The 69881-nt window shown below is 45.3% G+C and overlaps 9 protein-coding genes across 9 annotated transcripts; 7 read left to right on the plus strand and 2 right to left on the minus strand.

Annotated features, from left to right (window-relative positions):
- The first annotated feature begins 8375 nt into the window (after positions 1-8375).
- Positions 8376-19745, plus strand: LOC128400642 (zinc-binding protein A33-like). Its single transcript, XM_053362984.1, has 6 exons — positions 8376-8925; positions 10925-11020; positions 11955-12191; positions 15262-15284; positions 15768-15892; positions 18699-19745. Exons 1-6 carry the CDS (start codon positions 8452-8454, stop codon positions 19247-19249), a joined length of 1506 nt encoding a protein of 501 aa, XP_053218959.1. The 5' UTR covers positions 8376-8451; the 3' UTR covers positions 19250-19745.
- A 3120-nt stretch (positions 19746-22865) lies between these two features.
- Positions 22866-24055, plus strand: LOC128400271 (olfactory receptor 10AG1-like). The gene has a single exon (XM_053362429.1). The coding sequence runs from the start codon at positions 23108-23110 to the stop codon at positions 24053-24055; it is 948 nt and encodes a 315-aa protein (XP_053218404.1). The 5' UTR covers positions 22866-23107.
- Positions 24056-32123: 8068 nt separating this feature from the next.
- Positions 32124-33305, plus strand: LOC128398906 (olfactory receptor 5V1-like). The gene is made up of 2 exons (XM_053360171.1): positions 32124-32153; positions 32337-33305. The coding sequence occupies exons 1-2, from the start codon at positions 32124-32126 to the stop codon at positions 33303-33305; spliced, it is 999 nt and encodes a 332-aa protein (XP_053216146.1).
- Positions 33306-35886: 2581 nt separating this feature from the next.
- On the plus strand, positions 35887-37416 carry LOC128398907 (olfactory receptor 5V1-like). The gene is made up of 2 exons (XM_053360172.1): positions 35887-35919; positions 36448-37416. The coding sequence occupies exons 1-2, from the start codon at positions 35887-35889 to the stop codon at positions 37414-37416; spliced, it is 1002 nt and encodes a 333-aa protein (XP_053216147.1).
- A 3549-nt stretch (positions 37417-40965) lies between these two features.
- Positions 40966-43158, plus strand: LOC128398908 (olfactory receptor 5V1-like). The gene is made up of 2 exons (XM_053360173.1): positions 40966-40983; positions 42208-43158. The coding sequence occupies exons 1-2, from the start codon at positions 40966-40968 to the stop codon at positions 43156-43158; spliced, it is 969 nt and encodes a 322-aa protein (XP_053216148.1).
- A 5617-nt stretch (positions 43159-48775) lies between these two features.
- Positions 48776-49702, plus strand: LOC128399527 (olfactory receptor 5V1-like). The gene has a single exon (XM_053361084.1). It carries the CDS (start codon positions 48776-48778, stop codon positions 49700-49702), a length of 927 nt encoding a protein of 308 aa, XP_053217059.1.
- A 3914-nt stretch (positions 49703-53616) lies between these two features.
- On the plus strand, positions 53617-54543 carry LOC128399526 (olfactory receptor 5V1-like). The gene has a single exon (XM_053361083.1). The coding sequence runs from the start codon at positions 53617-53619 to the stop codon at positions 54541-54543; it is 927 nt and encodes a 308-aa protein (XP_053217058.1).
- A 4948-nt stretch (positions 54544-59491) lies between these two features.
- On the minus strand, positions 59492-60451 carry LOC128398909 (olfactory receptor 11A1). The gene has a single exon (XM_053360175.1). It carries the CDS (start codon positions 60449-60451, stop codon positions 59492-59494), a length of 960 nt encoding a protein of 319 aa, XP_053216150.1.
- Positions 60452-66194: 5743 nt separating this feature from the next.
- LOC128398910 (olfactory receptor 10A4-like) lies at positions 66195-67133 on the minus strand. Its single transcript, XM_053360176.1, has one exon. It carries the CDS (start codon positions 67131-67133, stop codon positions 66195-66197), a length of 939 nt encoding a protein of 312 aa, XP_053216151.1.
- Between the last annotated feature and the right edge of the window lie 2748 nt (positions 67134-69881).

Below are 69881 nucleotides of genomic sequence, written 5' to 3' on the forward strand. Positions count from 1 at the left end.
TTTCAACACGCCTGTCTAGATGAGAATTCCACATTTGGGGTGCCGGTGGCAGAGATCTCTCTTCTGCCCCCCACCCAATGGAACCGTGAACATTGCATAGCAAAGGTGACCTTCCCTCTTGGTTCATTGTGGCCCACTAGGAAAACTCTGCAGCCCAGGACTGCATTGGAACATTAAACTGGGGCCTTGTTTACTTGAACTGAGATTATTTTGGGTTCAGCTATTCCTGCGGCATCAAGAGAAACCAATGATGTCCTTTCTCTCTCTCTCTCTCTCTCTCTCTCTCTCTCTCTCTCTTTCTTTCTTTCTTTCTTTCTTTCTTTCTTTCCTTCTCCCTCTGTCAAGGGTAACCTCGCCCCCAGTTGCATTTTCCTACGAAGGGGTGAAGGTTGGGATTTTGGCCAGATCGCAGGGTTGATTTTCGGATACTTTCTGTGCTTGGTTAGCTGGGTGGAGATAGAAAACGCACCTCTGAAGATTCAGAGGTCAGAGTTGAAATGGATTCTTGTGTGTGTCTGTTGTGTGTACATTGTCTTTAGTCCGAGTCTTGAGTGCTGCTGGCTGTGTGTGGTGGATTTTCTCCAAAGCGATGGTGCCATCTCGTGATGATTTTTGTCATTAAACTTTCTATTAAAATTGTGATTTATAAAAAGCCGGAGTGGTGCAGTGTTTGTATTGTGTCTTTCCTTGTTTCCTGTAGGATTACTAGCATGTAAAAAGGGCCCTGTTGGATGAGGCCAGTGGCCGATCTCGTTCAGCTTCCTTGAATCGTAGAATTGCAAGGGACCCTGAGGAGCATCTAGTCCAACCCCCTGCAATATGCAGCTGCCCCATGCGGGGATCAAACCTGCAACCTTGTCATTATCGGCACCATGCTCTAAGTCCAGGCATGTCCAAAGTCTGTTTCAGAGGCGTAATCCTGAGTGGCACTGACTGGCAGCTCCAGGATTTCAGCCGGGATCCTCTCCCAGTGTCATCGCAGTCAGCAAGTGAGGAAATCAGGCATGTCCAAAGTCCATTTCGGGGGCCTAATCCTGCCTGAAGCCTGCCGGTCGGTTTAATCTGGCCCCTGTGGCAGTTTATTTCCTGGGGTAAAATCCTAAAAAAGCCTCAACAACTCCAACCCTAAAAAAGGTCAACAACTTCAATCCTAAAAGAAGGTTAACAACTTTGGTTGGATACAAATCAATATGGCTAAAACACCCACCCACTCCACTCACACACACATGAAAACAAAGATCACCACAGTCAATCACAAACAAACAACCACACCCTAGGCCAATCTCTCTCACAACCAAAGGAACACAAGTGAATAGCACAGAACCTGCATAAGCGACGCTGACACAAAACCCCACATTAAGTAAAATAGAAACATCGCCACCTGACCCCCCCATCTCCCCCCTTTCCCCCTTCTTCCTAATGTCTCAACAAATGAAACTGATCTGTAAAAAAATGTGACTTGGAGAAAAAAGAGAGAGAGAGAGACATTGCACATACTTTTGTAAACTAAGAAAATCTTTAATAAATATACATTTAAAAAAACCAACAACTTTGGTTGCCCCCCCATGGCCCTTCACTTCATCAAGTCTGGCCCTCTTTGAAAAAAGTTTGGACACCATAACCAATGGAGCTATCCATCTGATGCCTGTTCTCACAGGGCCCAGCCAGATGTTTGTGGGAAGCCCCAAAACAGGACCCGAGCACAACACCAGCTCTCCCCAGTTCTGATTCCCAGCAACTGGTTTTCAGAGGCATCCTGCTCCCCATGTGGGCTTGCATGCTTTGCACCATAGTTCCTCCTGTTGCCTAAGCTGAGCATTTAGGCTTGTATTCAATGCAGCTCTATGTAAGCATCCCATCTACCCAAGGATTCCTGCTTGCACAATTTTTCTGTACCCAGATCTGCTCTGGTTTTTTTTTAAAGAAATCCCAATGCTACATTTAGGGGATTTGCGAGGGAAGGGAGTGGTGGAAAAATCCTATTATAGAATTCTAGAGCTGGAAGGGGGACCCAAAGGCTCATCTCATCCACAAGCAGAAATCCATGCACTGACTAAATGCTTTCTTGGCTCCTTAGTAAACATTCCCAGTCAAGCCCAGGGATGGGGAAGCTGTGACCTTCCAGCTGTTACTGGACTCCAGCTCCCATGAGCCTCAGCCAACATAGCCTGTGATCAGGAATGATGGGAATTGTAGTCCATCAGTATCTGGAGGGCCACAAACCCTCCCCCCTACTCTGTTCTAGCCTATAGTCTCTGTGACTGGCCAAGACAACATGGCTATTGAAGTCTTCCCTGGTGCTCCTTTTACAGGTATGGACTGCCTTCAGCCTGGCATGGCAATGATCGACCTATATTTTGATTCAGACGCCAGCACTGGCTGTGGTTGGTTACTGCAGGGTAGGAGCCTAGCAACAGGGGAGGATCAAAACAGTTCACATCAATCTACCAGCTGCGTAGATTATAGGTGGGTGGAAATTTTTGCATATCAGCTGGGAGATGCCTCACCAGCCCAGGTGGAGTTGGTAAAAATCTCACCTGAGCTCAGTGAGGCCTAAATGGGACAGCTGCTGTTTTACTGAAACTGGAGACCTGTGTGGACAAGCCCCTTTGGGAGGGATGCATATGGCGGAAATGGTGCAAAGTTTATAGGCCTGAAGTCAGACTTTTAAAATGTTCCTATTCTGCAAACGGGGATGACGAAAGCGGAGAGCGGCTGGCAGCTTATGCCAGGTCTTCTCACCTGAGCACCATTGGGATTGACATCTTTAAACTCTTGTGCTGCTCCCCCCCAATACAGCAAAATTCTGCCTTCTCAGAAACATGGGCATAAGCCCTCAGTTGTGCAGCCCTAAATGCCAAAAAGATCGCAAGTGAAAATGGCATGTTTGAAATGCAATCGGATTCTGAAATGGGAGTCCTGAAATATCTTAAAAGACTGGTCCCTTCCTTACAGACCCTCCCAGGTGTTAAGATCATCAGAGAGGTGAGAATGGACCAGGAGAGGGCATTTTCAGTGGAATTCCTTCCCCACAAAGGTGTATCTGGCTTTCCCCCTACACATCTTTTGGCCAGTGCTGAAGAGGCATCTCTTTGGCATCTGAGATGTGTGTTTTCAAGAGCCACCCAATTCCTGTGACGGCAATCTGTTTCAGCTGTGCTTAGTTTTTAATTCCAAATTGTAACCTGCTGTGGCACTTTCTGGTGAAGGCTAGTTAATAAATGCGATGACAATACTTTGATTAACATGGCAGGAAATGGAGCTAGGAAGCCTTCGGTTAACGTCTTGCCAAATTCCGAGGAATCCATCAGTTTGGATTCACGTTCAAACGCAGTGTGCCAGGAGGCAGGGTAGAAATAAAGATAAAACAGGCAGGAAAAACCTGCTTTGTCTTGTGTGTGGCTCATCTTAACACGCCAGCAATATGCTGCTTGTACGAGTGCTCATTCCATCTCAGGTGCTGTGAAAAGGAGCTAATTCTTCACAGCGGAAAGAGATCTGGGGTGTGGAAGACAAGAAGCAGAGGAACCTGAGCTGTAAACCTGTTCTTCCCAAATATAAAGCAAAAACAGCTTTGGTTCAGGACGTTGTTTTTGAGGCGCAGGATTTTTCTCCATGCCACCACCCTTTTGGCTCTGATACTTGGTTTATTGACCACCTTCAAGTCTTGGTCCTTCCTTGAAACACATCTAGTCTGTTGTGGGGCACTGCCGCTTTGATGCTCTGCAGTCGGGGCCGGCCCTAACATTAGGCAGAGAGACGGCGGCTGCCTCAGGTGGCAGATATTGAGGGGTAGAGACTGGACATAGCTCAAGATGAGCCCCACATGGCTTGCCCTCAGTGGAGGCTGGTCCTTGAGGGTATATGAGGCACTGCCCCCCCCCAACTCAACTGGGAGGAGTGCGGGGAGAAAAATGGTTGGCTCCGCCTCTCATTGGCTCTGGCTACACCTACAGTTGGCGTCCCTGCATTCCACCCTACCAGCCCCGATGGGCACCAGCCATCGCTGTGGGCACTCTCACCTTTTCTTGAGAAGCAAATGGGGGGAAATGTACTGGGATTTATTTTGGGGGGGGCGGGGCGGAAAGGAACAATGATAAGTCCATGTTCTTAGTAGCATAATGTTACTTCATGTGATTTATTTCGCCAGGACTTTTTTATTACTCTAACGATGCGGGAAAATATATTTATTTGCAATAATGAGAACCAGATTACTTGGTTCTGCCAGAACCCCTGTAAAAATTATAGTTAACATTCATGACCCAGCCATCGACAGAGATTTAATCCTTTGCTGGTATTTTGGGTCTTGCCTTCCTGTTCCCACCCGGCTTTTGCTGTCCAGATCCTTTCAAGAGAAACTAGTGGGTTCATCCGAAAAGCAATATGAAGTCTCCACCCCACAAGGGGACTTCCTGCTGTTTTTGTTTGTTTGTTGCTGACTTGTTGTGTCCCAGTGAGGCACGATGTTTCAGTCCAGCCACATGCAGAGGTCATTTCAGTATCCTGGAACCGCAGAACTGTAGAGTTGGAAGGGACCCTGAGGAATACAGGAATCTCAACAGGTGTTCAAAAACCTCCAAGGAAGGAACATCCACCACCTCTCATAGGAGTCTGTTCCACCGTCAAACAGCTCTTACCGTCAGAAAGTTCTTCCTGATGTTTATTCGGTGTGGTGTAGTGGTTAAGAGCGGTAGACTCATAATCTGGTGAACCGGGTTCGCTTCCCCGCTCCTCCACATGCAGCTGCTGGGTGACCTTGGGCTAGTCACACTTCTCTGAAGTCTCTCAGCCCCGCTCACCTCACAGAGTGTTTGTTGTGGGGGAGGAAGGGAAAGGAGAATGTTAGCCGCTTTGAGACTCCTTAGGGTAGTGATAAAGTGGGATATCAAATCCAAACTCTTCTTCTTTTTGGAACTTGAAGCCATTGGTTCGAGTCCTAGCCTGCAGAGCAGGAGAAAACAAGTTCTTGAGATATTTGAAGATGGCTATCGTATCGCCTCTCAACTCTCCTTTCCCCCCAGGCTAAACAGACCCAGCTCCCTCAACCGTTCCTCATACTAAGGCTAGGCTTCCAGACCCTTGATCATCTTGGTCGCCCTCCTCTGCACACGTTCCACCTTGTCCATATGAGTGGGTTGATTTGTCCTTCAAGGGCTCCACCTTGCAGACAATAATGTTATGTTTTTCCAAGGAGCACTTGAACAGTTACCCAACTGCAGTCTGGGGAGTGCCATAGATTGCACAACTGAAGTGAGGAATATGGGGCAGGAGGTGGTGAAGTGGAGTCATTTGGCGACTCTTCCATCAGCTGTAACACACTGGACTTCTCTTTCTGCTGTCCTGGGTCATGGGGGGAGAGAATGGGTCTGAGTCAGCAACGCACAGAGATAGAGAGTCCTTTGCTCCACTTCCTGTGGGGCTGAATGACTAATGTTTGTGTTTAGATGAATGGAACCTTTCAAAATCTGTAATGCCAGAGAGGATTAGCAATATACTCTCAGCCATAAAAGAGATGTGAAGCGTGCGGCATTCATAACCAAGTCCTCCCACTCTGGGGTGAGGCACGATGAGTCATTTGAAAATTTAAAGCCAGAGTATCTTTTTTTTCTTGGCCTGAATTAGGGTGACACCATTATCTCCACTGCTCTGTTCTTCCCAGATAATAAAAAAAACAATGGTTTGGGTTTTTTTTAACACTAATTCTGGATCTCTAGGGTATGGGGAGCATATAGCTAAACATTCAGTCAGGCCTAGAATTGCTGCAAAGTTGGTATCTAAAACACTAGCATTCCAGACTTCAATCTCAGAGACTCCAAAGATGACCATACTTTGTCCCGAAACTTCTCTGACAAAGAGCTTGAACAAAAAGGAATGTTGTTCAAATATGCTTTTATTCCCCCTCCAAATAATTTTTATTGGCTTTAATGTAAATACAAGAACAACATATAACCACAGTAACTTGTCCATTAAGTTTAATATGCAGTAGACAAGCAAGGTTTTTATTTATGCATTATAAAAGCATCTTCTGTCTCATTTATAAAGGAAACGAATGGATGCCAAGTCTTGCCAAAAGGGTCTATTCTTGAAGTGCCTTTAAATTACCCTTCTGTGGCGAATAAGGCATCCCGATAGAGCCATATTCCAAATATTATTTACCCAGATTTCAATGGGGATTTCTATAGGTTGTTTTTTTAATAAAAAAAGTATTTATACTTTTCAAGTTTATACATTTCACTAATTTTATACACTTCATTAATTTTACAATCATTTTGACATTTAAAAACTTGACTTCCTTCCCCTCTTTCTGTGGTTCCTTGAATTTATTTTTAATATATTCTGCATATCCAAATTAACCTATTTTGCTCATTTATTCATTTTCTTTAAATATATACTCTCATAAAACTGCAGGTTGTTTCCAGTATTGGGCAGCAGATAATAATAAAAATACTAAATCTCTGCATTTAAGGTTTATGAAAAGGGGATCTCACTGCATACAAATTCAAGTTGGGAAATTTACTTAGTACGTTATAAAGGGAGTGCGCATCACCCCTGACCACTGGTCCTGCTAGCTAGGGATGATGGGAGTTTGTAGTCCCAAAACACCTGGAGACCCAACCTGCCCTGGTGCTAGTGGGACAGGCTGAGCACCTTTCTGTTTTTCTCCAACCCACCAGACCCCCTATTTCTTTCCCCACTGTCCCTTCTTCCTCATATGACTTTGCCTCTTTCCAGATGATGATGGTGATGGTGATAATAATAATAATAATAATAATAATAATAATAATAATAATATACTTTATTATTTATACCCCACCCACTCTTGGAGGCTCCCAACAGAATAAAACATCAAACATCAAAAACTTCCCAATACAGAAGAATGAGGAAATCCCAACGAAAGAACAATGGCAAGAAAAATTGATGAGCTATGCAGAGTTGGCTAAATTGACATACAAACTGCGGGATAAGGACAACTGTGACTTTAAGGAAGAATGGGAACTTTTTACAAATTATTTAAAGAGACAACAAAATGAATTGGACTCCTTGGCAGGTTTTGAATAAACATACACAAATTGATTGGTTGAGAACATGATAGCTAGATAAGGCAAGGATAAGTATAATTTTATAACATGCAGAGAATAATATGTGGAGAAAAATCACAGAGGAGAGCTGAGGGAAGTCCCTGGTTGGGGGGGGGGGAGGGAGGGATGGAAAGGGGAAAAATAATGTATGTGATTATATGGTTTGTTATGTTGAAATTGCTTAATAAAAATATTTTTTTTAAAAAAAACAAACTTCCCAGTACAGGGCTTCCTTCAGATGTCTTCTAAAAGTCAGTTAGTTGTTTATTTCCTTGACATCTGATGGGAGGGCATTCCACAGGGAGGGCGCCACTACCAAAAAGGCCCTCTGCCTGGTTCCCTGTAGCTTCACTTCTCGCAGGGAGGGAACCACCAGAAGGCCCTCGGGACTGGACCTCAGTGTGTGGGCAGAGTGATGGGGGTGGAGATGCTCCTTCAGGTATACAGAGAACCAAAAGCAGCATGTTCACTGCCCTGCTCTCAGAGGTTACCAACAAGATTGAGGTTGTTCAACAAGACAGCTCAGTTGATAGAGCATGAGACTCTTAATCTTAGGTCATGGGTTCGAGTCCCACGCTGCGCAAAAAGATTCTGGCATTACAGTGGGTTGAACTAGATGACCCTTGTGGTCCCTTCCAGCTCTACAGTTCAATGATTCTAGTCTCCTCTCTCAGGACTTCCGGAGGCTTTCTCTCTCACCTGGAACCGGTTCGATGCCCTCCAGCCTCCAGATGTTTCCTGGGGCGGGGCGGGCGGGGCACCCCTCGCCTGGCGCGGCTGTGATGCATCTGGATGTTGGCACCGAAGGGGCGGGCGCAAGGAAGGAGTGGCGGGGCGGCTCCTTGACCCAAAGGAGAGTGATTTTAAAGACGGGGGTCGAAGAAACGGCAGAGGCGGCAAATCAGGACGTCGGACGGAGTGGGAGACCTTTAAACCGTTTTAAGAATCGTCCAGAAATCTGTACGGATTCTCGTACCGTCTGTGAAAGAGAGAGGCGAGAGTAGACGACGGGGTGGAAGCGAGGAGGATCAGCGGAAATCCGACGAAGGAACCGAGGGGAACAGAAAAAAGACGGGAGATACAGAGAGTGAGAGTGAGAGAGAGAAGGAAAGAAGAAAGGAAGGAAGGAAGGAAGGAAGGAAGTAGAGAAAGGTAATTTCTAGCCTTTTTTTTTTTAAAAGAATAACAGTGCTGCGCATACAGTAAAGAGCAAATAGATAAAAAGGGGAGAATTGAAAAATAGAAAAGTCAGAAGAGGAGGAGGAAAGAAAATAGAAGAAAAGTAGAAGAAAATAACTTTAAAACAGGAAAGGAAGGAGAGAGAAAGATAAATACATTTTCCAGGGCTGTGTAGGAAAGGCCTGAGATCCCCATGGCGGCCCCGACGGGAGTGGAGCACTTTGCCGAGGACCTGATCTGCTCCATCTGCCTGGAGCTCTTCCGGGACCCCGTGATGCTGGAATGCGGGCACAACTATTGCCAGCCTTGCATCGCCCGCTACTGGGCAGAGGTGCCCGGCGGAGGCGGCGGAGGCGGCAGCAGCAGCAGCAGCAGCAGCAGCGACGGGGAGGACGCGCCTCTGCCCACGTGCCCGGAGTGCCGCCGGGAGATCCCGGGGGGGAAATTCACGGCCAACCGCGTCCTGGGCCAGCTGGCGCGGAAGACCCTGGAGACTCTGTCCGCCCGGGCGAGCGACGAAGACGCCGAGCCCGACGGGCCGCTGGACGACGAAGTGCAGGGAGAGCTCCTCTTCTGCGCCGACGACGGCTGCCTAGTGAGGGCGCTGCAGCCTGATCACTGGGGGCACCAGTGCATCCCTTTGGACGGGGCTGTGGAGCGCTACAAGGTCGGTAGGCGGCGCTCAAGCATCCTATAGTGCTAGATCGTAGAATCCTAGAGTTGGGTTCCAGGGGTCATCTAGTCCAACCCCCTGAAATGCAGGAATCTCAGATAAAGCATGCAGGGTGGATCAGACTTCCCTCCAGCTGCCTTTGAATACTCAAATGTGGAAGAACTGTGGACTGGGTTCAGTTACTGAGCCTGAAAACAACCCCCTAGCTTCCAAACCCCCAGCCCAGGCTTTTATTAAACTGTGAGTCTTTGGGAGATCTTGAGGTTTAAAGGGGGGGAAATGGGCTAGATCTGGCACTCCTCTGCTTTTAGGCAATGATGCCTGTTACTTAACTGGCTTCCAAAAAATGGCAAGACAGCAGGGCTGAACTGGGTGGCTGTGGTGCTTCTGTTTATTCCACTGAGCGGGACCTTGGATTTATGCCCCAAACTTCTACCCTGTTGCACAACCGCCTGTTGTTGCTGGCTGCAGTAGCCCGTTGCGCCACTAGGGGGTGCCATGCCACTTCGCTACTTGCACTGCGTAGGACCGTCCAGTTTTCAGCTTCAGTCAATGCAACCAGAATTCTGCTTTGCCGGACGTTATAGCTTAATTTTTGCAGCTCAGCAAATTTGTATACCACCCTTCGTCTGTAGAGCTCAGAGTGGTACTCAACATAGATAGGAAAGAGCTGGCCTTTGGGTCTCTGAATATTAGCTTAATATGTGTGGGGAGTTTAAAGAAAGAAGAATAAGCTTCACGAAGCTTTTAAGCAATGAGTTCCTTACCTTTTGGTCTGATGTGTTGCAATCTCCATGGGGCTGTTCCACATGATTAATCTGAATGTGCAATTTATTCTATGATACCTATGATACCTGTGGGTCTCAGAGTGGAAGAATGGCTCACACATCACCTGACCATTACTCATTTTTGAGAAAAAAAGGATGCCTGTTACTTGAGCCTTGAGCTCAGTTTCGCAACTCTAGGCAACCAGTCTTTCCTAGATGTGATTCAGAGTTGCACATGATCATTTCAAGCTGCGTTAGCTGTATGTTTCCAAACATCTTCCCTAGCTGCGATGCCCTAGAGTCGGCTGCAATTCACCCAGTGGATCCCTTTAGTTTCAGGTCTGCAGGGCCTCTCAGGTACCTTGCCACTCTTTGGACTGCTTCCCTGACTTTCTTGGTTGGTGAGATGGTTTGCATTAACTCTGAGCCCTGGCACCTCTGGAGTGTGCATTGCCTTCTTGCTCAAGCTGTTGCAAGCGTCGATCACTTGTAGAGCCATGAAAATCAGGCGAGACTTCGCTATGTGCTGGGCAGTTGTAACTCAGGGTGATGGCTTCGTTAAACACACAGTTTAATAAATACACACTGCTAATCCAGGCTTCACTCAAAAAATGGCAGCGTCTGGTGAAAAGGAACATGCCAAATTTGGAAAGGGATGTGGGAAAAGAAAGGATTGCAGGCAATTTATTTTGAAGAGGGTGTCGTTCATGTTGCTGGAACCACTTCTAATTTAGTGTTGCCGTACGTCCGGAATCTCCCGGACAAAGACTTCATAAGCAGCATCTGGGTGGAAATCGCTGAATTGTCTGGGAAAATCAGGACGTATGGCAGCCCATGTCGGCAGTGTAGATTTTGGCGAATTGCATTAAAATTAAAGCTCAAAACATTGGCCAAAAACAAAACAAACAAACAAAACCTCTTTCACTTTTTGAAATATTGTCAGGTAGAAAGTCATGTTCCATTAATAACAAACTGGGTGTGTTTCTTTGAGAGGCGGAGCCCAGCATAAAGTTTATGTCTCCTCTAATGGCTGGTAAAGTGGGCTAATGTTGCTTTTTGGTTTTCCAGAAACTTCCCCCCAATTCCAAGCAAGCAAAAAATAAAACAAAACCCCCTAACCAGGCTATTGATCGCTGTGGCTAGTGGCAACCCTACATGAGCAGCAGTTGCCAATGTATTCTGATTGCCCTTTTGTGTTCATTCTTGCCATGTCTGTTTCCATGCAGGAGGTCCTAACAGCTGCTCAGGCGGTGCTGGAATCCAGAGCCCAGGCGGCGAAATCGCTGCAAGAGCAGAGTGCCCAGAAATTTCCAGAAATCTCTGTGAGTCCAAGCCTCTTTGATGCTTTCACCCTTGTTTCATGGAGCCAAGCTGCATGTTACTTTCAGCACACATGCTTTTGCTTTTTAATGTGCATTTAATGCTTGGTTTGAAGTGTAAGAAAACAGCAGAATCTATTCAGAAACATGTCTGAGAGGATGACATTAGATAAGACAGAACCTTAAAGCGCAATCGCATGTAATTTGGGTTCTAAACATTGACGGAGCATCTCCATCCCCATCATTCAGTCCAGACACTGAGGTCCAGCTCCGTGGGCCTTCTGGCAGTTCCCTCACTGCGAGAAGTGAGGTTACAGGGAACCAGGCAGAGGGCCTTCTCGGTAGTGGCGCCTACCCTGTGGAACCCTTCAGATGTCAAGGAAATAAACAACTATCTGACTTTTAGAAGACACCTGAAGGCAGCCCTGTTTAGGGAAGTTTTTAATGACTGATGTTTTATTGTGTTTTTGAAATTGTGTTGGGAGCCGCCCAGAGTGGCTGGGGAAACTCAGCCAGATGAGTGGGGTATAATAATAATAATAATAATAATAATAATAATAATAATAATAATTTATTATTTATTATTTATACCCCACCCATCTGGCTGAGTTTCCCCAGCCACTCTGGGTGGCTCCCAACCAAATATTAAAAACACAATACAGCATTAAACATTAAAAACTTCCCTAAACAGGGAATATTTATTATTAAACAGGGAATTATTATTATTATTAAAAATGCATGTAATGTTGCTGCTACTTCTAAATGAAGGAAAAAACAGCCTTGTGCATCCCAGTTCAGTCTGGTAGGGTAACACTTGGCCGCTGGCTTCCTCCCACAAACAGTCCCTTTTCTCTATGCACACTGGGGCTGCCAGATCAGAGCTGGTGTCCATCGCTCACACATCCTCCTTTCCTCACCATTGCTGTTCCTTCTCAAGGCCCAGCGCCTCCGCCTGGAGCAGCACCTCTCGGCCCAGTTCGCCGAGCTCCACCAGTGGCTCCAGGAGAAGGAGGCAGCGATGAGGAGGGAGATCCGGCGCGAGGAAGAGCTCCTCCTCAGCGAGCTGGAAAGGAACCAGCGCAACGGGCAGGAGCAAGTCCGCGCGGCTGAGGAACAAGCGGCCAAGATCCAGGCACGGCTGGAGGGGCAGCTGGACCCCGAAGCCTTCCTGAAGGTCAGTGCCTCTCTGAACAAATCTGTGGGGAGGGCATCATTTCTGGATTGCAGTCAGGTATGGTCTCCTAGAAGGGATGCAGGTGGCGCTGTGGGTTAAACCACAGAGCCTAGGACTCGCCGATCAGAAGGTCGGCGGTTCGAATCCCCGTGATGGGGTGAGCTCCTGTTGCTCAGTCCCTGCTCCTGCCAACCTAGCAGTTCAAAAGCACGTCAAAGTGCAAGTATGTAAATAGGTACCACTCCGGCGGGAAGGTCAACGGCGTTTCCATGCGCTGCTCTGGTTTGCCAGAAGCGGCTTAGTCATGATGGCCACATGACCCGGAAGCTGTACGCCGGCTCCCTCGGCCAATAAAGCGGGATGAGCGCCGCAACCCCAGAGTCGGCCACGACTGGACCTAAGGGTCAGGGGTCCCTTTACCTTTTTATGGTCTCCCAGAGGTACTCGAGATCCTGCACAAATCATGTAAACGAAATATGCTTGTGTCTCTTTGCTTATTATGATCGAGCAGAAGGTATGACAAATCTGTACCTGTGTAGAAAGGGGATGTAGGGGGACTGCCACCTGCAAAGGACGCGGATTAAGAGGTGGAAAGTGGAGCCAATGAAATCTGCACATCAGGTGTGCCTAGTTCCACCCAGCATTGTGGGTGCCTGGCACGTGTGTGTGATGTCACACGCGTGCGTGATGTCATATGTTGGTGCCGAAGCAGAAGGGCCTGATGGAGCCCCCTGTCATAGCGGAAGGGCCCGACTGAGTGCCCCGCCACAGCACCTTCTCAGTAGTGGCACCCGCCCTGTGGAACGCCCTCCCATCAGATGTCAAGGGATTAAACAACTACCGTATTTTTCGCCCTATAGGATGCACTTTTCCCTATCCAAAAATGAAGGGGAAATGTGTGTGAGTCCTATGGGGCGAATGCAGGCTTTCGCTGAAGCCTGGAGAGCGAGAGGGGTCGGTGTCCCCGGACCTGATCTGAAGGCGGGTGGCGGGGAGAAGAGCGCTTCTGCCCGCTGCCTGCCCCGCAAGCTCCGGGGACAGCTGGGAGGCGCAGCGCATCTTCCCGCTGTCTCCGGACCTGATCTGAAGGCGGGCGGCGGGGAGAAGAGCGCTTCTCCCCGCTGCCTGCCCCGCAAGCTCCAGGGACAGCTGGGAGGCGCAGCGCATCTTCCCGCTGCCTCCGGACCTGATCTGAAGGCGGGCGGCGGGGAGAAGAGCGCTTCTCCCTGCTGGCTGCCCCACAAGCTCCGGGGACAGCTGGGAGGCGCAGCGCGTCTTCCTGCTGTCCCCGGACCTGGTCTGAAGGCGGGCTGCGGGGAGAAGAGCGCTTCTCCCCGCTGCCTGCCCACAAGCGCCTGGGGGGGAAAATATTTTTTTTCCTTTATTTCCCCCCCAAAAAACTTGGTGCGTCCTATGGGCCGGTGCGTCCTATGGGGCGAAAAATACGGTATTTGCCTTTTAGAAGACATCCAAAGGCAGCCCTGCTTAGGGAAGCTTTTAATGTTTGAAGTTTTATTGCTTTGTTGTTGTTGTTATTATTAATAATATTCTATTGGGAGCTGCCCAGAGTGGCTGGGGAAACCCAGCCAGATGGGCTGGGTAAAAATAAAATAAAATAAAATAAAATAAAATGAAATAAAATAATTATTAGTTGCCCAGCCAGGCACCCACAGTAAAAAAATTGTGCGTGCCTCAGCACCCCTGATCAGCCAGAGATGGTGACTATGCTGCCAGTGATGCGAATTTGGAAGAACTGCAAACCCTTTCAGAGAAGGTGGGATTAATTATTATTAGTTATTAAATTTATAAACCCCCCTTCATCTTGGGGCGTTTCACAAGATAGAAATTCAGGATAAAAGCACAAAAACTTGAAACAAAACAACCCCCCCCCCACATTTTAAAGGCTGTAGAATATTAATCAGCTGAAGGCCTTTGTGAAGAGGAATGTTTTTGCCTGGTGCCTAAAGACGTATAACGAAGGCACCAGGTGAACCTACCTGAGTTAAAGTTCCATAACAAGCTGTAAACCACCGGAGCACTGGGTTGCTGAAAAGAAAGGGAGGTTCAACTGAAGTAATTTTTTAAAAGCTTTGAATGTGGGGGAAGGAAACCCCCATGGAATAAACCAGCTCCGCCACTGAAGCCAGCAAGAGGGTTTCCATTGCTGAGCAAGCCCTAGGCTACAGAAAGTCACCATGACTGCCTCAATTTATATAATCCGGCTGCAACACACAAGTCCAGTCATCATTTTGGATGAGGTCATGAGAAGCCTCGTGTGACAGGCAATTGCATTGCTAGCTTCCGTTAGACCAAGGGTGGATCACCTTTTTCTGATCAAGGACTGCATTTCCTTCTGGTGGGCGTGGCCAGGGGGCAAAAGTGGGCGGAGCAACAAATATGAATCTGTGCCTTTGTACAGCTGGTTTCACACCCCAAAAAGCTTGGAGAGCTACTTTTGGCCCCTTGCCCCTGAGGCCTGAGGTTTCGCACCCCTGCTTTAGACCTTGGCTGAGATATTACAACCAGTTTTGGGACGGCTTTGGGGTCCAAGATGGCCTCTCTCCATATGGGCTGGCCCATTTTCTGTGACCGTCATGGGGGGCCCAGCCCATGGTCCTGTCGAGAGGTATGGCCCGTGGGATGGTGTCATGAGGCAGGGCCTGCTTGGTGGTGGCTGTCCCGCTCATGGAACTTCCAGCCCTGGGGAAAGTTGGCTGTCCTCGTTGTTGACAACTGTTAAGTGTCTCTTGAAGATGCATTTAGTCATTCATTCAAACCTTTGGTACATAGACGCAGTGAGGAGTCCGTTAGCTTAAGTATTACCGTATTTACGGTGCCTGTAGCACCACACTTTTGAGTTTTGATATAGGTTTTAGCTACTATTTTAGCAATGGGTGTTATCGTGATTGTCATTTGTGATGGCTGCATGACACTCTGGGCTCCTGTGGGAGGAAGGTAGGAAACCCAAAAGGGTGATGAAAAATAATTTAAGATGTCCTGGTTTTAGCAGCTTCTGTGATATCCACGAAACTATATTCTAAATGGTCATTTCCCTTTTTCTTTTTTGCAGGACATCAAAGCCTTCACAGAAAAGTGAGTAGACCGTATGACTGAACCTCCAGCTTTTGTTCTTAACCCTCTCAGCAAACATGCATTTACTTGACTTCATCTGGGGATGCAACTGGAGCTGTACCAGCAATATTGTTAGAGGGTGGGACAGGGTCTTTTGTGGCTCCTGGATCTTCTGCCTCTCCTCATCACTTTTTAAAACGATTTTTAAAAAAACTCTGCTTCTCGATTTCTCTGTCTGCTGTTTGTTTTCCACTCATGATCTGTGATCCACAACTAGAACTCATTCCCTGCTAGATCAGGAATATAACACCAGTGCCTTTTGCATCGATTAATCCACAACTACTCCCGTGTTTGAATAATGTAGTATGACTCTTATTTAGGAGCTAAATGAGCATTAGTACAAAGAGCAGCACTTTCAGATCTGGCCACTAGGTGGAGATAAAGAGCAGCTTGTGTCACTGATAATGGATTCTACTTTATACGATCTTTCCCCTGTTCTTGCAGATATTGCCCTAGTGATGACAAAGGATCCACACTGCCTGTGGTCGCCCGTGAGTTCAGCCTGGGCCAGTTTAAGGGCCCTATTCAGTACATGGTGTGGAAGGAGATGCTGCCAGCTCTGAGACCTTGTAAGTATCGGAGCGGTGAGGATTTATTGCCACAACAGCTTGGCATAAACTGTTTCTGTGATGCTGTGGCAAAATCTGCCACTTGAGGCCAGAGCTGCTCTGCTGCCATAATAATAATAATAATAATAATAATAATAATAATAATAATAATAATTAATAATTTATACCCCGCCCATCTGGCTGGGTTTCCCTAGCCACTCTGGGCGGCTCCCAACCAAATATTAAAAACACAATACAGCATTAAACATTAAAAACTTCCCTAAACAGGGCTGCCTTCAGATGTCTTTTAAAAGTAAGATAGTTGCTTATTGCCTTGACATCTGAAGAGAAGGTCTTCCACAGGCCCTGAAGGTTCACTGTAACCTGCTTCCTGCAGTGAGGGAACCGCCAGAAGGCCCTCGGCGCTGGACCTCAGTGTCTTCATTCAACTGTTGTTTCATGCAGAGGAGCCAGTGTGGCATAGTAACTAGAGCAGCCCCTCCCCAAGCTGGTGCCCCTAGACTTTTTTGACTACAAGTCCCATCAACCCCAGGTAGAATGGTCAAAGGTCAGGGATGATGGGAGATGTAGAGCAACACTGTCCGGAGAGCACCAGCTGGGGAAGGTTGGGTTTTTGATTGGGACCAGGGATGCCCAGTTTCAAATTTATATTTGGCCCCAAAACATACTAAGCAGACTTCAGCCAGGTTCTGTTTCTGAGCATAACCTACCTCACAAGGTTGGGAGGACAAACAACAACAACAATAATTATTATTTATACCCCGCCCATCTGGCTGGGAAAACCAACAAAAGACTAAAATACAATAATTCATCAAATATTAAAAACTTCCCTAAACAGGGCTACCTTCAGGTGTCTTCTAAAAGTCAGATAGTTGTTTATTTCTTTGACATCTGATGGGAGGGCGTTCCACAGGGTGGGTGCCACTACCAAAAACGCCCTCTGCCTGGTTCCCTGTAACCTCACGTCTCTAAGTGAGGGAACCGCCAGAAGGCCCTCAGTGCTGAACCTCAGTGTCTGGGCAGAACGATGGGGGTGGAGATGCTCCTTCAGGTATACTGGGCCAAGGCCATTTAGGGCTTTAAAGGTCAGCCCAACACTCTGAATTGTGCTTGGAAACATACTGGGAACCAATGTAGGTCTTTCAGGACCGGTGTTATGTGGTCTCGGCAGCCACTCCCAGTCACCAGTCTGGCTGCCACTTTCTGGATTAGTTGTAGTTTCTGGGTCACCTTCAAAAGTAGCCCCACATAGAATGCATTGCAGTAGTCTAAGCAGGAGATAACTAGAGCATGCACCACTCTGGCGAGACAGTCTGTGGGTAGGTAGGGTGTCAGCCTGTATTCCAGATGGAGCTGGTAGACAGCTGCCCTGGACACAGAATTAACCTGTGCCTCCATGGACAGCTGTGAGTCCAAAATGACTCCCAGGCTGTGCACCTGGTCCTTCAGGGGCACAGTTACCCCATTCAGGATCAGGGAGTTCTCCACACCAGCCCACCCCCTGTCCTCCAAGAACAGTACTTCTGTCTTGTCAGGATTCAACCTCAATCTGTTAGCCGCCATCCATCCAAAAGTGTGTGTGTGTGTGTGTGTGTGTGTGTGTGTGTAATCTTGCATCTCTTTTGACCAATGCCCCATCTGAAGCAAACTGTGATAGCTGAGCTGGTAGAGCATGAGACCCTTAATTTCAGGATTGTGGGTTTGAGCCCCCAAAAAATCCTGCATTGCAGGGGGCTGGACTAGATGATCCATGGGGTCCCTTCCAATTTTACAGTTTTATGATTCTATGAAGTGCCATGCCTGCTCTTGTACCGAGTGCCAGCTGACGAAAGATCTCCAGTTAACACAACCGGTTTGTAGCTCGTGAAACCTGAGTTCTTTGTGTGGTTTAGGGTGGACATTAGAGAAGAGCAGGGCTGTATCTGAGGAGATAAAGAAATAAAGAACTACAAAACTTTTAGAAGAAATTTGAAGGACTTTAAACCTTTTTAAAAAGTTTGACGTTTTTATATGTGTCAGAAGCCACCCAGAGTGTCTGAGGCAACTCAGCCTGATGTGCAGGGTATAAATAATAATAATAATAATAATAATAATAATAATAATAATAATAATAATGTCTTTAACCCAGGCTTCCTCAACCTCGGCTCTCCAGATATTTTTTGCCTACAACTCCCATGATCCATAGATAGCAGGACCAGTGGCCAGGGATGATGGGAATTGTAGTCTCAAAACATCTGGAGGGACGAGGTTGAGGAAGCCTGCTTTAACCACTATGTGGCAGGCAGAAATTTAACAGGTTATGGCTTTTCAAGACTGGGACTATAATTACAGGAAAAGTTTCTCCTGTTGACATTGTGGCTATATCTACACATATAAAAAACCACGCCGTGAAAATGCTCTGCGAGAAACCATTGTAAAGCTCACAATTGAGAATATCACTGAGTTGCGATTTTAGCTCTACAGTCCCATTCGGTGTCACAGTGTTATAATGCTGCATTTTGACTAACGTAGCTGAGTCCTCTGTTTTGTTGTGTGTGGCCCCTGATTTATCACTGCGCCCTCTACCCTACTTGCCAAAGACAATACGAATTTGTATGTGAAGCAAAGGATATGCAGATACATGTCCTCTTTGTGTGAGAAGGGTGGTGTGCCTGATGCACATGCGGTGTGCTGGGCCCAGAAAATCCTTTTGGCATCTCTGAGGTAAAAACTGGACAGCCTGTTTAGTGTAGATATCTCCTGCAGCCAACATTTCTGAATGTAATGTAAGGTGTCGGTAACCATTATGCTGGTCGTATCCCAACAGCTCCCTGTCAAATCACCTTGGATCCTGCCACCAACCACCCCAACCTTGTGCTCTCCAAGGACCTTGATAGCGTTCGTCTTGAAGACAACCCTGAGGACGAGGTCCCTGACGGGCCTGAGAGGTTCAGCAAGTGCGTGTGTGTGCTGGGCTCTCAGGGTTTTACCTCAGGACGCCATTACTGGGAAGTAGAGGTGAGGAATAAAACCAGCTGGGACATTGGCGTGGCCAAGGAGTCCGTCAACAGGAAGGAAGCCAAAGTGAAAGTCAAGCCCAGCAATGGATTCTGGGCCATCTGGTTGAGGAACGGTAGTGAATACAAGGCCCTTGAGTCTCCCCCCAAGCTGCTGTCCCTCAAGGCCAAGCCCCAGAAAGTCGGGGTCTACCTGGACTACGAAGCGGGGCAGGTCTCCTTCTACGATGCCGACACCATGCTCCACATCTACACCTTTTCAGACATCTTCTCCGAGCGCCTCTACCCCATGTTCAGCCCTGGAGTCAACAAAGACGGGCTCAACGGCGAAGCCCTTCACCTTCTGTTCCCGCGGGCATAGCAAAGGCCGTATCTGGAAGTCCCATCAAGCCCCACCAGGACTCTGTTTCATTTGCGAACGGTCTTAATTTATGTTGAGTTGCTCGATCAGAGTGGACTTGGACCAGGTGGTGCCTGGCTAGGAAACCACTGGTGCCCCGTGCAAAGTTGCTCTGAGCTTCCCCAGGAAAGAATGAACACAATTCAAAGTGTTGGTGCTGACCTTTAAAGCTCTAAACGGCCTCGGCCCAGTATACCTGAAGCAGCGTCTCCACCCCCATCGCTCAGCCTGGGCACTGAGGTCCAGCACCGAGGGCCTTCTGGCGGTTCCCTCACTGCGAGAAGCAAAGTTACAGGGAACCAAGCAGAGGGCCTTATTGGTAGTGGTGCCCACCCTGTGGAAGACCCTCTCTTCAGATGTCAAGGAAATAAGGACTTTTAGAAGACATCTGAAGGCAGCTCTGTTTAGGGAAGTTTTTAATGTTTGATATTTTATTGCTTTATTGTTATTGTTATTATTATTATTATTCTGTTGGGAGCCACCCAGAGTGGCTGGGGAAATCCAGCCAGATGGGCAGGGTATAAATAATAAATCTTTATTATTATAAAGATATAATAGGAACTTTCATTGTTCTGGGTGTATCAGAACCTGGGGCACTGCCTTGAAGGAAATATTGTCACAGATAAGGCTAGTGATATAGGACGAGGGAGGGAGGGCAGAAAAGAGACCTGAAAGTAAATGATGAAGCTCTGGACAATATAAAGCGACAACTGACCTACGCACATGTTTTAGGAACCACACATCCACAATTTTGACTGAAGAGGTAGAGCAGCCAGAAGCTAAACATTTCAGTTCTGAAATGGGAACCACGGACTGTCAGATTTAGAGACACCAATTGATCCTCCCACTTTAGCAAAGAGGGGGAAACTTCTACACCAGGCTTCCTCAACCTCGGCCCTCCAGATGTTTTTGGCCTACAACTCCCATGATCCCTAGCTAGCAGGACCGGTGGTCAGGGATGATGGGAACTGTAGTCTCAAAACATCTGGAGGGCCGAGGTTGAGGAAGCCTGTTCTAAATGTACATGCAGGACACATTAAAGCCACATGACCTCAGCCTGGAGAGGGCAGCACCAACATCCCATAGCTTCAGCGAACGATGCCTTTCTGAACATCTCCAGAAGTGCCACCTTGACAACAGCATCATTTCATTTTTTATTTTAGCAGCAGAGGAAGGCAGAAGTTGAAACGTTTTGCCATTGGAATAAAATGTTTCTTGTTAATCACAGTGAGCACTGTGTGTGTGTGTGTTTGTGCAAAAGCGGATACAGTGGTACCTCGGTTTACATATGCTTCAGGTTACATACGCTTCAGGTTACAGACTCCACTAACCCAGAAATAGTGCTTCAGGTTAAGAACTTTGCTTCAGGATGAGAACAGAAATCATGTTCCAGCGGCAGCAGGAGGCCCCATTAGCTAAAGTGGTGCTTCATGTTAAGAACAGTTTCAGGTTAAGTACGGACCTCCGGAACGAATTAAGTACTTAACCCGAGGTACCACTGTACCCGCAAAGCCAGGATTAGTCTCCCTAGCTTACTCTCTGCCAAAGATATCAGCAACTCTGGAGCAGTGGTGGCTAACCTGCGGCCCATCCAGGTGTTTGAACTACAGCTCCCATCATCCCCAACTGTTGGCTTGTGCTGGCTGGGGCTGATGGGACATGGAGTCCAAGAACTTCCAGAAGTACAGAGGCGGCCCTCCTTTCTGGGCTGCTCAGATTCCTTTCTCCTCTTCTTGTAAACAGGATGAAGCGAAATGGTGTCCTCAGACAATTGCCAACAGCACAGCTTTGTCTGACAAGCATCTAAGGGAGCTGGAGGGCCAGATCCCTGCAGAAACTGTACCCAAAGAGACTTATTATACCTGGATGTTTCTGGGAAAGGGGGTGTGTGGGTCTACTGATGACGCCTCAGGGGAGGAAGAGGTGATGGTAGAAAGGTATCAGTCGGATCAGCCTGGAGGCTTCTCCTCAGATGATGGGTTGGGTCATGTTTTCAGAGGTGAGTGCAAGTTGTCTGTGTGTCTGAACAGGGAGGCTGTTGTTTAAATTTTAGCATCAGTGCACCTTTCTAAAGGCATTTGTGGCTCAGTTCTTCCTTGATCTGTTATATTTACATCTGCTCTTGGGAGGCATCAGTTTGGGTGTTGCTTGCTTGGATGCTTGGAAGACGTAAGAGCCGTTTTACTCCTTCCAGATTTCTGGAATAATTATGATGCATTCTGAAACAACACACATATAGCGCCCACTATAGTGCGATAGTCATTCACACAGAATTTTACAGGGAACCAACTCAAAATAAGAGAATAATGCTATATGCACAGTATCTGAGTGCAATAACGTTCAGCTTAAAAATCTTGCTTGAGGCAACCTGCTGCTGGACGGATGTTGCTGGACTTCAGTTCTCAGTACGTCAGGGATGATGGGATTTGTAATCCAACAACATCTGGAGAGCAACAGGTCCAAATGGCTTCCTTCAGCAGAACTTGCATTCTATAGTTCATTTGGAGATTAGTGTTTTCCCACGAATTGGTTTGGCATTGCAGGCAGCCTTGGCAAATGCTCCACTGAGTCACCCCCTAAGGCTGTAAAGTATGCATTGATTGATCAGTCAAAATTTGATTTCAAAACTTCATTTTGAGTTTTAAAGATTGCCTCAGAGTAATTCCAGTGTAGCAAGATCACCATGTGATAGTTCAAATATTAGGCAAGTTAACAGAAGCTAGGTTTATCCACAGCTGTTAGTCTTGGTTGCAAAACATGATCTCCACGTTTAGATGCAGTCTACTTCTGGAGAAGATCAGGTACTGGGGACAAACAATGCAGCTGAGCTGCTGTCTTCATGTCCTCCCTGTGAGTTTTCCAGAAGTATCAGCCAGCTCATTTTTGTAAACAGAAAAACGGATTAGCTCTGCCTTCACCATCCTGAAAACACCGACTGTCACATAGGATGATCAGAGGTCTTCCACAGGTCAGTTTTTCTGGGAAAGAAATGTCTTAGATGCCTTTTCCAGATTAGATGCCTGGTTAGTGAACAGTTTTGTTTCCCAAGGTGCAGGTACCGGGTTTTCCTTTGAGCAGTGGCAAAATGTGTTCTTGCATGAGGAAGATCCGCAGCATATTCAATTCATGGGATCCTTCAAAGTCCCCTCTGTTTTGCATTCATGTTTATTTGTGCCCATCGTGGTACTGCTGTGGTTATATGTGATGCTGCTCTCAATACTATTTGCTCCCACAAAAGTTTTGAAGAGGGCATGCTGCTTCGTTCCCAACCTTCGTACACCCCGTAACTTCCTGCTGAAATTCTGTGCGTGAATATTTTCTTCACCTTAGCTCCACACCACAACCCCATACATCTGACGCTAAAAGGGGGAACTTCCAAGTCGGAGTGTGTGTGTCAGATAAGTCGAAATTAAGTCCTGAAACCTTTGCTAGGGCTTATCCGCCTTTCCTCTGCTCTTTCCAGGCATGGCCCACACTTTAAAGCACAGCGTCCAAGCACCCTTTCCCTGCCACTCTGGTGCTTTCCCCGCAAAAACAACGCTCTTTAAAATTCAACCAGCACAAACAGCAACCCGCAGATAACCTGAATTGACATTTCCTCTGACTGAATGCTGAAGAGCAGGGGTTTTTTTGTGGGAAAAGCTCTGGAGCAAAAAACCACTTGGACACAGAACTTTGCTTGGACAGAGAGGCAAAGGCGAGTGTGGGTAAGCCCTGTGCTAAGCAATGGGAAGAGAACTGTAGATCATTTGCGACTGGCTAGCTTTCACCATCTATATCTCCGATCTTCTGCAGCTGAGTCATTCTCTATTGCGGTCCATGGGCAATCATTCTTCCCTGGTGAGCGAGTTCATCTTTGTCGGTTTCTCTGGGCTGCCGCAACTGCGAATGCTCCTTTTTGTGCTGGTCCTTTCCATGTACACTGTGTCACTTGCAGGGAATTCCATCATCACCACCGTGATCAAGTTAAACCCGGCCCTCCACACACCCATGTACTTCTTCTTGACGAACCTGTCGCTGTTGGAAATATGCTACACCACAGCCATTGTCCCCAAGATGCTGGCTAACCTGTTGTCGGAGAATGGGAGGATCTCTCTCTGGGGCTGCGCTACCCAGATGTACTTTTTCACCCTCTTTGGCATCACAGAATGCTGTCTCCTTGCTGCCATGGCTTACGACCGCTATGTGGCCATTTGCAACCCACTGCGGTACAGTGTTGTCATGAACCGAGGCGTCTGTGCCCAGCTCTCGGTGGCCTCGTGGTCGGTGGGAGTGATGGTTGGACTGGGTCAAACTAACTATGTCTTTAGCCTGACCTACTGCGGGCCCAACAGGATCAACCACTTCTTCTGTGACATCCCTCCTCTCCTGACGCTAGCATGTGGCGATACTTCAATGAACGTTGTTGCAGTCTATATGGTGGCTGTACTTTTCATCACGGCCCCTTTCCTTCTGATCCTCACGTCCTATGTATACATCATCACCTCAATTTTGAGGATGCCCTCAGCCGAGGGCAGGCGTAAGGCCTTCTCCACTTGCTCATCCCATCTCATCGTTGTGTCCCTGTTCTACGGTTCAGGCATCATTACGTACCTTAGGCCCAAATCCAGCTACTCAGCGTCAAGCGACAAGCTGCTGGCCTTGTTCTACACAGTTGTGACCTCCATGTTGAACCCCATAATCTACAGTTTGAGGAACAAGGAGGTCAAAGTGGCCTTGATGAAAACCATGGGTAGGAAACTGTGCTGTGTGGAATGTAAGAAGTGATCATTGCTGGAATGGTACCTCAGGGCACCACCCATATAATAAACCTTTGAATAAAACTTTTCTGACAGAAAACCTGTTTTCATCTAAATTCTTACCACACTTGCTGAGGACATGTGCCTCTAAATAGCCCCAAGCTGCTTCCCTGTGTTCAGGAAACATGAATACTAGAAGGAATTGAGCTCAAATGCTGGGTTAAGGCAGGGGCAGGGCAACCCAGATGCTGTGGGATTATGAATCCTATAAATCCTAACCTTCAGCTATATTGGCTGAGGTTGATTTGAGTTGGAAGTCTTACAACATCTGGAGAGCTACAGGTTCCCACCCCTATGCTAGGGGAACTGCCTCCCACAGAGATTCTGGCTCTGTGTTACTGGAGGACAAATTATGGTTGGTTTGGTAGAGACGACCCAACCAGCACACTAACCAGAATACCAAAAGGAGGTAAGTGTAGGTAATGGTCTGATAATTTAATCTGCACCACAGAATGCCCCTGTTAGGTACTTTGGGGAACAATGGAGATGGATCATGGTTTTTCAGATAATCAAGGTTCATTGGGAGAAACATGACAAAGTAGACAAATTATTAACTATAATTCTTGCCAGGCACAGAGGGGCAAGATAGGGGTCATGGTGCAATTGCGTATTGCATACCTCCAACACCTTGCTGATCAAAATCAGGACCCTTTTCTGGTTCTGAGCTCTCGCAGGAAGGAACTGGTTCACATGAGAGCACGAGACCAAAACACAAGCATCCTTTGCTTGGACGGGGACTGGGAAAGTGTGGACCTGTTGCCTAGAAAGTGCAAGGCAAAAGGTAAATGTGGATAAGCCCTAAGTAGAGGAGCTGGAGCTGGCTGCTTCTTTATTTCTTTGGCAATCACTCGTAGCCGAGTAAGATTGTTGTTGTTGTTGTTGTTTAGTCGTGTCCGACTCTTCGTGACCCCATGGACCAGAGAACGCCAGGCACTCCTGTCTTCCACTGCCTCCCGCAGTTTGGTCAGGCTCATGTTTGTAGCTTTGCAAACACTATCCAGCCATCTCGTCCTGTCGTCCCCTTCTCCTTGTGCCCTTCATCTTTCCCAACATCAGGGTCTTTTCCAGGGAGTCTTCTCTTCTTATGAGGTGGCCAAAGTATTGGAGCCTCAACTTCATGATCTTTCCTTCCAGTGAGCACTCAGGGCTGATTTCCTTAAGAATGGAGAGGTTTGATCTTTTTGCAGTCCATGGGACTCTCAAGAGTCTCCTCCAGCACCATAATTCACCCTGAGTAAGATTGTCTTCCATAAACACAGTCTTAACAGTGAGTCCGTAAGTGACAGTGGAGGCCAATTCTGGATCCACACGTCCTTCCACAGTGGGGAACATAGGTTTCTGGATAGGAGTTGATCATGGTGAGGGTTTGCCAAGTGTGCCTTCCTCTTAGCACGTTTCTCCCTTTCATCCTGAGTTCGAGCGTCTTCAGAGCCCACAACATCTTTGGTAAAGGCTGTTCTCCAGTTGGAGCGCTCACAATATTTCCCAATTGTTAGTGTTTATACTACATTTTTTTAGATTTGCCTTGAGACTGTCTTTAAACCTCTTTTGTTGACCACCAGCATTACGCTTTCCATTTTTAAGTTCGGAATAGAGTAGTTGTTTTGGAAGACGATCACCAGGCATCCACACAACATGACCAGTCCAACGAAGTTGATGTTGAAGAATTATTGCTTTGACACTGGTGATCTTTGCTTCTTCCAGTGCACTGGCGTTAGTTTGCCTATCTTCCCAAGTGATATGTAAATTTTTTTGTAGACATTAATTACCCTTAGCAATGACCTTCCATAACTGTTTCCATAACTGCTTCAACATAATCTCCTCACAGTTTTATAACTGCTCTGGGGCTCATTCAGAAGTTGACTGAGCTGCATCTGTAGACACTTGTTTGTTGAATTCAAGCCAAAAGTCAGAGGAATTGGCCACCCTCCAGGTGCCCGGCTTGAATCCTTGTTGACCTCCCTGTCTGCGACTCCTGGCAAGATCAGGGGAGGTCTTTATCGGCGATCCTTCCCAACGTGAGAAGAACACACCCCTCCTCCCCTCCATTCCCAGGGAGGGGAAAGAGACAGACAGAAATGTATTTACATGCCTTTATTCCTGTCTTTCCAGCAGTACAGAGAAATCGTGACTGCTCTCTCTCATCACCAACAGCAGAGAGAGAAAAAAAACTCCTCCCATGTACTTCCAGTACAGGGTCATGTGACACTCTGAGCTAACATCCGGTGCTCAGTGCACAGAATAGACTGTCCCTTGTTCCCACGGTACAGTCCCATAACATCAACATCCTGTTTGGCTTTCCAGCCATCTGGAGCTCTCAGCAGCATTGCTCCTTTTTCGTAACATCCTCCCCCAAAAGAATCAATGCGTGTTGCGGCAAGCAAAGCGTGATCCAGAGAAGAAAACAAACAGTTGTTATACACATAACATTCACCTGTTGTTACAGTTCCACCCTTGGAACTCCCCGCCACTGGTTTCCCCAGTGTACCTCTCTGGTTGTCTGGCTTCCAAGGAATGAGTGCATCTGCATTACCTTGGCTAGCAACTCTCTGTTGTGTCTTTGTCTCTGACTTAGACACAGCTCCAACCTGTCCTCAGTTGTGTACAACAGCAACACATGCAACAGCTAAGTTAGCAAACTCTTTTGAGTACCTCTTGGGTGGTTCACCCTTTGTAACTCTCTCAGACCTTCGTATGAGGTGCTGATCTTCTCTGCTCACTGGTTCAGTCTCAGGACTCTTTGGAGAACCAGTTCCAATGGTAAACAGTGGTTCATCCTTCACCTGTGAAGGCCTATCCATTGTGTGAGATTTCCTCTCAATGACTGTGACAACTGAGCTCTCCGAGCTATCACTGTCACTCTCAGTACCACTGTAATCAGTAAAATCAACATCATCATCTGAATCGTCCTCTGTGGGAAATGTGTGTACTATCACCCTCTCCTGTTCAGGAGCACTCTCTAGAAATTTTGTGAGAATCACCTGACCAGATTCAGACAAAATTACTCTGTAGAGACCCTTTTCATATCCCACAAAAATGCCTCTGGCATTCTTTACTCCACCTGGAGCTTCTGTCCTCACATGAGACCCAAAAACCTTGAAATGGGCAGCAGAAGGTTTTCTATGGAACAGTTTCTCAAAAGGAGAACTTCCCAACTCTTTTGAAACCTTTCTCATCCTCGTATAACAATACGACATTAGCGACTCGGCCCAGAACTCATGTGGCAGATGTGAACTAAGCAATTGCGCTTCCATCCCCTTTTGCAATTCTTTGTTCACCCGTACACAGACACCCCTGTTCCATGCTTCTGCTGAAACAGCAACCTTGTGTCTTATCCCTTTCTTCTGCAGGAACTCCTGGAAATCCTGTAAAAGAAAAATCTGCTTTTCATCTGTGAAAAGACAACCAATGTTAGCACCATGCATATTTTTCACCTTGTCACAAAACTCCTGAAATCTATCCAAGGCTTGTTGCGGTTTCTCTAACGCATAAATCCAGACAAAGTTAGAGAAATGATCCACACACACAAGATAAAATCTTGCATTGCCTCTAGATGGTTCTAGAGGACCAATCACATCAGCATACACCCGCTGAAATGCTCTGTTGACCCCGGTCATCTTCTTGGTCACACCTGCAAGAGAAATTAGGTTAGACACAGATGAATTACATTCCATGTAATCACTTTGTGCATAACTCAACAAATACAGTCCATCTTTCTCTCTGGCAGAAAGAAACAACTCTCCATCTTTGTAGATCTTGCAGCTCTCAGCATCATAGGACAGTTTCAGTCCTTTCTTTGCAATCTGCGAAACACTCAGCAGATTGAACTTCAGTTCAGGAACCAAGTAAACATTGCTTATAGTCAAGTTCAGACTCTTAAGATACACAGTCCCTATCCCGGTCGCTTCCAGCTCCTGACCGTTGGCCTGTTTCACAGCGAAGCTTTGCTTCTTAAACGTTGAAAAGAGTTCTCTGTGTGGGGACATATGAAATGTACAGCCCGTGTCTATTATAAACGAGTTCTGAACATCTGGCGTGGTTCCTTTCGCCATCAAAACCTTTGCAGGTTTCACCAAAGACTTGGTATGACCTTTGCCTGATGCCTCAGGCTTTGCTGAGCGGCCCTTAGCTCCCTTTGGCTGGCGTGGCTTCTTACAGTTCCGCTGAAGATGCCCAGCCTGTCCACAATTGTAACATCGGACAACGTTCAAAGCTACAGCATTCTCTCCAGTAGCCACATAAGCGGGGGAATTAGAACTCCGTTCCTCCCTCCCCCTGTCCTTTACTTCCAGTGCAGCAAGGCGGTCCTGTTCATTCAGAACAACGGCAGACACCCTCTCCGCGGTCAAATCTTGAGCCGGGAGGGAACCAAGCTGACTGGCAACCGTTTTGTAAGTCCGATTTAGGCTGTTTATCATCATGAAGCAAAACACTTCCTCCTGCAGACGGAAATTGCGTTCCACCATCTGTTGGCGCAGATATTTCATTTCCGTCAGGTGCGCTTGAACATCTCCATCAGGCGCAAGTCTCAGATTGGTCAGCTTCTCAAAATACAGCAACGCTGAAGAACCAGCATCCCTCTGATGTGTTCTACGCAGCGTCTCCCAAATTTCTCGCACATACTCTAAATTCTGAATATGCACCAATTGGTCATCTGAGACACACAGAATTACAGCCGTCCTGGCTTTCAGATTCTGTGATTCCCAACCTCGTGTTGGTGCTGCAGGGATTGGGTTCTCAATCACCTCAAAGATCCTCTGATTCTGCAGCAGGGCCTTCATCTTTATAGACCAAGATGAATAATTGTCATTAGTCAGGGGAGGTGGATAGGGTAAACCTCCCCCCCTTCTTGGCATCCATTCTGAATCCAAGTCTCTGCTCTCAATGTCAAGCCTGTAAAATCCAAAAGTTCTCTTTTGGGTTGTTTACTGCTTTCCTGGCAGGCAAACTTTTGGGCTGTTTCACAGCTGCGTAGATAGCCAAAACAAACTTTGACTTCTCATGCTCTCACTGAGCCAGTCAGTAACTTTCCACTTACTGACGGTCGTTGCCTAGCAACCTTTCTAGGGACAGGAAATCTTATCAACCACAAGAATTCCTGGTATGCAAGCCTTTTGCTTTCAGAGCTGTTTTTCAAACGCAGCTCTCGTGAACCAGAGAATAATTCATTCTGCATTCACACTTTTTAGCCTGAAAATCAGCGTACCTTTTGGGGCTCCGTTGCTTGGAAAATACCCCTCTCGGTGTCCAGCTGTCTGTTCAGCTTCTGGCTGCACGCAGACGTTTCCTTCTTTCCTTTGGTGCAGAGGATGGCAACGATTCATCGACCTCTCACCTCTCATGCTGATTCCCATGGATCAGATAACCATCGGCTAATTGCTACCAGATGTTGAATTCAAGCCAAAAGTCAGAGGAATTGGCCACCCTCCAGGTGACCGGCTTGAATCCTTGTTGACCTCCCTGTCTGCGACTCCTGGCAAGATCAGGGGAGGTCTTTATCGGCGATCCTTCCCAACGTGAGAAGAACACACCCCTCCTCCCCTCCATTCCCAGGGAGGGGAAAGAGACAGACAGAAATGTATTTACATGCCTTTATTCCTGTCTTTCCAGCAGTACAGAGAAATCGTGACTGCTCTCTCTCATCACCAACAGCAGAGAGAGAGAAAAAAACTCCTCCCATGTACTTCCAGTACAGGGTCATGTGACACTCTGAGCTAACATCCGGTGCTCAGTGCACAGAATAGACTGTCCCTTGTTCCCACGGTACAGTCCCATAACGTCAACATCCTGTTTGGCTTTCCAGCCATCTGGAGCTCTCAGCAGCATTGCTCCTTTTTCGTAACAGTTTATAAGGACTCAAAATACATAGACTGGGCTTGGTTTCAGGCTCCCTAGGTACGGCCTTTTAAGCTTGTGAGGGAAGTAGCTGAACTGTGGGGAGCGTAAGATGCACTCTTTACAGGAGGGATGCTGGCCAAACTACTTCATTTAGAACAAACTCAAACACACATGCAGGGGTGCACCTAGGAGTTGGTCAGGTCAGGGCCAGGGGGAGCACAAAAACCGTGACTCTCCACTCTGGCTCAGAGTGGCTAGGAGCCTGCCTGCCTGCTTAGAAAATGGACCGATGGAGGAGGAGGAGGGGAAGCAGCCCAGACCGTGATTACCATGGAGAAAGTCACTGGTGGGGGATGAAAGGAAATGAAAAGACACCTTTTTGAGTTTCTGGTCACCGGTCTATTCCGGCTTCAGAGGCCCCAATACAGCTCCTTGTGAAGGGTGCAAGGCAGCCTAGGTACATCTCTGCACACAAGACACGATAAAAGCCCACAAAAAAATCTCTCTTCAATAACCTGAAGGACTAGTCTCTACAGCTCCTGAACTTTTTTTTTTTTGGGGGGGGGGGAAACGTGGACCAGAACTGCTTCACACTTTGGTGAACTTGAATACATAAAACACAGACTGTATTCCCTTAACAGTACAGGGAGCAGCTTCTGGAATGAATAATTTTCACAGGGCTGCAGCTTATTGTGCTGGGAAATCAAGGACACCTTTTTGTCTCATCATTGGTCATTGGAGACAGAAAGAGATGTTTGCTGGCACTGAGGCAGAGCTCCGGCGCCTGCGATTCCCTTGTGCTCCTTATGTTGGGACTTAAAGGGAAAGGCTGGGCTGCTGGAGGAACAGACTCTTCCTTGATCTCAAGGCAGATGAGAGGAATTCTTAAGTGAGACCTTTGGAGGAATGAATATGCACCAGTCATTGCAAGTGTGTATTAGCTATTGGCATAATGAAGCTGTTATGATGAAGGTCAAGGATGCAGGAAGTGGGGAACACTTACCTTTTGCTCCACTCTTTCCAGGCACAGGTCAGCGCTTAAAAGCTGTGGAGGTTTTTTTGCCTCAAAGTTTCCCTGTGGAAACCTACTCTTTAGTGATCAATCAGAGCAAACATCAATACGGGTTCTCCACAGATTGCTGTCTGCTCCTACTGAGCTTTAGAGAGTCGGCTTTCACAGGCAAAGCTCTGGAGTAAAAAAAAACAAACGATGTTCAGACATGGAACTTTAAATTGGGAACCGTGACTGGAAAGAGCGGAGGAAAGGTGAGTGTAGATAATCCCTTAGCTAGTACAGAGAGAAGGAGCAAGGCTCCTCAATGGCAAGGTTATATGGTATGGGAATGGTACATGGAATGTTCTGGAAAGGATGTTCAGGTGAATAGAAAGATGCCTTAGATGAGAATTCTCACAGAAAAATTCAAAAATCCATATTAGAGCAAAGGCTTTATTAGGCCAAACAAAACGTTATGGGATGGAATGCAAATCTTTGAGTTCTCCAGAATGCTTCAGCTGGCTAGGTGGTAAACACTCTTGCAGATCAGGAATTGGTTAAGTAAAAGGAAGCAAAGGATTAAACGGACACGTCTCCTACTGGAGAGTTTCAGAAAGTGGAGTCCCCCAAGGTTCAGTATTGGGACCTGTGCTTTTAATCTTGTTCCTAAGTGATGAGGTGTCAGGTGTGAGAATTGAGGTGGCCAAGTTTGTTAATGATACTAATTGTTCAGTGCCATTAAAACAAAAAGCGATTGCAAAGAGCTCCAAAGGACCTACTCAAACCGAGTGAAATAAAATTGGAAATACAATTACAGTGGTACCTCGGGTTAAGTACTTAATTCGTTCCGGAGGTCCGTTCTTAACCTCAAACTGTTCTTAATCTGAAGCACCACTTTGGCTTATTGGGCCTCCTGCTGCCGCCATGCCGCTGGAGCACAATTTCTGTTCTCATCCTGAAGCAAAGTTCTTAACCCGAGGTACTATTTCTGGGTTAGCGGAGTCTGTAACCTGAAGCGTATGTAACCTGAAGCATATGTAACCCGAGGTACCACTGTAAATGTAAACAAGTGATGCATGTTGGTACAAAATAAAAAATAAAAAATGAATAAATCTTAACCTCACATATTTACACATGGGGTCACAACTGCCAGTGGCTGACCAGGAAAGAGACCTTGGGGTCGTAAATTGATGGCTCAGTAAAGATGTTGACCCAGTGTCCAAACCCCATTGAGGTAAATGTGAATATTGGATCGTTTGCCCCAGTGTGCACATTCCCTTACATTGAATTGTATTTCCCCATTTAATTTCTCACAATCCTGATTTGGAGAGATCCTCTTGGAGCTTATCTCAATCCCTACTATGTCTGCAGCATTCAACATGTTTCATGTGTCTCTTATTCTTCCAAACTCTTCCAGGAAAGCTCCTTTCTGAATGGTGAAATAGGGAATGGCACCCTAGTGACAGAATTTATCCTAACTGGACTTTCTGATCTCCCAGCTGTCCGCTTCTCCCTCTTTGCTGCCTTTTTGCTCATCTACCTGGTCACCCTGCTGGGGAACAGCACCATTCTTCTTGCCATAGCAGCTGACTCTCATTTGCACAACCCCATGTATTTCTTCCTCAGCAACCTTTCCCTGCTGGACATCTGCTGCCCCACAGCTACAGTGCCCAAGATGCTGGAGAGCCTCTTGTCAGCGAGCAATACCATTTCCTTTGTTGGCTGTGTGCTGCAACTCTACTTCCTGATAGCCTTGGCAGGGACAGAGGTCTTCCTCTTGGCTGCCATGGCCTATGACCGCTATGTGGCCATATGCAACCCTCTGCGATACACGGTCATCATGAGCAAGAAGCTGTGTCTTCAGATGGCTGCTGGTACATGGGTCACAGGGTTCCTCAACTCCCTTCTACACACGGTGTTGACTTTCACTCTACCTTTCTGCAGATCCAATAGAGTCAATCAATACTACTGTGACATCCCTCCAGTCTTGGCCTTATCATGTGCTTCCACCTATGTGGCTGAGATGGTTGTCTTCATTGTTGGTGGGATTTTTGGTGTGGGGGCTTTTATGGTGACGTTGGTCTCCTACATCCACATCATCTCCACCATCCTTAGGATCCGTTCTGCTGAGGGGAAACGCAAGGCCTTATCCACTTGTGCCTCTCATCTTATGGTAGTGGGCCTCTTCTATGGGACAATCCTCTTCACTTACTTAAGGCCTTCCTCCAGCCACCATCCAGATCAGGACAGGATGGTGAGCATGCTCTATGGGGTAATTACGCCCATGCTGAACCCTTTGATCTACAGTCTCAGAAATAAGGAGGTGAAAGGGGCTTTGAAGAGGGTCATAGTTCATAAATGCTTAAAGAGCAAATGTGTGGCTTAGTTATTTGTATTTCTCAGTTAAGTTGGAATGGGTGCATAAGTAATTCTGAGCCAAGGAAAAGTAGTACAGTATATCCATTTTTTGAAAGGGAAAACAAAGGTAACCGTTTGCCTCCGTTTCCTGAGATTTTTTTGAATACCAAAAAGAAAAAAATGTAAAACTCTCTCTCCCACCAGTCTCTCTAGACACCAAGAATAAGTAACTTCGAATTGGTTGAACATTTTGCTTGATGGAATATGGAGACTTTTATTCTTGGTTCTCCTTGTGGCTCTGGTCATTTCATGTTTCCGCATATCTTGTGAGTCAAAGGAAGTGGTGTGCCACACTGGTGTTATAGTAGAGGATGACAAGTGTGGCAGAATATCCAAGGACACTGAGTATTATATTTTGGGAATGGTTCATGTTCTTATGTAGCTGCATTGTTTAGAAGAAGAAGAAGAAGAGTTTGGATTTGATATCCCGCCTTTCACTCCCTTTAAGGAGTCTCAAAGCGGCTAACATTCTCCTTTCCCTTCCTCCCCCACAACAAACACTCTGTGAGGTGAGTGGGGCTGAGAGACTTCAAAGAAGTGTGACTGGCCCAAGGTCACCCAGCAGCTGCATGTGGAGGAGCGGAGACGCGAACCCAGTTTCCCAGATTACGAGACTACCGCTCTTAACCACTACACCACACTGGCTCTTTCTGGATGTCCCATGAACATATTATGAAGTAGTTGTGTTCTATGTTATAAATCAAGCACTGCTGGGAGTTGTTCCTTTTCCTTTTCCAACGTATTTCTCATCAATAAAAAATTCAGTGTGGTGCAAGGTAATTTTTATTCTGAAAGTGTGGCCCAGAGGAAAGAAGTTTGAGAAACGGAAACTGACACAGGGACAAATAGAGGAAGATGCCTTCACCCCGGTTCGGTTCCCCTTTATCACATACACAGCCCAACAAGAGAACAACGAGAATCCTCTAACAGCATGCGAATCAATCTGGCTAACATGATTCAAAAATACACGCTTACACCGGGCTCACACACAAAAACAATTCTCACTAAAGCCAACCAGAGACAACCAACCACACCCTCAGCCACTATTTTCAAATAAACGTTTTACAAAATTTAAAATATCCAATGACTTCTCTTTGAAGACAATTTGTAAGACGTTACACAGAGCTATATTTAGCCGTTAAAGAAAATAAGGACAGAATTGTGGAATATTTAAAGCAGAATAATGTACCAAAAATTCCTAAAGAAAAAATTAATGATTTAAATACACCAATAACAACAATGGAACTGCAACAGGTAATTAACCAAACCAAATTAGGTAAATCACCAGGGTCAGATGGTTTATCAACAAAATATTCTAAAAAACTACAAGATGGTGGCTCTCCCCAAAGGCAACTATGGGGTTGTGGTGCTCATCTCACTTTCAGGCCGAGGGAGTTGGCGTTTGTCCACAGACAGCTTTCCAGGTCATGTGGCCAACATGACTAAACTTCTACTGGTGCAACAGAACACTGTGACAGAAACCAGAGCACACGGAAACACTGTTTACCTTCTCACCACAGCAGTACCTATTTATCTACTTGCACTGGCGTGCTTTCGAACTGCTAGGTTGGCAGGAGCTGGGACAGAGCAACGGGAACTCACCCCGTTGGGGGGATTCGAACCACCGCTGACCTTCTGATTGGCAAGTCCAAGAAGCCCAGTGGTTTAGACCACAGCGACACTCGCGTCCCTATAAGAAACAGTATAGACACTTGTTTGGAGGGACTCAGAATACATAGACTGGGCTTATTGTAAGACTCCCCAGATGTGGCTCTTTAAGGGAAGAGGGAAGTAGCTGAACTGTGGGGGAACGATTGATCAGGTTGGTCCCCCTGCTAAGGGTAGAATGCCTGGACCAGAACCACTTCAAACTCTGGTAAATTGGAATACATGAAACATAGATTGCATTATCTTAATATTCCAGGGAGCAGCTTCTTGAATGAGTATTATTCACAGGGCTGCAGCTTATTGTGCTGGGAAATCAAGGACACCTTTTTGTCTCATCATTGGTCATTGGAGACAGAAAGAGATGGTTGCTGGCACTGAGGCAGAGCTCTGGCGCCTGCTATTCCCTTGTGCTCCTTATGTTGGGACTTAAAGGGAAAGGCTGGGCTGCTAGAGGAATAGACAGACTCTTCCTTGATCTCAAGGCTGATGAGAGGCATTCTTAAGTGTGAATATGCACCAGTCATTGCAAGTGTGTATTAGCTATTGGTTTAATGGGGGTATTGTTATGACTGAGGTCAAGGATGAAGGAAGCTGGGAGCACATAATGTTTATAAGGATTTATTACACTTATTTTTTGCTCCACTCTTTCCAGATACATGTCCACACTTGAAAGCTCCATGTCCTCCGATTTTTGCCTTGAAGTTTTTCTCATGAAAATATGCTCTTTAGCACTCAATCGGAGTAAACATCAATTCAGGTTCTCCACAGATTGCTGTTTGCTCCTACTGAGCTTTAGAGAGTGGCTTTTCACAGGCATTGCTCTGGAACAACAACAACAACAACAACAACAACAACACGGTGCTTGGACATGGAGATTTAGAATGCAGACTGTGGTCAGAAAGAGTGGAGGAAAGGTAAGTGTAGATAACCCTTAGCTAGTACAGATACAAGGACCAAGGCTCCTCAATAGAAAGGATCTATGGAATGGGAATGATACATGGAATGTTCTGGAAAGGATGTTCAGGTGAATAGAAAGATGGCTTAGATGAGAGTTCTTACAGAAAAATTCAAAAACCCACATTAAAGACTGTATTAGGTCCAACAAAATATTAGGAAATGGTAAGCAAATCTTTGAGTTCTCCAGAAGGCTTCAGGTGGCTAGGTGGCAAACACTCTTGCAGATTAGGAATTGGCTATGTTAAAAGGAAGCAGAGGAATAAAGGGACACTTCTCCAACTGGAGAGATTTAGAAAGAGTCCCCCCAAGGTTTGGTATTGGGACCTGTGCTTTTAATCTTGTTCCTAAGTGATGAGGAGTCAGATGGCCAGGTTTGTTGATGATACAAAATTGTTCAGGGCCATTAAAACGAAAGGAGATTTCAAAGAGCCCCAAAAGGCCTTCAACATGCTTTATGTGTCTCTTATGCTTTCAAACTCTTCCAGGAAATCTCCTTTCTGAACAGAGAAATTGGAAACGGCACGCTAGTGACACAATTCATCCTAATGGGAATTTCTAATCTCCCTGCGGTTCGCTTCTCCCTGTTTGCTGCCATTTTGCTCATCTACCTGGTCACACTGGTAGGAAATGGCACAATTCTTCTTGCCATAGGAATTAGCTCTCACTTGCACACCCCCATGTATTTCTTCCTCAGCCACCTTTCCTTGCTGGACATCTGCTTCCCGACAGCTACAGTGCCCAAGATGCTGGAGAACTTCTTGTTAGAGATCAATACCATTTCCTTTGCTGGCTGTGTGCTACAACTCTACTTCCTGGTGGCACTGGTAGGGACAGAGGTCTACCTCTTGTCTGCCATGGCCTATGACCGCTATGTGGCCATATGCAACCCTCTACGTTACACAGTTATCATGAGTAAGAAGCTTTGTCTTCAGCTGGCAGCGGTTACCTGGGTCACAGGGTTCCTCAACTCCCTTCTGCACACAGTAATGACGTTCACTCTACCTTTCTGCAGATCCAATAAAGTCAATCAATACTACTGTGACATCGCACCAGTGCAGGCATTATCGTGCGCTTCTACTTACACAGCTGAAATGTTGGTCCTTATTGTTGGTGGGTTTTTGGGTGTGGGAGCTTTCTTTGTGACACTGGTCTCTTACATCTACATCATCTCCACCATCCTTAGGATCCGTTCTGCTGAGGGGAAACGCAAGGCCTTCTCCACTTGTGCCTCCCATGTAATTGTCGTGCTCCTCTTCTATGGTACCATGATTTTCACTTACATTAGGCCTCTCAACAGCCGCCATCCAGACCGGGACAGGATGGTGAGCATGCTGTCTGGGGTGATTACCTCCATGTTGAATCCCTTGATCTACAGCCTTAGGAATAAGGAAGTAAAGGTGACCTTGAAGAGGGTGATAGTTCATATGTGCTTAAAGAGGGAATGTGTGTCTTAGTTATTTGTATTTCTCTGTTAGATTAAAATAGACACATAAATAATTCTGAGCCAAGGAAGTGTAGTCTACATATTTTTTGAAAGGGAAAACAAAGGTAACATTTTGTCTCAATTTTGTGGGATTTTATTGAATACATAAAATAAGAATACGTAAAAAAGAAAATGTAAAACTCTCTCCAGACATTTGGGATAAGTAACTTCGAATTGGTTGAACATTTTGCTTGATGTAATATGGAGACTTTTATTCTTGGTTCTCCTTGTGCCTCTGGTCGCTTCAGTTATAGGTTTATTTTTCCACATATCTTACGAGTCAAAGGATGTGGCGCGCCACACTGGTATGGTAGGAGAGGATGGCAAGTGTGGCAGGAAGATCCAAGGACGGTCAATATTATATTTTCGGGATAGTTCATGGTCTTATGTAGCTGCATTGTTTAATACTTTCTGGATGTCCCATGAGCATATTATGAAGTCTATGTTATACCGGTAAATCAAGCACAGCTAGTTGTTCCTTTCCCCTTTCCAGTGTATTTCTTATCAATAAACAATTCAGTGTGGTGTGAGGTAATTTTTATTCTGAAAGTGTGACTCAGAGAAAAAAAAATATGAGAACCAGTTTGCTAGAGAACCAGTTGGCAGAGAAGACCCACCAGGAGGTCACAGAGCCAGGCTGAAGAAGACCTGATGGAAAAGGATACTGCCAAGATGGTGTAATGTTCAAGTGAGGGCTCCTGTGTGGACAGGAATCCTGAATTTAAAATTGGAGAAATGAGAATCGAAGATAAACTGACTTTGACTGATTCACTGATCCCTACATCAGAGAAAAGGGCCCACTACCTGATTTGACACATCTTTATTTGCAGGAATGTGCTCGTTTGTTTGTAGCATGGTACTGAGTATAAGAGATTTGTAGATTGGATTAACAGCAAGGGTTAAGGCAAGAAACCTTGTGAAACTTTGAGAGTCTCAAAGCGGCTAACATTCTCCTTTCCCTTCCTCCCCCACAACAAACACTCTGTGAGGTGAGTGAGGCTGAGAGACATCAAAGAAGTGTGACTAGCCCAAGGTCACCCAGCAGCTGCATGTGGAGGAGCGGGGATGCGAACCCAGTTCACCAGATTACGAGTCCACCGCTCTGAACCACTACACCATGCTGAAATGTGGTAGCCAGGTCACTACCAGAAGTTCCTACTAGCTTGAAGGAAGGCAGGAAAGCAGCCAGCCACTATAATTAGGCTAGCTTTCTATAAAGAGGGCAAGGAAACAAAAACCCCCAAATCAGACATGCAAGGGAGGTTCAAATAAATTGTTGTGCAGAGCAGACAATGGTCTAAAGTACGTGTTGCACTTCTGCTATTTTTTTCTTGAAACAAAAAGGCATAGGAAGGCCCGCAATCCAGCACTGCACTCACAATCTGGATTGGCCCTCTGCTCCCATTTTCTGCCTTAAATACTGTGCCAATGACTATTTGACCCTGAACATGCTGGTATGTGAGAATGCTATATAATAATAATAATAATAATAATAATAATACCAAAGCAGTTTATAGCAATTATACACACGCACACACAAAGATTTAAAAAGAATCACTAGCTATTATGGAAAATGTTTTTCTTAATTGTCTGCATAAGCCAGAGAGCAAAGAGAAGTTTTCAGGAAACATCATTTAAAGGTTAATATGGAAGACACCTGCTAACACCTTTCTCTTTCAAAGGACAAGAGGTGGTGTTGGTCATGTTTTTTTTTTCTTTTAAGGTGATTGATGCAACATGCAGTTTAGCCCATAGAGTCTATAGGCAGGCATCGTCACCTTGTAGTCCCTTTCTCCAATGCTGCTCAGATACTGGGGCCAATGCATTCAGGATAGGTTGAGGCATGCCTTCTGCTACTTTTCTCTTTGTGTCTGATACTTGCTCTTGGGAGAAATAAGCCAAACTCTGGGGAGTTACCATCTAGAATGCAGATTATTAATGGTGCTGGGAAATCATGCATTGACATTGGCCATGGGAGATATTTGCTGGCATTGCTAAATTAGCTCTGCGGCCTGGTATTCCCTTGTGCTCCTTATGTTGAGATTTAAAGGAGAATATTGGGTTGCCAGAGGAACAGATAATCCGTCCTTGATCTCAAGGCATAGGAGAGGAATTCTTCACTGTGACTGTTTGGAAGAATGGATGCACACCAGTCATTGCCAGTGAGTATGTAGATAATTGCTTAATGGGGCCATAGCTAAGACTAGGACCAAGGATTAAGGAATATGGGAAAAGCTAAGTTCCATGCTATTTTTCTAGAAAAAGAGGTGCCAGAACTCACCATGAACACTCCCTCGTTCTCTTAGAATGGCAATGACACCCACCTGAGAGGTGCCGGAACTGAGTTCCTGTGAGTTCCCCCTGAAAAAAGCCCAGGTTAAGTTTATAAGTTAGTATGGTGGGAAGAAATGAGGCTCATAAATAGAAGTAAGTATACCTGGAATGGGAGTGGTACACGGGATGTTCTGCAAGGGATGCTCAGATGAATAGAAAAATGACTTCAATAAGCGTTCTTGCAGAAATATTCAAAAATCCGTAGTTAGCGAACTATTTTATTAGGCCAACCCAAATGCCATGAAATGGCATGCCAGTTTTTGAGTTCTTCAGAACTCTTTATCCGGCTAGGAGGTAACAAAGTGAAGTCAATGAAGAGGGAAGAAGGAAAAAGCAGGCTGAAACTGGAGCCCCAGTGTCTGCATCAGGTCACAGTCTCAAGGTGGGAGGTGAGCCAGGAGAAGGCAGCAGACATTCAAAGGAGCCTCTGTTAAGTGTGTTGCAAGTTGCACAAAAAGCCCCTGGGCTGGGTAGGCTGAATTCAAAGTTACTCTGTAAACACAGCATCTCTAGGAAAATTGCCAAGAAAGAAGATGACTGAGGGTGGAGTGAACTCAACTTCCAAGTTGTTGTTTAAAAAAACTGGAAGACTTGGGAAGATAGCAACTGTCATTCTAGAAGAAATGTATATGTAACACTGTGAAAGAAACAGCTGAAGCTTGTAATCCAGTACTAGAACCCAGAAACACCCAAAGACATTGATTAATCAGTTCAGGAGAATAGAAAGTACTTCAAACAATAATGTGTATTTAATTAATGGAATTTTCCACCTGAAGTTGCAGTAAGAGCTGCTGGTTTAGATGGTTTTAAGGGAAGAATAGGCAAATTCATGAAGGATCAATTTATCAGTGGCTGCTAGCTATAACAGCTAAGTGGAAGGTTAGGTTAAAGCCAGGTTAAAGAGGCTTGCTGGTTCAACAGGGACTGAGTGTAAATAAAGTGGGATCGCTGTTCTCTTCATTCCCTGTTTGTGGGTTTTCCAGAAACATCTGGCTGGATATGAATAGGAAGATGGATGAAATGACCCCTTCATGAGATCCAGCAGGGTTCTACTTTTTCTTTTTAGCTCTATATAGCTGTTACAAGTAATGTACAAGATGGTACAATTAACATTTCAAAATGGAAATAACTCAGAGGAAATTTTTCATTTTAGTAAACCTTATAGTATATCTTTAATAAACCCACCATGGAAGAGTGGATGGGTGTGAGAGAGATAAACAATGGCGGGAGGGATGACAGAAAGGTCATTTTAAAAACAATGCTAACTTGTTGAAGTGTATGGGATAGTTCAAGTTATAAATGGGCATAAAAAGGGGAGAGTCAGGAAAAAGAAACCAGTGTGTTAGGGAAGATTTATTTCCAAAAATTTCTATACTGCTGACATTGAGGGACTGGGGGGGTGGGATATCACAGCAGTGAACAGCATAAAACCAACACTAAATTCACCTTAATAAACAAGTACAAAACACACCACATGTCAGCAGACCAAATGAATGAGCTTATTGAATTTAGGAAGATGCATTATACTGAGCTTGCCCACCTGCCCACCTGAAGGTGCTGGGGATTGGACTTGGACAAAGCATATGTTCTGCCAGTAAGCTACATTCCTCCTGTTAAAGTCTCCCCAAAGAAGACTCGCATGTTACATACAAGCTGGGAAAAGCCCTGTTAGAATCCTGCCTGACCCAGGTCCTGAAGAGACCTCTACTGAGGAAGAGGCATGAAGCTCTGCAAAGAACTTAGTAAAACTGAGGGTCTGGAAGAACCTGGCGTAGTCCCACAGAGGCCTGAAGTGCCAGGCTATGGCAGAATCTTCAGATTCTGTGACTGTGATCTTCAGACGAAGGGTGTTATAATTTTTTTTACTACTACTACTACTACTACTACTACTAATTCATGTCTCACCTAGGTCCTCTGATTATGACCCTGACCACATCCTGAGCCCTCCCTTGATCCCTGATTCACTATCCTTTCCATTTGTACATGTTGGGAATCCCAGAGTCACCACTGGGGTGCTTAATAGGTTTCTAGAAGGTGCCATCACCAGGGGTTTCCTTGGGAGGAAGTGTCTACTCAGAAGGGATGGGGGAAATATCCAGCTGTCAACTGTGACTGAGCAAATGACCAGGAAGGGGAAGAGCTGTAGTATCAGAACCTAAGAATTACCCTGCTGAGATCCTGCTAATTGAGCATTGCGTTTGAAACACTGTTCTCCAATTTCAGAAGTCGTGCTTGAGGGTGATAGCAAGACTCAGTAGCTGGTAAGAGAGGCACTAAGCTTCTGAACAAGGATGTTCCATTCTTACATAGTCAATTACCCTTAAAACTATTTGTCAAATACCTTTACAAGCAAAGAAGGCCTTCAATTATCTATGAGTGCAGACTTCAACATTCTTAATATATCTCTGATACTTTCCACATCTTACAGGATACCTCATCTCTGAGCAGAGATATAGAGAATGGCACCCTAGTGACAGAATTTATCCTAACCGGACTTTCTGATCTCCCAGCTGTCCGCTTCTCCCTCTTTGCTGCCTTTTTGCTCATCTACCTGATCACCCTGCTGGGGAATGGCACCATTCTTCTTGCCATAGGAGTTGACTCCCACCTGCAGAACCCCATGTATTTCTTCCTGACTAACCTTTCCCTGCTGGACATCTTATGCCCCACAGCTACGGTGCCCAAGATGCTGGAGAACCTTTTGTCAGAGAGAAATACCATTTCCTTTGTTGGCTGTGTGCTTCAACTCTACTTCCTGGTAGCCCTGGCAGGGACAGAGGTCTTCCTCTTGGCTGCCATGGCTTATGACCGCTATGTGGCCATATGCAAACCTCTGCGATACACGATGATCATGAGCAAGAAGCTTTGTCTTCAGATGGTTGCTGGTACATGGATCACTGGGTTTCTCAACTCCTTGCTGCACACAGTGATGACCTTTACTCTACCTTATTGCAAACTGAACAGGGTCAATCAATATTATTGTGACATCCCTCCAGTATTGGCCTTATCATGTGCTTCTACTTATGCAGCTGAGATGGTTGTACTTATTTTTGGTGGCATCTTTGGTGTGGGGGCTTTTATGGTGACGCTGGTTTCCTACATCTATATCATCTCCACCATCCTTAGGATCCGTTCTTCCGAGGGGAAGCGCAAGGCCTTCTCCACTTGTGCCTCCCATCTAATTGTGGTGTGTCTCTTTTATGGGACAACCATCTTCACTTATGCAAGGCCTACCTCCAGCCACCATCCAGATCAGGACAGGATGGTGAGCATGTTGTATGGGGTGATTACCCCCATGTTGAACCCCTTGATCTACAGCCTCAGGAACAAGGAGGTGAAAGGGGCCTTGAAAAGAGTAATTGCTCATAAACGCCATTAAAGTTGGGAAGGGAAAGTATGGCTTAGCTATGTGTATTTCTCAATAATATAAAATGGGCACCGATGTAACCCTGATTCTGAACCAAGGAAAAGCAGCGTCAAAGCCATTTGCTCCCTGAAACCTTTTGCTTAAACTCTCACTCCTCATCTGAAACAAAAACCTAAATATACATGGTTTTTCTTCCTCACTGTCCTCCTTTTGTAACTGATTTTCCTTCCTCTCTTTTACCTGATTTCTCCCTCGCTGTGAAAATGTATATTGTAAGATACTTGAGGTGGGATCTTCTTTCTTTCTATTTGTTCATGTACTCAGTATATTAAGAACAACAACAATTAAGTAGGAGCACACAAGTAACTTTTGTTTGATCCAGACAAACAGTCATTACTCAGAAGAAAACCCCATTGAATTCAACAGGGATCACCAGCAGTGAAGTAAGGTTAAGATTGCAGCCAGAAGTTGCTGCAATTAATTCTCATTTATTTTGATGGGAATTAAGTGCAGCTAATGGTGTCTGTTTACAATACTTCCTGATTTTTTTGGGGGGGACCTACCTTTTGTTTGTTTGTTATACCCCCTTGAAGTTAAATAAAACTTTAACTTACATCTAAATGGCTACCCTGATATATTAGGGTTTGTGGTTTTTTTGCTGTATTTATTTAGCAGTTGCTAATAGGTTCAATAGAACTTCCATGGAGTGAATTTTTAGATATCCCAAAAGGAGCATCTTAGGGATGGGATGGATACAATATCCCATAATTTTGGTGAGAATACTATGGATTGTACCCCAGAAGGTCTGAATGACAGGACACTCACAATCTATGTACATAATATATGCCTAGGTTATGATATCCAATGCTGCTACATATCCCCCCCCTTACAGTTAAATGCAATCTTAACATAATGTTAACATACTGTTGTGAGTTGGGGGGGGTACCATTTTTGAAGGAGCCAGACAAGTTTCTTGGTGAGTTATTGGGCCCTGAGGGTCCAATACTTTGGCCACCTCATGAGAAGAGAAAACTCCTTGGAAAAGACTATGATGTTGGGAAAGGTAGAGGGCACAAGGAGAAGGGGACGGCAGAGGATGAGATGGTTGGACAGTGTTCTCGAAGCGACCAATATGACTTTGACCAAACTGTGGGAGGCAGTGGAAGACAGGGGTGACTGGCATGCTCTGGTCCATGGGGTCACGAAGAGTTGGACACAACTAAACAAACAAAAAAGTGTGTGTGTGTGTGTGTTTGTTTAGTCTTGTACATACCTTGAGGTGGAGTAAAAATGAAGTAAATAAATAGGTAATCTCATTTCCCCCCACAGCTGAAATGTTAGAGCAATGACAAACTTATATAGATTCCACTATCAATTATCTCTTTGGACTTTTCTTCTAACATGTAAAGAGATGTGTTGTGTAATCCAGTATCACTGTCAATAAACTCTTGTTACACCATTGTGGTTTTTTTTAATAGTTGTTGTCAGAGCTGCCCGAGGTCCCAGCTCACAAAGGACCAACGCCGGTTCGTTGTTATGTACGAAAGTCTTTATTGAAGTTCAGTTTCGCTTTCACAGCCGCAGCGTGCAGCTCTACGTCTCAAACTCTAGACCGCTGAAGCTCCTTCTGAATCTCCTCCCCCCAGACACCAGTTTAAGACTCTAGCCTTGCTCCACCTCTTCCTTTGCTCTTTCCTCCTCTGGTTCCGCCTGTCCGTCAGTGTCTCGCCCTTCCTAGACTCTTCTGACGCTGAGTCCCCTGAGTCTTCCCCCTGCCTCCGGCGGGCTTTAGGACCTGGTTCCCAATCCGGGTTTTCTGCTGTCCCGCGCGCCTGTACATTCGAACTTGGCGCGCGCGCCCAGCCGGCAACCTTCCTCCTGACCGTTACACTACTCCTGTCACTGCTTCCCCCTTCGGGGAGGCTAGCTGGAACTGACCTCCCCTCCGTTCCCCCACTCTCCGATGGAGGCGTGGTCAGCCCTGACTCATCTTCTCTCCCCGCTGGAGGAGACGCTGGTCCTGACACATGTGACTCTTCCCCCCCACTACACTCTGGTGGGGAAGCTGGTCCTGATCTCCCGCTGCTGCTTTGGGAGTCCCCGCTGGCCCCTTGTTTCTGGTGCGTCCCCCCGGGACCCCTCTTGCCCTGACCATCGGCGCCCCCTTCTGGGAATCTTCTGATTCGCTGGAGAAGCTCATGGAATCTCTCGGGTCACTGTCATACTCCCCTACGCTGCCCTCAGATTCTTCCCCTTCGCTCTCCATTTCCTCTCTCCCCTGTGCTTCTGCTCCTGAGCCCCTGACAGTTGTGTTTCTTACTTCTATCAAGTTTCCACTCTTCATTAACCACTTTTCAGCATCTAGGAGGGAACCCCACTCACTTCATTTTCATACCCAAGAAATGCAAGTTTCACACAAGTTTTTCTATGCAAATTACCAAAGTTTTCAAATATCACCTCCCCACTCAGGTATATTGCATGTCCACTCCACACACTGAAAAACAAGTACTGTATCTGCAAGATTACAAATGATTCACAGAGAGTAGATTAGGAGGAGGAAACTTCACAAAGCAGTGTGCTGCTGCCAAACAGTATGCCAATCTGAAACTAGCAAGATGCTCTTAGGTCCCTTTCCCTGCTGGTGTCCCTCAGAACTGATTCCCTCCATATGACGATTTCTAAAACTGTGGAAAACACACATCAGTAGCAGGGATAATTAATAAAGCATTCAATATCCACTAACTCTGCCAACACTTTTTTTATGTAGACAGGCCTACATAACTGTTTAATGCAATTGCTTTAATGAGAATTATTTATTGCTTTTATGATGTTTTAGATTTTATCGTATACATTGTTGTACACAGCCATGTTACGTTGTACTAACTGATAATATATAAACGCTTTTCTAAATAAAGGAAACAAACAATCCCCTAGTATTTCAGACCTAATTTGGGCCTAGTTGCAACTGAAGTTTTAAATCCACATCGCTGGAATTTATCCTTTTTTTATCGCAGGTGGGAGAGAGAGAGAGAGAGAGAGAGAGAGTCCTACAGGGATGATTTCTGCCATTTCAGATGGAAGACAGAACATCTGTTCTCTCTTGCATCAAGTTTTCTATGTGGAGGAAATTGTATTCTGTAGAGGAGAGTTCCTTCTAGAGTTGAAATCTGACATCTCTGCCAGGGTCCTACTCGAGTGTAGGCTGAGCTCCTGACAGGTGGAGCCCCCACACAGGGTAACCATGTCATTGAGCAGGAAGCACTAGGGATGGTGCATAGCCTCTCCCAAATTGTCCTTATGTGTGCTAACCCCTGTGAGAATCCTAGGGACTTCAAATCCATTCACTTCGGATGACATCATAATTACTCTTGGTGGCATTATTTTTACATCATCCATGGATGCAGAGCATTTATCTGAGGACCTTTCTGGTAGGAGCTCTGTGGTAGCAGATTAGATGGAGACTGCACCATAGATGTTAACAATGCTCTTTGGGACTCATTAAGGAGTAGGAAAGAATTGCATGGTCCCGTTTTCGGAGGAGAGAAGTGTGTATGGCCATAGTTAAATTTTAATATCAATATTTGCAGGCACCACGATCTCCCTGCGGTTTTAGGATCACTATGGGGCTTGGGCTTCATCATGGAGGTCACTGAGTACCATCAATTATAGACATTTTTATGGACAGTCTTCCTTGGTTTGAGTCTTCACGCTTGCTCTTAGTGCCTGGACTCAGCCATGACTTATGCTGGGATGTGAGAAAGAAGGTGGCTCTGAGAATAGGCAAAGTGCCTACCCCCGTTGAATGAATGAATTTATTATTTTGGTCACAGACCAGTTCCAGCTCACATACAAAATCCCCCATTGAATACTACCCCATTGAATACTGCTGCCACCCCCACATGACTAAGGGATTGTAGGCAGGAGGTTCAGAAACTGATCTCTCTACTCAGGCCCTGCTTATTTTCTGTTACATGGAATTTGTTCTTTCGCCATTGAAAGCTAAAGCCACTTACGCATAGTCACAGCTCCTGCCTGGCTGCTATTCTCCTGAGTTTTGTGTAAAACCTAGAGAAGTTCTGTTCCATCCTCTGGTGAAATGAAGGACATAAAACATGGGCTGGACTTCCTTAACATTCTAGGGAGTCATGTATTCAAAAAATTGTAATAATGGAAATGTAGAGTTGGACAATAATTCACAGGACCAGAGCTTATTGTGCTGGAAAATCACCCATCACTTTTTGTCTTGATATTGGTCATGGTAGGCAAACAGATCCTTCCTGGCACTGCTGTTGTGTTCTGAGGCCTGCTATTCCCTTGAGCTCCTTATGTTGAGACTTAAAGGAGAAGGCTGAGCTGCTGGAGGAACACACAATCCTTCCTTGATTTCAAGGCAGATGAGAGACATTCTTAAGAGTGACTGTTTGGTGAAATGGAAACGCACCAATCACTGACCGTGAGTATTAGAAGATACAAGCTTAATGGGGCTATCCTTGTGGCTTAAAGTCTTAAGTAAGACAGGAAAATATATGTTTGGTAATTTTATAAGTTTGACGAAATGAGACTCATATATCAAGACAGGTGTACATGGAACGGGAGCAGTACACAGAATGTTCTAGAAGGGATGCTGAGATGAATAAAAATATGGTTTAGATGAGATGAAAATCTGTATAAGGGCAATAATATGATCAGGCCAACCAAAATGTCATGAAATGATGTGGAGGCTTTTGAGTTCTTCAGAGCTTTTCATCAGGTAATAACAACAGCAGGGAAAGGACAAATAAATCAGGCTCATGGTGGAACAATAAAGTCTTCATGTGGTGACAGGCACAAGGGAGAATGGGAGAAAATCCAGCCATAAATAATGAACCAGCAATTGACCAGGAGGAAGAGGATCTAGCAGTGAGTACAGTGGTACCTTGGGTTACACACGCTTCAGGTTACAGACTCCACTAACCCAGAAATAGTACCTCGGGTTAAGAACTTTGCTTCAGGATGAGAACAGAAATCACATGACGGCGGTGCGGCAGCAGTGGGAGGCCCCATTAGCTAAAGTGGTCTTCAGGTTAAGAACAGTGTCAGGTTAAGAATGGACCTCTGGACCAAATTAAGTACTTAACTGGAGGTACGACTGTATATAAAACTATCAGTCTCCATGTTCCCTGCAGTTAGTTAACAACTCCCTGTCAAGGCCTGTAGCTACAGTACACTTGTTCCAGCTTCCACACGGGTTGCTGGCCATTGACAATATCACCACTTACATGTAATGCACAAAGAGGTTCTGACAAGTCTCAGTAATTTAAAGACCTAAAAATGACTTTGTCAGATGATCTGATCTAAAAACCAGCTAATTAAGCATTGTGTTTCTCACACTGGCCAAACATTGGTCTCTGAGAAATTCAGGTACAGGGCATGAATGTGATCATTAGGAACTAATCTTTGCTTCTCAGAGTGATAAGGCGTCTAAGCAGGGACCTCAAATTCTTGCTTAATATGACTCAAGGCTATATGCCTAACACCTTGAAAAGCAAAGAATGCCTTAACTTGTGTATGCCTGTAGCCTCCAACATGTTTACTATGTCACATTTTTGCTTTCAAACTCTTGCAGGCAAGCTCCTTGCACAGGGGAGAAATGGAGAACATCACCATGGTGACAGAATTCATCTTAATGGGCCTTTCTGATCTCCCAGCTGTCCGCTTCTCCCTCTTTGCTACCTTTTTGCTCATCTACCTGGTCACCTTGTTGGGGAATGGCACCATTCTTCTTGCCATAGGAGCTGACTCCCACTTGCACAACCCCATGTATTTCTTCCTCACTAATCTTTCCCTGCTGGACATCTGCTGCCCTACAGCTACAGTGCCTAAGATGCTGGAGAACCTCTTGTCAGAGAAAAATACCATTTCCTTTGTTGGCTGTGTGCTGCAACTCTACTTCCTTGTAGCCTTGGCAGGGACAGAGGTCTTTCTCTTGTCTGCCATGGCTTATGACCGCTATGTGGCCATATGCAACCCTTTACGATACATGGTTATCATGAGTAAGAAGCTGTGTCTTCAGATGGTTGCTGGTACATGGGTCACAGGGTTCCTCAACTCCTTGCTGCACACAGTCATGACTTTCACTCTACCTTATTGTAATTCTAATAGAGTTAATCAATACTACTGTGATATCCCTCCAGTCTTGGCCTTATCATGTGCTTCCACCTATGCAGCTGAGATGGTTGTCCTCATTGTTGGTGGGATTTTTGGTGTGGGGGCTTTTCTGGTGACATTGGTCTCCTACATCTACATCATCTCCACCATCCTTAGGATCCGTTCTGCTGAGGGGAAACGCAAGGCCTTCTCCACTTGTGCCTCCCATCTTATGGTGGTGTGCCTCTTCTATGGGACGACCATCTTCACTTACATAAGGCCTTCCTCCAGCCACCATCCAGATCAAGACAGGCTGGTGAGCATGTTGTATGGGGTGATTACCCCCATGTTGAACCCCTTGATCTACAGCCTCAGGAACAAGGAGGTGAAAGGGGCTTTGAAGAGGGTCATTGTTAATAAACGCCAATAAATTTGGAAGGGGGAAAAAATATATGGCTAAGATACAATTATCCTATCCTATATCATTATCTACCAAAATAACCCAATCTCTGAAAAAGAACAGAATTTAATCTGTTTTAAATTACGATTGATCAACTGACAATGACCTGCTTTGAAGTTGTCAGCTGACATGAGTTTGCTCCATCTTCTACGTGTCAGCCCATTAGATATTTGAAGATAGCTATCTTCTCTGTCTTCTATATTTAGCCTGGAAAAGAGAAGACTGAGGAGACATGATAGCTATATTTAATTATCTAAAGGGCTGTCACATGGAAGATGAAGGAAGTTTGCTTCCTTCTGCTCCAGATGGTAGGACCCAAACAAATTGATTCAAATTACACGATGGGACTGTCAAACTAATTGTCAAGAAGATCTATCAGGGTAAGAGCTATCAGGGTAGCCAATGTGGTGCCCTCCACATGGTTTTGGACTACAACTCCCATAAGTCCCATTCAGCCTGGCCAGTAGTAGAGGATGATGGGAGTTGGAGTCCAAAACATCTGGAGGGGACGGCAGCAAGTCCAAAACATCTGGAGGGGACGGTTATATTAATTAATATAACCTAAAGACAGAAGTGCCTGGCGTGCTCTGGTCCATGGGGTCACAAAAAGTCAGACACAACTAAATGACTAAACAACAACAGGGTGACCATTTGCCATGGATGCTTTGAGAATCCTGAAGTACTGGGGAGGGTGTTGAACTAGATGACCCTCAGGCTGCCATCCAACTCTGCCATATCTAAGCATGATGTCACAGTTTGAGTTTCAGATGAGGTCCAGGAAAATCCACAATCAAAGTCCCCACTCAGCCAATCATACAATTCAACTTACCTCACAGGATTATTGTGAGGGTAAAGTGTGTCTGTGTGGTTTTGTGTATATTGCCTTGAGATGGAAGGGTGCAATAAAAACGAAGTAAATAAATCATAGAAACATGGAATCATATATGTAATTGTAATTCTTCACACTGAAATGTTAGCGGAATGACAAACATAAATAGATGCCACTATTAATTATCTGCTTGGACTTTTGATCTAACATGTTGAGATGTGTTGTGTAATCCAGTTTCACTGTCAATAAAATCGGCCACACCACTGTTTTTTTTTTTTTATAGTTGTGTTTCTTACTTCTGATCTGTGAACATGAACATCTCTTCAACTTTCCCCTCTTCATTTATCACTTTTCAACTTCTGGGGGGAAAACCCACTCCATTTCCAACCCCAGGAAGTGCAAGTTGCACACAAGTTTTCTGATGTAAATTACTAGAGTTTTTAATCACTTCCCCACTCGAGCGTATAGAATCATGGAATTATAGAGTTGGAAGGTACCCCGAGGGTCATCTAGTCCAACCCCCTGCAATGCAGAAATCTCAGCTAAAGCATCCATGACAGATGGCCATCCAACCTCTGCTTGAAAACCTCCAAGGAAGGAGAGTTCACAACCTTTCGTGGGCGACTGCTCCATGGTTGAACTCTCTTACTATTTCCGTTCCACTCACAGAAAAAGTGTGACCTGCTCTGGCACTGTAGCATTCGCAAGATTACAAATGATCCACAGCGAGTAGATAAGGAGGAAACTTTACTTAGCAGTGTTGCTACCAAACTATATGCAAAACTGAAACAAATCAGATCTTCTTAGCTCCCGTTCTCTGCTGGTGTCGTTCAGAACTGACCCCCCCTCCCAACAATTTTAAAAACACTTTAAACACTGCTCACATTACAAGTATCTTGGAATGGAAATCACCTTGGAGGTTGGGGACCTCTTGTTTCAAGAGGAAAAGAATGGGGTCTAAGGAAAGTTATCCAAAAATACATCCAGCCCAAGTCCTGCACCTGCTTTGCTGTGCTCCTCCCACTGGTTTGAACAACAACAACACAGTGGAAAGATGTAGGTCCTGATCTTGCATGGCACCCCAAAACCATAGCTCTCAACTTTCCCCTTTTCTTGTGAGGAATCCTATTCGGAATAAGGGAATTTCCCTTAAAAAAAGGGAAACGTTGACAGCTATGCCCAAAACATGCATTTTGGGGTGCCGTGCCCAGAAAAAGCACCTTTTTTGGGGGGGACCATGGTGTGGAATTGCACAAGATCATAGCAACCAAAATGGGCACCGTAGTCTCGCGATAACTAACATGAAGATGGTGTCTGGGAAGATGGTATCCCAGACTTTGTCCACAAGGTGTTGGAGGGTATGCATGAGGTATGAGCAAAGCCCACCAAAAAGGACCTAGTCCCTAAAGCTTCTGAGCTTTGTGTAAACACTGGAATAGAACAGTTCCTTACTCTGGTGAACTGGAGTACATAAAACATTGGCCTGATTTCCTTAACATCTAGAGAGTGATATCTTGAATGACAATTATTCACAGCCCTGTAGTTTATTGTGCTGGGAAATAAGCCATCACTCTTGGTCTTGACATTGGCCATAGGGGGCGAGCAGAGATGTTTCCTGACATTGCTTATGTGCTCTGAGGCCTGCTATTCCCTTGAGCTCCTGTTGAGGTTGAAAGGAGAAGTTTGAGCTGCCAGAGGAACAGACAATCCTTCCTTGATCTCAAGGCAGATGAAAGGCATTCTGAAGAGTGACTGTTTGGAGAAATGGTAACGCACCAGACATTGACAGTGAGTATTATTACAGTAGATACTTGCTTAATGGGGCTATCGTTGTGACAAAGATCAAGGCTTAGGGAAGACGGGAAGAGTGATGTTTCTAAATGTAGAAGTTCAAAGAAATGAGACTCATAAACTGAAGCAAGTGTACATGAAATGAGAGTGGTAAACTGAATGTTCTAGAAGCAGTGCTCTTTTCTGGGGGTAGTCAAAGGTCCACAGTACTGGGACCTTCCTCCCCCCTCACAATGTGTGGCACTTACTGTAACAACTTCATAGTGAGTACTGGCACATTTATTCCTAAAAAAAAGGAGCGCTACCTAGAAGGGATGCTCAGATGAACAGAAAAATAGTTTAGATGAGAGTGGTGTAAATACATTTGTATATCCATACGAGGGCAATATTTTATCAAGTCACCCACAATGTGATGAGTTCTTCTGAACTTTTCATCAGGCTAGATAGAACACAGGCAGAGAAGGGGAGGATGAATAAATCAGGCTGAGGGTGAAGCCACAAAGTCTTCATCTCGTGAGAGGCACTAGATAGAATGAGGGAGAACATTCACATGAACTGACAGATGTGGACAGAATTTTCTGAGACAATAATACTGCGTGCAGATTGGACTTCCTGCTATAAAAAGAAGGCACAAATTTGCTCAGTTGGGCTTTTGTCCCCACTCACTTTTCTTGACCACCCCCTTGCCATTCCCCTTGCTTCCCATTCCCACCCCATGGAAGTCTGCTTACCATGAGAGATGGTGTGGCATTGCGGCAGGGTCCATGAGACCCTCAGTTAGATAACACCCCCCCCATCAAGCCCCGTAGCTACAGTATACGTGTTCCAGCTTCCACACGGGGTGCTGGCCATTGACATTATCACCACTTACATGTAATGCATAAAGAAGCTCTGACGAGTCTCAGTAATTTAAGGACCTAAAAATGACTTTGTCAGATGATCTGATCTAAGAACCATCTATATACTGTATTTTATGCTGCTTTTACAATTAAGTGTTTTAAATTTGTCGTTAGCCGCCCTGAGCCCGGTTTTTGAATACAGGGCATGAATGTGATTGCTAGGAACTAATCTTTGCTTCTCAGAGTGATAAAGTGTCTAAGCAGGGACCTCAAATTCCTGCTTAGTATGACTCAAGGCTATATGTCTAACACCTTGAAAAGCAAAGAAGGCCTTAACTTGTGTATGCCTGTATCCTCCAACATGTTTACTTTGTCACACTTTTGCTTTCAAACTCTTCCAGGAAAGCTCCTCGCACAGGGGAGATATGGAGAACATCACCGTAGTGACAGAATTTATCCTAACTGGACTTTCTGATCTCCCAGCTGTCCGCTTCTCCCTCTTTGCTGCCTTTTTGCTCATCTACCTGGTCACCCTGCTGGGGAACAGCACCATTGTTCTTGCCATAGAAGCTGACTCCCACTTGCACAACCCCATGTATTTCTTCCTCACTAATCTTTCCCTGCTGGACATCTGCTGCCCCACAGTTACAGTGCCCAAGATGCTGGAGAACCTCTTGTCAGAGAGAAATACCATTTCCTTTGCTGGCTCTGTGCTGCAAGTCTACTTCCTGATAGCCTTGGCAGGGACAGAGGTCTTCCTCTTGTCTGCCATGGCTTATGACCGCTATGTGGCCATATGCAACCCTCTGCGATACACGGTCATCATGAGCAAGAAGCTGTGTCTTCAGATGGCTGCTGGTACATGGGTCACAGGGTTCCTCCACTCCTTGCTGCACACGGTAATGACTTTCACTCTACCTTATTGTAAATCTAATAGAGTCAATCAATACTACTGTGATATCCCTCCAGTCTTGGCCTTATCATGTGCTTCCACCTATGTGGCTGAGATGGTTGTCTTCATTGTTGGTGGGATTTTGGGTGTGGGGGCTTTTATGGTGACGCTGGTCTCCTACATCCACATCATCTCCGCCATCCTTAGGATCCGTTCTGCTGAGGGGAAACGCAAGGCCTTCTCCACTTGTGCCTCCCATCTAATTGTGGTGTGCCTCTTCTATGGGACAATCCTCTTCACTTACTTAAGGCCTTCCTCCAGCCACCATCCAGACCAGGACAGGATGGTGAGCATGTTGTATGGGGTGATTACCCCCATGTTGAACCCCTTGATCTACAGCCTCAGGAACAAGGAGGTGAAAGGGGCTTTGAAGAGGGTCATTGTTCATAAACGCCTCTAAAGCTGGAAGCAGGGGGTGGAGTGGATGATGGTGGTGGTGGAAGATATGGCTAAGATACAATGACCCTATCCTATACCATTTTCTACTAAAGTAACTCAAAGTCTGAAAAAGAACAGAAATTGATGATCTATTTTAAATTACAATCAATCAGCACTGACCACGAGCCCCTTTGTCACCTGACATTATAATGACCAATACACCATTGGGTAGTTCTCCATCCAGTCCTTGGGCTGAAAACAGTTCCCCATACTTGAATTATGTGAATCAAAGAAATTGCACCGCAAGATTCCCCTTTACAATGCAGGCTTTGTCCCTCCACCGCCCAGCCACACTGAATGGAATCTTAACTGACTCATGTCCTGAGCACTCCAAATGGTGTCTAAGATATGTGTCATAGACCAGAGGTCAAGTACATGGCGACTTTTGTTAGGACCTATTCTATGGCTCTGGAACGCTTTCCCCAGGGAAGCCAACCTTGATGCCTTTTGACTCCCTTTTTATTCTGCCAGCCATTTTAGACCCCTTTTTAATTTTTTATTTGGTGGTCATTCTCCCCCTGCTCTGTTCCTGTTGTGTATGATTAATTATTTTACATTGCTTAATTTTCTTTTTTCTTTTGGGTACCCTTGGAGGCTGCTACATGAGGAGCAGGGTATGAATCTCTAGAATCATGCACAAGTAATTAGAGAACTTTATTTCATTTGCTCATATTCCTCTTGTGCTAACCTTGAGGTCATTTGGCTGATTCTCAGCTTAGCTGGACTCCACTGGCATTAAGTCTCCAACCCCAGCTCAGCCAAAAATATGCTGATGTAGTCAGCTCATCCTGGCTGAGTAGAAGCTGGCTGAGCTGAGGCCGGTGTAGTCCCCCAAATGGAGAGTTCTTGGGGCATGGCAGAGGCGGGACCTGAGAGCAGGGGGCTTAGACTGAATCCTAAGCTTCTTCAGCTCAGTCATGTGATCTGGCAACCCAAACACCATATTAAAGCCTTGCTTGCCAGAGTTAGACAGAGCAGCAGCAGCTGTCCCATTGCTGAATGGGGTTTGTATCTGCTGTAAAATTACACTTCTTGTACTTACACCAGCTTGCTTTGTGCCAATTTCTTGTGCATCAGATCTGCATAGTGAATAATGTTACACTGAATTACATTAATACACTAGGTAAAAAGGTAAAAGGTAAAGGACTCCTGGACGGTTAAGTCCAGTCAAAGGTGGCTATGGGGTTGCGGCGCTTACTTCGCTTTCAAGCCGAGGGAGCTGGCGTTTGTTAGCAGACAGCTTTTTGGGTCCTGTGGCCAGCATGACTAAACTGCTTCTGGCACAATGGAACACTGTGACGGAAACCAGAGCTCACAGAAATGCCATTTACCTTCCTGCCACAGCAGTACCTATTTATCTACTTAGTCTAGTGTGCTTTCAAACTGCTAGGTTGTCAGGAGCTGGGACAGAGCAACAGGAGCTCACCCCATTGTGGGGATTTGAACTGCTGACCTTCTGATCAGCAAGCCCAAGAGGCTCAGTGCTTTAGACCACAGTGTCACCCACGTCCTATTAATATACTATATGGGGTCCAGTGCATGGTATAAACCCAGTTCTTAATTTTGACCCCCACTCCACATAGAGACAGAGACTTTTCTCCTCCTCTATTTCTGCACTTGAAGTGAAGTATGCAACTCAATAAATGAATGTTCTCTCTCTTTTAAGCCCAGGTACTTTCAATTTGCATGTTTATCTTGAACTAAGCTATGCGAGTCCTTATTTGGTGAACATTTGGACCAGTGAATATTTCTTTTTTTAAAATGTTAGGGGTTTTTTTTTTACTGACACCCTGCTGAGTGTCATATTTATTTTATGTTTTTTTAAAATAAATTAAAATTATTGATTAAAAAGATGCACAAATGGTGGGTTGTGTGCTTTACTTTTAAGCGCAAGCCCATTATTCATTAAAAGGATTTTGTTTCCTTCTGGACTTCAATATATTTAAGCTTCTTGGATAACATGATTCATCCGCTGTTGTGAATCCTTAACACTGGATAGCTGGAAGTGTTCCACTTCTGAAACACAGAAGTTGCAATTTTAGTTGACTTGAACACTCAGCTTCCACAAGTGTTCATCATTATATTATTTATTCCTTTGGAAGAGATAAAGGGGGGTGGGTATTTGAAGAGAAAAAAGTTACATTTGTTGTGTTTAGAAGTCCTTTACTTTAGCAGCCCATCTTCACATCCTGTGTCTATGGGTTCCATGGAAACAATAATAAAGATAATTAATAATGCTGGCCTGGCTGGTACATATTGTCTTTGGCTTGATAGGGCTTACATGAGCAGTTTTCTTTACTTTCTTTGTTAAAAGAATTCATATATACTGCCTTTCAGTTCGGAAAGAAATACCAAGGCGATTCACCAACAAAACAACAACAGCAACGAAACCAACACAATAAAATGACATTCAAGAGTGAGTCACAACAACCAGGAACAGCAGGAATCGGAATTAGGAAAACGCCCAGGTAAACAGGTACAAAGACAAATGCTATTAGAAGCAATCCACAGCTGGAACCTGCCTGAGGTCCTTAGAGGCATCATTTCACAAGGCAGAGGCCACCACAGGTTTAAAGCATGGTGGAGAACTTGTGCTCAATGTACCAAATGTGGTTCTTGGGACCCTCCCCAGTACACAGCCCTCACTGGTCCTGCGACACTCTTTCCTTGGGTGCTTTTGCCTGGCTGGAATGTGTCCTTGAACTGTGAAAATGGCTCTTCTTGCCTGGACGAAGAGAAGCATGCATTTGTGCAGGATAGTGTAGAACCTTCTTTGTGTCTGAAATGCAGCATGTGGCACAAGGTACACAGCCCCTCTATTGCTCCACCTGCTTTTGCTTCTGGCCCCACCCATCATTAGCGCATGGCCTCTAGAATGCTGCCCAAAAGGGAATTTGGCCGTTGGGCTGAAGAAGTTTCCCCACCCTTGGTTTTAGAATTTCTGTATGTGACCTATCCTTGTACAGTGGTACCTTGGTGTACATACGCTTCAGGTTACATACGCTTCAGGTTACAGACTCTGCTAACCCAGAAATAGTACCTTGGGTTAAGAACTTTGCTTCAGGATGAGAACAGAAATCGCGCGGCACGGCAGCAGTGGGAGGCCCCATTAGCTAAAGTGGTGTCTCAGGTTAATAACAGTTTCAGGTTAAGACCTGACCTCCGGAACGAATTAAGTTCTTAACCCAAGGTACCACTGTACAGTTTAATGTTGTCTGGAAGGCACAAGTTCCAAATCTCTACTCTAAGATTACTATTACCACTCCAGGGTCTGGGGTATATCTTCTCATGTGTACAATGCAGAGACCTTTTTCCGGCATTTGAACCCTGAATTACCAATGTTTTGTTCAACTTCCCATACCACTGAAGTAGCTTGAGAAGCACCACAATCACCCTAACGGCCTTCCCTGATTTGGTACCTTCCACATGTTTTGGACTCCAACTCCCATCAAGCCTATTCAGCATAGCCAGTGTTAGGGATGATGGTAACTGTAGTTTTATATTGTGAATCACCCTGAGGCCTATGGGAATAGGGTGAAATAACAACAACAACAACAACAACAACAACAACAACAACAACAACAACAACAACAACATAGTTCAAATCATCTGGAGGACTCCAGATTGGCAAAGATGTCCTAATCCATGCCAAGATTATGAAATACAAGTTTCTTGAAGGCCCCTTTTACTTCTTTGTTCCGGAGGCTGTATATGATAGGATTAAACATTGGCTTGACAATGGTGTACATGACAGATATTGCCTTATGGAAGCCTGGGGACTGATTTTTTGTGGGTACCACATACATGATCATGATGGTCCCATAATATACGCTCACCACTAAAAGGTGGGAAGCACATGTTGAAAAGGCCTTCTGTCTCCCTGTGGAGGAGGCAATTCTCAAAATGGCTGACAGGATGTAAACATACGAGACAATGATGAACACAAAGGGCCCTATAGTCACGATGGAGCAGGAGATAAGGACAGTCATCTCTGCCAGGATGCTTTTTCTGCAGGAGAGTTTGGTTAACTGATCCATATCACAAATAAAATGGTCGATTTCATTGGGACCACAAAAAAGCATTGTGGACACTGTCCCAATGGCTAGGGAAGACACCGAGAAGCCAGTTAACCAGGAAGCAATTGCTAGCTAGAGGCAGACCTTGAAGTTCATGATGGTCCTGTAGCTAAGCGGTTTGCATATGGCTAAGTAGCAATCAAATGCCATGATTGCGAGGAGTAAGCATTTGTTGCAAGTCAAACCACTGTATAGTAAGATCTGTGTGAGGCATCCATGGAGAAACAGAGAATTTTGAGATGCAGGTGAATTAAACTCCAGCCTCATAATGTTTTGCCAAAAGCTGGCCCTTCCAAAGGAATATGATATCTTTTAAAGAAGGGGTCAGGGGGAAAATTTTCAGCCAAAGGGCCGCATTCCACTGTGGGCAGCCTTCCAGGGGCCAGATGCAAGTGATAGGCAGGTCAAGAGATGAAAGTGATCTGCGTAATGGATATGAATCTTATCTTTGTACTGTCAGTGGCATTCCAGTCACACAAGACACAAAGGTTTCTTCTATACACATGCACACCACACTTCAGCCAGCATTATCATTACACTTCAAGGTCACATTCTGGCCAGGGAAAAGTGCTTGAGAGGGTACAAACATGGGAACCTGAGCCAAGTGGCCTGGGGAGGGATGTATGGCCTGGGGAAAGCACTGAAGGCCATATGGAGGTGCCTGAGATCCCTCACTCCTCTCTTCAAGACAAATACAAGGGTTGTATCTAGTGCGGGTCCAACTCAAAGTAGAGCCATTGTGGTCAGTGGACATGAAAAACTTTGGTTCCTTCATTTCAATGGGTCTGCTCTGAGTAGGACTTAGGTGGCCACAGTCCTAAGTAGCCAGTCGTCTTAAGCTACAGTTCTGTAAATGAGTAATTTAAGAAGCACTTTATTCAAAGCATTCTGCACCTCCCTGTTTCTCAGGCTGTATATAAGGGGATTGAGCAATGGGGTCAGGACTATGTAGAAGAGAGAAAAGACCTTGTTCCAATCTCGCATTGCATCCGTTCTTGGTAACAGGTAGACAATAATGATCGTGCCATAGAAGATGGACACTACCATGAGGTGAGAGGAGCAGGTAGAGAAGGCCTTTTGCTTTCCAACAGTGGACGGGATTCTCAGAATGGTTCGTATGATAGAACTGTAGGAAGCCAGAGTTAAAACAAAGGGTGGCAGGGAGCAAAGGCCCGCCAGAAGAGTAGTTACCAGCTCCATCATGTGGGTGTCGCTGCAAGACAGCTTTAACAATGGGCTGTAGTCGCAAAAGAAATGGTCAATTGTGTTGGGACCGCAGAAGGTTAATTGCTGGGTTAAACATATTGTTAGGTTAATAACCAGCAAACTGCTTACCCAAGCCCCTGCCACTAGCTGAACACAAGTTTTGCCATCCATAACAATCACATAGAGCAATGGCTTGCATATTGCCACATACCTATCATAAGACATGGCAGCCAAGAGATAACACTCTGCAACTACCAGGAAACCAAAAAAATAAAACTGTGTCATGCAGCCTGCCACAGAAATGACTTTGCCCTGGTAGAGGATGAGGCCAGCTAGCATCTTGGGCATAATGTTGGAACTGTAGCAGATCTCTAAGCAAGACAGATTTCCCAAGAAGAAGTACATGGGTGTGTGAAGGTTGTGGTCCGATACCACCAGCACAACGAGGAGGATGTTGCCCACCATGGTCACAATGTAGATCACTAGGAAGATGAAGAAGAAGAGGAGATCCAGACGACCCAAATTCCCAAATCCCAGCAAGAGAAATTCAGTAATGATTGTATGGTTTCCGAAGTCTGTTGGATTCATGGTGGTAGCTTGAACCTAGGAAGATCATGTGAACATATGAACGTAACCTAGACCGGGGGCAAAGAACCTGTAACTCTTTGAATACTCCTGAACTACAACTCTTATCAGCCCTGACAATTGGCCAAGTTGTTTGGGGCTGATGGGAGTTGGAGTCCAACAGCACCTAAAAGGTGGTGGACTCCCCAGCACAGCCTTAAACTATCAGTCCATCTAGCCCGGTATTATTGACTCTGACAGTGGACTTCTAAGGTCTCAGGTACATGCCTTTCCAACTATCTTACCAGCAGTCATTTGTAACTGGTGATACCAGTTATTGAACCCATAGCCTTCTGTATGCAATGCATGGATTCTACAAGGATTCTGCACACAAAAACGGTGGTCCTTGCCTATCAAATACATGACACCTTTAAGAGAATGAGTGTGGGGCTGGAGAGGAGAGAATGAATGAAGCTCTCTCTTGCAAGCCTTCAGCTATACATAGGACTGTGTACCTTTCTCAACCTGTGGGTCCCCAGATGTTGTTGGATTACAACTCCCATCACCCCTAGCTAGCAAGGCCAGAGCTCAGGGATGATGGGAATTGTAGTCCAACAACATCTGGGGATCCGCAGGTTGATAACTGCTGGTGTACATGGTTCAACACTTGCATTGCATAGGCTCTGACTGCATATCAAAGGAATGAGTAAGTGGGTTAACATAAATAGAATTATTCAAGGTCGGTGTCCTAGAGTGGGGACTGGCAACAAAAGGTGCTCATGTTCAGAATCATTCCATTGGCCAACCCACCTGGTTTTTCATCCCCCACCCCTGGTCCAACAATACTCTGTGGTCACAGAGCATGCCCAATCTTAATTGGACTATTTGCAATGGTTGCTGCTTGGTTTTTTTCCTAAAAAAAATAAATTGTAGCTTTAGAAAAAACTTGAGGCTCCCCCGAGCCTCCTGATACCTCCCTCTTATGTGCAGATGGTATAATTTTGGCTACATAAGGACAAGTGCTCAGCAAAATGAGAGCGCTATTTGTATATATGATGAATTTTAGCATTGTTTCTGCTTTGTTTGTTTTTGTAAATAAGGAGGAAGTAGCTAGTCCTCAAGGTGCATACCTGGTAAGCTACTGAAAGGGGGCTGAGCTTCGGGGGTCAGGGTTTCGTATGAACATATGAGGCTGCCTGTTAGTCCATCTAGTATTGTCCACTCTGACCAGCACAGGCTCTCCGAGAACTCAGGCAAACTCCACAACACCTGCTACCTGACATCAGGTTCCAAGCAGGCAGGGGCACTTGAGGAGAGTATGAAGACCAGGGACATTCCTCTAGGTGAGAGAGAGGCCTCCTGGAGAGCTACATTCACCCCCTAGGCCTGAGGTTCTCCTCCCCTGCTCCATACCTAACTGAGACACTCAAGCCCCCCCGTAACTAGCAGTAGTTAAATAACCTCCCCATAAATTATCAAGCAGCCACAAATGCATTTGATTAAGAGAGGATGCAGAATTCAACCTTACTTGCTGTGGAAGAATGCCCAGCCCTGATCACAAGACTGGAGGCAAAAGAACCCTTATCTTGGAAAACAGGAACACCCAAAAGTCAGATCACACAATGCTCTATGCCACAGTTTGTTCCATTTCATCAGGATCCTCTTTCACCCTTGACCCTTCATTCATCACATATGCCCTTCCTTTCAAGGAAAGTCTACAGCTGAGTCCTTCCCAGTCTTGGATCCCAACTAATTCTGCATTCTCTTCTCAAGCCACACAAACACCGTTCTCACATCATTCTGAGTCACACATATGGAGCCAGTGTGGTGTAGTGCTGGGCTAGGACCTGAGAGCCCAGGGTTCAAATCCTCATTCAGCTGTTACACTCACTGGTGACCTTAGGCCAGTCGCCATCTCTCGGTCTAACCTACCACACAGAATTGTTGACAGGATAATATGGAGAGAGGAAGAACCATGAACACCACCTTGAGCTCCTTGGAGAACAGGTGGGATATATTCTCTCTCTCTCTCTCTCTCTCTCTCTCTCTCTCTCTCTCTCTCTCACACACACACACACACACACACACACACACACAGACAGTGCTAGTTCAACAACTGAAAGGAGGATCTTAATATGGTTGATGATTGGATCTTGGAGTGTAGGGGGAGAAACTCACCCACATCAGAGTTGTTTTCCCATGTCTTTGCCTGATGTGCTTGACTTCAGCTCATATCTCAAGATCTTAACCATTACACAAGAAAATGAAAAGCATGTGTGGGGGGTTGGAGGTTCTTAGTTGTCTTTTCCTGCTGAGATGTACTTTGTGGAGAAGAACTGAAGATGAATAGCATCAGAAGTCAAAAAACCACAAATGCCTTAGATAGATGCAGATGGGATGAGAGGCACAGGCGGTGACGAAACAAGGCTGTGCATTTTTCAAAGCCCACCTGATGATTCACTCACAATCAGAAAATATCCATTCCTGCCTGCTTTTGTCACTGGGTTCCTGTGACATTATCTCCTTATGGAGCCATTAGCTATATCTTCCTTCAACGACTTCCTTTCTTGCGCAGTTCTGTCCCTAATTTCCAGATCCTTCACCAGCCTGATCTTTTTGTCTGCTACTATATTCTCCAGGGTGCAATTTTCATCCTTCTGGTCTTAGAAGTGTGGCTCTCGCTTACTGCCAAAGGACTTCTCCAAGCTTCGCCAATCTTCTTTAGGCTTCATTCTCCTTAATAGTCTCAGGAAAGGGAAACTATTTGTATTTCTTCCCCTCAAGCAATTCCTCCTTCTGACTCATTATTTCCCTCACTTTCCACAGGGGATACGAAAGCACACTTTAAGGGCATTTCTAGAACACAAGGAGACAAGAACTTCTTTTCGCACAAGGACTATTTGCGTGGCAAGTACCCTCCCTCCTTGTGAAATGAAGACACCAGACACATTATTTAAGGTTAATGGGCGTAAAAGGCCACAACTTTATTGATTACAGGAATTGAAAGGTATTGGCACCCGAGGGTCCCCCTGCTCTTGCGGGGGCTGAGAACCAGCCGCCGCGTGCATGGGGAGGGGTGGGCCCGCAACCCCACCTCCTCTCTAGCTCGGAAGTGGCTTTCCCCTTGTGGGAAACCTTCCCATGACAGCAGTGGCAAGAGGTGAAAAATAGGCAGAGCAACTGATGGGACTTTGAACTTTCTACAGTATGCTGCATTCCAGCAATGCAATCATCAAAGGTTTAGAATGCAAACACATCCATGCACGCAAACAACAGAGATTATCACTGTTCAATAACAAACCTGAGTCTGGAAAAAGCATTCAAAGAGGATGCAGAGTAGGGCCAACCAAAAGTGTGGCCTGGAGGAAAGTCATGGGGATAGTCCAAAGCACAACTAAGGGTACAACAATATGCCAGAGATCTGGAAGACCATGTTGCTTGAGCTCCGAACTTCAATGTCTAAAATCCCTGAGATCACGTTAAGGGTAGCCACATTCTGTGCGATTGCCATAAAACTTAGGGAACAAGCTGTGCTATCATAATGATTAAGGCCTTAAATGATAATTTTAGGTTATATGTTGGTGACTAAGTTTTAATTTATATATTTTTAAACTGTTGCTATATCTGTATTGTCCCTGTTATACCTAACTGCAAATTCAAATGTATCTCTTGTGTTTTATGACTTCCTTGATATTGTATGTGGGCTGGAACTGGTCTGTGACCAAAATAATAAAAATTTGTGTTGCCTGAGCAAAGTTCTGTTGAAATAAGAAGCCAGTTATATGTCTTCCTGCCTTGGGGGATCCAGTGGCCTGGAAATAAGGAGTGAGTCTAGGACCTCAGGGTGCATCACTGAGAAGCTGTTACCTGCAGCTCAGTGGCTCACCACATGAGGCAGTATCCACAGATCCCAACAGCTCCTAACCCAGTATTAAGGTATTTCTTCCCATTGCAGTGGCTTGGCTCCTGGAAGATGAAAAGTTAAATACATAACTGGTCACCATTTGCAGCAAAACACCAGGACACAGATATTATGTTAATGTTATTGGGCAAATTTTGGCCACAACATTATTGATTCAGACTGTGAGCAGTATTCACTTAGGCATTGAATGGACCTGACTATATGACTCCTGCCCATTGCGCAGGGAGTCCAGTAAGGGTAAACCACTGGAAGGGGGAGCCCTGTCAATGCAGACCAACTCAAGCTCCCGCCGGCTGGGCGATGACGTGGCCAGGATCCCCCGGGTAACGTGGGACTTTGTCCCCCCGCCCCCGGAGGAGAGGGGGTGGCCACACAACTCCTCCCCACAGTGAAGTGGAGTGGACTTCACAGCTGCAGTGCAGAGCCTTCCTGAACTGAGGAATCAACCAATGCCAACGGCATACCCTCTTTGAGTTCGATTTTCCCTAACATGTAGTTATGCTCTTATGCATCATAGAGAATAAATAATACAGGCAATCCCCAATTTGCATGGGGATTGTGTTCCTAGCCCCCCATGCATTGGGAGAGTGCGCATAAGCCCTATTCCACACACACCCCGTTCCACCCCTTGTTCTGCTCCCATTCTTCCAGGTCCAAAATGACCTGCATGTTGGTGGTTACATGTCAATTGAACGCATGCAAAATGGTCACTGCTGTAAAGCAGAGTGGTGTAATGGCTAGAGTGTCAGACTAACACCTGGGAGACCAGGGTTCAAATCCCCACTCAGCAATGAAGCTCACTGTGTGACTTTGGGCACTATCTCTAACTTAACCCCACAGATTTGTTGTGAGGATGAAATGGGGAAATGGAAGAAACATGGGACTCAGCTACACTGGCAAAGAAACATCGCTATGTATGCTTTGTTTATGCATTCCAACACTGTGACACCGGATGGGGTTGTGGAGTCCCGTTTTTGCTAACCTGATTTCTCATACAAAGTTTGCAACATGTTTAACTGAAATGCTTCCTTGATGTGTCCAGCCATGCATACCACCGGGATACGAAAGGATGGATATAAATGTAATTAACAAAAACCAACCAGCAAGGAAGTATCACCCACCCACTCCTAAATCCAAGAGAAACTCGTAGGACTGGTGTCAGAGGTCAGCATCACTGGGCTTCTTCTGAGACCCACACTCCAGAGGGAAGAGGCACTGCTAACCCTTGTTGCTCACTGTCACTTCCTGGTCACCATCACTCTACAAGCAGTGACACTAGTGAAGCAATAGGGCAGCAACCTCCACTTGCCTTATGCTGCTTCTGGGTGGTTGTGTGGCTGGAGGTGAGAGGAGGCAAGTGAGTAGGCAATGAGGATATCAGTGAGTGAGAGAGGGATCCATCCAGAGCATCTTCTCCCAGGACTCCCCAAAGCCTGGAGTCATCGCTGGCAACCACGGGGAGGTGGAGGAAAGGGAACAAAGAGGCATTGCAACTCACCCACCCAGCCAGCATTATTATGTAGCCACCCTCCATTCTGAACCTCAAGCACATGACAAAGATCTCCTTATTCCAGCAGGTGTTTTAAGGAAATGTTCAGGCACCTGTTCAGTTTTATTGGTTTATTCTGTGTGGTTTATTTTATGTACACCCCTTACAGATGCTAATGATTAGGTAGTATATAAATGCCTTAAATGTTATTGCTATTCTTATCATCTCAATTTCTTACCTGTCCTTCACTATAAAGTCCCTGGGCAGGTTATAACAATGTAAAAATACAGTATCAATGGATTCCTGCTGTAGTGCAACAGATAAATGGAATTGGTTTGATACAGCTAGATTATTATCTAAGGAAGACCTTCCTTCCTTGCTATCGATTTCTTGAAAGCAGCTTTTATCTCTTTGTTCCTCAGGCTGTAAATAATTGGGTTGAATGATGGTGTCACTACTGTGTAGAGGAGAGAAAGGATCCTGTCGCTGTCTAGGGAATAGACTGATTTGGGTCGAATGTAGGTGAAAGTGACAGTTCCGTAGAAAAGAGAAACGACAATGAGATGTGAGGAGCAGGTGGAAAAGGCTTTGTGTCTGTTCTTGGCTGAAGGCATCCTTAGGATGGTGGCGATGATGAGCATGTACGACAACAGGATGAGCAAAAATGGTACCAGGATAAAGAACACAGTTACCGTAGCAACTGCCACTTCATTCTTGAAGGTGTCGGTGGTAGCCAGTCTCAAAACGGGCAGAATATCACAGAAAAAATGGCTGATTCTGTTAGGGCCACAATAGGGAAGAGTAAATATAGAAATGGACTGGCCCAAAGCCACCAAACTACCAATGGCCCATGAAATAGCAGCCAGCAGAGCACATTCCTTAGGGCTCATGATGCAGGAGTATTGCAGGGGTTTACAGATGGCGACGTAGCGGTCGAATGCCATGACAGAAAGAAGGCAACACTCAGTAATACCAAAGAGAATAAAGAAATACATTTGAATCCCGCAGCCTACAAAGGATATGGTCTGATTCTCTGACAGTAAATGTTCAAGCGTCTTCGGGATGATGGTTGTGGTGTAGCCGATTTCCAAAAAGGACAAGTTCCGGAGGAAGAAGTACATTGGTGTGTGAAGTGTTGGCTCGGCAACCGTGATGATCAATATCAGGCTGTTCCCAATTAATGCCACCAAGTAGAATATTAGTACCAGCAAAAAAAGAAGAGCTTGCATGCTCTGGAAATCTGAGAAGCCCAAAAATACAATCTCAGTCAAACAGGACTGGTTGCCTCTTCTCATGTCATCATCCAGAGGGGTTCCTGGAGACATAACAAGAGCTGCAGATAAAGAGACGAGGGTTAGAATTTCAGGCAACCCCTGATTTGTGTGGGATTGTGTTCGTGGCCCCCGTGTGCCTTGGCAGAATGCACATAAGCCCACCCACCCTGCTACACTCTGTTCTGCCCCCAGTTCCACCCCATTCTGCCCTCTTCTGGGTACAAAATGTTGGAGGTCACGAGTCAATTGAATGCTTGCAAAATGGGCACCAGCCTGTAATTCAAGTGCCTTAGGTATGTCAAATAGAAGATTTACATCCTGATTTTTTCATTTTTACTCAGAGGTAAGTCCCGCTGAGTTCAATGGAACCAATCCCTTGGAAATTCATCTCGGGCCAGTCATCTTGGGCCAGTAATGTGTAACCATCTCCACAAACAAATTATGCAATAGCTACCTACAACATAAAAAAAGCCCCCCACAATACGTTGATCAATTTTCTACTTAAAAACCACATAATCACTATTTCCTTCCTTTTATGAGTGAAGGAACCAGCCAGATAACTGACCAAACAACCACACCCTTAGGTAACCTATGGTAGATAGACCTTACATTTCTGTTAGCTTTCTAATAATTTTCAGGTAGATGACAAATGTCCACTGAATAAAAACTGGAACTTCTGCCCCATTCATTGGGAAGTCCAAGCACTGAAGATTCTTTTGCTGCAATGCCGCTTCAGTTAGTACTATATCTGGAGAAGATCTTTCTTCAGATACTTTGTTGGTTGCTGACATCATGGTACTAAGCATGGTTAGAAAAGGGGATTTTAAATTCCCATTAAGTCCACGGAACCAGAATTCTAAAGGGACCTGGTGGATTTTCTCCTTACAAAGCCATGAGGCAAGGGCATTGTTAATTGCAGTAGGATTTGGTAAACAAATGGCAGGGGGAAGGTTGGGGAAGGAATCCATTGAGTATTTGGTTTCTGAGCAGACATCCTGCCAGTGTGATGATGAACCATACAAAACTGATGGGCAGAGTTCCATTCCTCCCCCCCCCCCCATGCTTGGAGCTACAGAAAGTCAATCTTTTGTATTTGAATTCTGTCAGGTCTCCTTTTCACTGCCATGTCTTCAATATTTCCTGCTGCTCCCATCACTTAAATTCCAAGGTGTTTAATTAATTGATGACACAGATGTTTTATTTGGCGTTTCAGGGAAATATCATTGCAAATGTAATATATGTAAACTAAACAATATAAGTGACATTATAAAAAGAACACAATTTAAAACTTTTAAACACTCAATAACCTTAAGATATCCAGCAATCAGTCCAGTGCACTCATACTGTATCATTGGAATTCGTTAGATTGGTGAGTGTGAGAGATGGAGGCCATATCAGTGGTGGCCCCAAATTGTGGAACTCTCATTCAATTAATATTGGGTTGACACCTTCAGTTATGGCATTTGATAAAGTCTTGAAAATGTCTCTCTCCATAATTTTCTGTCTTTAAAAGAGTTTAGGTCAGATGTGGGGAACCTCAGGCCCAGGGACCCTCTCTGGGCCACCCTCCTCCAGCCCTCCCTGATTATGGTCCTACTTCATACCACAACTGTTTTTGCTTGGCTGAAATGTCTCCTTGAACTCTGACAAAATTTATATGAAAAGGCGAAACTTCTGGGAAAAGGGGCACAACTTATTCTGAAAAGGGGATGGAACCACTTGTCTTTTAGTTTGACATAAAGTAAGTCCTTTATTCTTCTCATATTGGCCACAAGTGGTACAATATTTGTGTAATATGTTCGAACAGCCTGGCCCCAAATCTTTATTTGGGTTCCTGTACTTTCTCAAACATCTTTAAAGACTTACGATAAAAACTCACTTAAAGTTTAACTCAGCTTCACCGTCTGATCATTTTAAATAACAGCATCATTCTAAAACAAAACATTTACCCTCAGTAGCATGGGGAGTTGAGGATGCTGCCTTAGAGTCTTCTGAGAGGGATTGCATTAGTGATTCTCTTCTCCAAGTTGATTTCTGATCTAAAATTGAATACTGGGCTATAGGGACAAAGCTCCAAAGTGATCAATTGAGCACTGTCCTTGTGGAATCAATGGAGAGTTTTAATTAACCCCTAGAGAAATTAAATTGAAGAGATGCAAATAACTTTCTTGCAATTCCAATGCGAGTCTAATGGGTTCTTCTAGGAACTCTCAGCATGCTTTGAAAAATGCAGTTTCTCGAGAGTTCTGGTTGCACAAGGATGAAAGACTGAAGAAACCCCAACTAAAGAATCATGGCAAGAAAAATTGATGGACTATGCAGAAGTGGCAAAACTGACATATAAGCTACGGGACAAGGATAACTGTGACTTTAAGGATGAATGGGAACCTTTCACAAAGTATCTGAAGACGCAACAAAGTGAATTGGACTCCTTGGCAGGTTTTGAATAAACATCTACATTTGTTTTATTTTTACTGATAATAATCAGCTAAACAGTTTGAGGATCTATACAACTTTGTAACATGCAGAAAATAGCAATATTAGAGAAACCAAAGACTGGAACTGAGGGAAGTCAGGAGGTGGGGTGGGGGGGGGTGGGTCCTGGAGGGGAGGGGGGAGGGAGGAAAAATGGGGGGGGAATAAGGATATGTTTTTGGATAATATGTCTTGTTATAACTTTGAATTTTTTTTTTAAAAAAGAAAACAAAGAACCTATATCAAGGAAGTCGGAAGTTGATGGAACATTTTTGTGAATTTGTAATGTATTGT

The sequence above is a fragment of the Podarcis raffonei genome, chromosome 13, assembly GCF_027172205.1.
Source record: "Podarcis raffonei isolate rPodRaf1 chromosome 13, rPodRaf1.pri, whole genome shotgun sequence".
Lineage (NCBI taxonomy): Eukaryota > Metazoa > Chordata > Lepidosauria > Squamata > Lacertidae > Podarcis > Podarcis raffonei.

Excerpts from the sequence above, each read along its gene's own strand:
- LOC128398906 (XM_053360171.1), top strand. The coding sequence starts at position 32,124 with ATGTTGACCCAGTGTCCAAACCCCATTGAG. Across the intron at positions 32,154-32,336 it reads AGTGTCCAAACCCCATTGAG|GAAAGCTCCTTTCTGAATGG; the intron begins GTAAATGTGAAT and ends AAACTCTTCCAG.
- LOC128399526 (XM_053361083.1), top strand. The coding sequence starts at position 53,617 with ATGGAGAACATCACCGTAGTGACAGAATTTATCCTAACTGGACTTTCT.
- LOC128398907 (XM_053360172.1), top strand. The coding sequence starts at position 35,887 with ATGCAGACTGTGGTCAGAAAGAGTGGAGGAAAG. Across the intron at positions 35,920-36,447 it reads TCAGAAAGAGTGGAGGAAAG|GAAATCTCCTTTCTGAACAG; the intron begins GTAAGTGTAGAT and ends AAACTCTTCCAG.
- LOC128398910 (XM_053360176.1), bottom strand. The coding sequence starts at position 67,133 with ATGAGAAGAGGCAACCAGTCCTGTTTGACTGAGATTGTATTTTTGGGC.
- LOC128398909 (XM_053360175.1), bottom strand. The coding sequence starts at position 60,451 with ATGAATCCAACAGACTTCGGAAACCATACAATCATTACTGAATTTCTC.
- LOC128399527 (XM_053361084.1), top strand. The coding sequence starts at position 48,776 with ATGGAGAACATCACCATGGTGACAGAATTCATCTTAATGGGCCTTTCT.
- LOC128400271 (XM_053362429.1), top strand. The coding sequence starts at position 23,108 with ATGGGCAATCATTCTTCCCTGGTGAGCGAGTTCATCTTTGTCGGTTTC.
- LOC128400642 (XM_053362984.1), top strand. The coding sequence starts at position 8,452 with ATGGCGGCCCCGACGGGAGTGGAGCACTTTGCCGAGGACCTGATCTGC. Across the intron at positions 8,926-10,924 it reads GGGCTGTGGAGCGCTACAAG|GAGGTCCTAACAGCTGCTCA; the intron begins GTCGGTAGGCGG and ends GTTTCCATGCAG. Across the intron at positions 11,021-11,954 it reads AGAAATTTCCAGAAATCTCT|GCCCAGCGCCTCCGCCTGGA; the intron begins GTGAGTCCAAGC and ends TTCCTTCTCAAG.